This window comes from Lynx canadensis, chromosome B1 (assembly GCF_007474595.2).
Source record: "Lynx canadensis isolate LIC74 chromosome B1, mLynCan4.pri.v2, whole genome shotgun sequence".
Classification (NCBI taxonomy): domain Eukaryota; kingdom Metazoa; phylum Chordata; class Mammalia; order Carnivora; family Felidae; genus Lynx; species Lynx canadensis.
Window position 1 is genome coordinate 37,238,935 of NC_044306.2, and position 62,788 is coordinate 37,301,722.

A 62,788-nucleotide genomic window follows, 5' to 3' on the forward strand; every position below is an offset into this window, starting at 1 on the left:
ATTTTTTGCAGGCAATGAGATTGAAGCCTTCTCATGGTGACTGCAGTCAGTCTGGGAATAAAGCAAAATGTGTGGTCAACATCTAGAGAGGTTCACATATAAAGTATAGGGAATGAGGTTAACCCCAGAAGACCTAAGGGGAGAATCACAATGCTTGTTGAGAGGTGCAGTGACCTGGAGATTTCAATGAAAAAGCCAGGCAGGCCAGCAGTAGCTTCTCATCCCAGAAGACCAGTGTCTGATCCTACCAACTCTTAAGGTACAACATCAGCCTTTCCGTCTGGGACCCCTCCCCCCAATCCCAGCAGCTTCCTGAGAAATGACTGAGTAAGTGTGTGAATTAAATTTCAGCACACAGGGTCTAAAAAGCCTCTGTTATCCCCTCCACCCCCTCCCTCTTGGGGGAAAGAAATGATCATGCCAGCATTCCCCATAAGGGATCTAAATGATTTCCCAGAAGCCATGCTCTCATATGCTCTGTTTGTTTAAAAGAGTTCAGGGATATGAGTAAATGTGAGCCTGACAGGGTCCATTTGCCAAAGACCTCCCTCAGAACTGACAAAGGTCATGTCAACTTCTTCATCTGCATGTGGATCCTCAGCCCTAGGGAGAAATTAGCCCAAGGTCAATTAGTCTGTTAGTCACCACCCATATGCTCATTGGCAAGCTAAGTATTATTAGGGATATAGAAAAATAAGAGGTGGTCCCTGCCCTCATTTAGTCATTAAAAATTTGCTGAGTGCCTATCATGTGCCAGGCATTGGGCTGAGCACTTAAACATCTACCAGGAAAACAAGATGCATTCACCTGAAATAATAGAATATGAGTTACAAAATGCACAATAAATGAAAGAATAGCAGGACATAGGTGGGCTATTTGATAGGCTTCAGTGAATTGGGGGTAGGGGACCCAGGAGGACTAAGTGAGGGCTTGGGGAGGGCCTTGAAAGACTTCTATTATGGTTTGAAGGAAAGCAAGGGAAAAGAGATGAATGTGGCTTTGATGAAGGTGGGGAGCAGTATAGAACCAAGGAGACATACATGCTGAGGAAGAGGGAGAAATCAAGGTGAATAGGTAAGGAAGGGGGCATACAGGGAGGTGTTGGAGATACTAGAAAGCTATTTTATCTCTTGTGCTTATAGTGGTTCCTGGAAGACTTCTATTCATTTCAGGGGTCTCCAGTCTTGGATAGAGCTGAGAAGGGTCAACCTGGAAGTCAACTGGAAGAGATAGCCTGGAACAATAGAGAGAGGAGAAGCTTTTGATGAACTTGCATTCTAGTCCTTTTTCCTTCACTTACTAGTGGTGGGATTTGGCGTACATTATTTAATTTACTCATTTGGAAAACAGAGATGGTGATTTCTGTGATTTTTAAGTAAGACACCGTAGATAAAATGTCCAGCAAAGATGAGATACATCATAGGCAAGCAATGACTGTTTTTCTCCATGGCTTCCTCTTCCCCTTGTATACAAAGGTGAAATGTACAGGTATGTCCCAGTATATATTCCACCCCAACCAAATGGTCAAAGTAAATTATGGTATTCTCCTTGAGTATGCCAATGGTTGCTAGATGGTGTCTCCAATCCTATCCGGTGTCAGCTGAGAGCCTTCCAGGAAAGGTTTTCTTGATCTTAAGAAAGAGATGCAGGAAAAAAAAGGTCCTTTATTTCTCAGCCCATCACTGGTTCTGGGTATGACCACTAGACTGGCATATCCAACCAAAGTCATGAAGCAAACATCCTGAGGGCAAAGCCCATACTCCAAGAATGGCAGAACAGAGAGATGCAAAGACCTCACCTATGATGACACTGTGAAGCCAAGGTATGAACTAATCTGGAAGCTAATCTCTAATGTATTAATTCATGAGATTTTTGTTACCTATTGTTTAGGCCAGTTTGATTTAGGCTTTTTGTTACTTATGATGGAAACATCCTCCTGATTCACAGTTCGAGACAAACTAGTCAAAACCACAGAAGAGATAGATTCCAAAACAGGTGATATGCCAGACCAGAACTAGAAATAGCCTATTGTATCCCACTGAAAATGGTATTTGAGGTGAGGCAGGACATGTCAAATCATAATACTTCCTCCTTATTTCTCTGTAATCTAGTTCAACCCTGTATTTACATTGAAGGGTTTGCTAAAGGATTATCACATGAGCCTTGTCAGCTGATGGATGAACAAAGCCTATTTACACTAGAAGCCAGTTAGTGCCATTTGAGCCCTGGTTTTGCATTAGCCAATGTGGCTGTTTCACTACTTTCTGCTCAGGGGAAGGCTGCCTGCCTTTGGTCTCCACTAACCAAACCAAACCACATTCAGGCACTGTATCAGTTACAAGGCTTCTGAGGCAGCAATAGGATACATGCCTCAAAACTTTGGGGTCCCAGCTCCAGTAAAGCTGGGTCAATTTCTCACCTTGCTCTTTGACTCAGTTTTCCTTTCAATGAAAGAGTCGGATGGACAAACTTCTTGAGATAACTTGAGCATGCAAGTGTAAATAAGTCTTCATTTGATAGGAATTCTAACATCAGCATGTTCTCCCTAGGGCTCCTAAAGGTGTTTGTTCCTTCTACAACTTCCCCGGTCTCCTGAATACAGATTAAGTACTCAGAATGAAGTTCTACATGATAATCCTCCTGATGATAATGATTAACAATTTCTTGGAGTCATTTAGTACTTTCTAGGAAAGGAAAAGCATTACTCGCATTTTATCCTATTTGTCTTCATAACACCCAGAGAAGTCAAGGAAGAGATGTTCCTCCCAATGCAAATAAGAGTTTACTAAAGTTCAGGGATAAGAGGTACAAGGTGTCCAGGGACAAACAGGGAAGGAATGTAAATTCTGGTTATAAGAACTAAACATCTGGAAAATTCCAGGGGAACTATTTCCCCCACCCCCCAATCATGGAGGGAGACAGGACACTGGTGGGGCATCCTTCCAGGTCAAGAGGCATTGGATTGACTTTCAGAAAAATCAGCCTTCCTGTACTTTCCTGGGTAGCTTGGATATAGATGCAGTAGTGACTCAGTGATCTAGCACTATATTTTCTCATCTACTTTTGGAGATTACCCAACCTCAGTTAAATATAGTCAGCTCTTTTTTTTAAGATTTTTATTTTTTTAAAGTAATCTCCACACCTAACATGGGGCTCAAACTCACAACCCTGAGATCAAGAGTCACATGCTCCACCCACTGAGCCTACCAGGCGCCCCTATAGTCAGCTTTTCTTACTGTCTAACACAAGTATCTGGAGTTTTAGACTTGAAATAATATTAAACAACTATTTTACATGTTTTGCTTTTCTTACCACCTTCAACTTCATTAATTCTTTTCATTTTTGCATCATTGCCACAAGACAGGTGAGGATAATGTTAATAAGCCCATTTTACCAATGAGCAAAACAGAGTCTCAGAAAGGTTTTAAAAAGACCACAAATGTGAAGAAGTGGGAGTAGATGTGATTCTTTTGTATTTGAGTCCATTTCTCTTTCTAAAATATCATCTTTCCCCCCTCTATAGACCTCATTCAAATATTTCTGAGTGCTTTCTGTATACCAACAATGTACTGGGCATTCAATGTTGAACAAGAAGGATATAGTCTTTTGAATGAGAAGTTTACAGAAGAACACACAGACAAGATGGACAATTATTTAAGTTGTAATAGGTGAAAGTACATTGAGAAAGCAGAGGTGTATCTAGTCCAGAGAGGCTGTTAGATTAACTGGTCCATGGGCCTGGTCCTATGTGATCAGTCTGAGATCCTAAAGATAGAAGCCAGAATGGCAAACTACTTGAATCTTAGGTGGTGAACAGATGAGGAGGGTAGGGAATTTTTTACAAAAAAATGCTTTGTGACCCATCTTTCCAGACTAAGCTCAGGCAAAGGAGAGCCTGAAGGATGCAGAGGTCCAGATGGGACACCTGGGGCCCAGTTAGGGCAGTGCCCCTTCACCAGAAAAAGGAAGAGGAGCCACATCGAGAATCCCAACAGGGGCGTCAGGGGCAGACACAGCGAGTCAGTGTGTTACCATACCCAACAGCTGAATCAGGGAGCTAATTATGGCTTTCTGCTTCTGGAGACCACATTCCTGAGGCTTTTAGGAAAACACACACACACACACACACACACACACACACACACACAGTACCATGGCAGCTCTCCTCCCCTTATTCTGTTTCCTTACTTCCACCCCCACTTTCAATGCACCTCATTCTATCTTTGAAGCATCCCTTGCACAGGGCATTTCTGTTATTTCATACTGTATCCTGGTTCTACCAACACACCAACACACTGCCCATACCCTTTGCCTAACTCAGTCATTATAAGAGCGCTACACATCATGCTTTATATTCTCCCTAGAAGGTCTCTATCAGAGAGTCACACTATGTCAGTGCTGGATGAATGCCCTTAAAGAGTCTCATTCAAACTACTACAGATGAAGAAACTGAGGACTAGTCAAGGATGTGGCTTATCCAAGAGCATTTAAGTAGTAACTGTAGGGCCAGAATGAGGAACAGACTTCCAGGACTTTTTTCCCCTTCCATGGAATTTCACATCTAAAAACACAAAAATTAGTTTGACTGAAGTCTGAAGCCAACCTGACCCCTTATTCTACCTTCCAAGATAATACCTTTTTTTTTTTCTTAAGTGCTGAGATGTTTGGTCTATATTAAACCACTCAGCAAATGTTTCTGAGAAACTCCCACCTGTGAGGGAGCACACCAAGTCCCTGACTCTACATAGTTCATGGTCTAGAGAAAGACAGACCTGCAGTAACAGCCGCCATGCAAGCAAGCTTACATATGCTGTGTCAATGAATGGGACACAAGAGGCATGGAGCTTTAGAGAAAGGAACTGTCATTTTGACTGAGATGATGGAAGAAGGGGTAAATAAGGATTGTGTTTTAGGTCTCAAATTCTGACAGGTAGAGAAAGACTTCTCAAACTGAGTGACAAGTATACACAGAGGTGAAAAAGAAGAGGTGATGTTTAGAGAAGGCTGAATAGCCTTTGGAGTTGATTCAAAAAAGTTGTAATGTTATTTGTAATAGCTACCATGTGTATGTACTTATCACATGCCAAGGATTCTTATTTAATCCTCATAGCAAACCTATGAACTAGGAATTCGTTCATTTACAAGCAGTTATTGAATGACTACTATATGCTACCCAAGTTTTAGGTATTGAGGATACATCTGTAAACAGAGCAGACCAAAAGAACAAAAGAGAACAAGTCCCTGCCCTCAGAAAGTTTACATTCCAGGAATTGTTACCCCCGTTTCATAAACGCAAAAAACAAAAAAACAAAAAAACTGAGATATAAGGAAGTTAATGCTCTAGCTCAGGGATGCAGAGAAGACAATTAGCAGAGCCTGTCTGTGCTCTTAAACTCTATGTTGTATTGCCTTCCAGGAAGCCTGGGATTGAGAGTAGGGGTTTTCAGAGTCAAGATCTGGAAGTAGTAAGGATCTCTTACAAAGTTTTGAGCAGTGGGGTGGCTGAAACAAAATGATGTTGCTTCTGTTGGGGCTGTCTTCCCCCACTCTACTTATAATCAGAGATTAGCCATCTCCATCTTCCCTCCTCCACACATACACACCTCTTTTGGCTGCAGATGGCATTCCCTGGGTAGAGCTATTCGTGGTTTTAGCGGATTAGCCTGGGTGAACTCTCAGGATCAGAGCTTCATGCCACACCCAGCACCCCATTTAACTGGTCTTTTGTCCTACCAAAGCTTGTAAATTGGGTTTCCTTCCTAGCTCAATTGCTAGAAGTTAAAAGTGGGAGTGGTAGAGAAAATGATAGCGTTAAAAATGCACTGGGTGAGAATTAAAGCTGTAAACTTGAAATAGGCCTCAGCTATCACTTGAAACCGAGTCCCCGCGAGGAAGCTGAAAAAGTTTGCCTTTGAAATGTCTTAGGAGTGGGAGTGCCAGTGCTCCGGCCTCCAGTCTATAGTCCTAGCAGGGTGAAGCACTGCCCTTCACCAAGGCTGCGGGTCCCTCTTTGAACCTAGAAATCCAACCTTTTTGCGGGATTTGGGGGTTGTTGTAGGGAGACCGTGCTGGGGAAAGGAAACTGGCGAGTAACTAGAAGGGGTGATAAAGAAGGAGAGGAATACGGGAAAAAGGAGAAAGCGAAGGAATGGATAAAGGAAACCGGAAGGAATAAGAACGGAGTGCACATAATAAAAGGAAAAAAAAAATGAAGGGACAAGAACAAGATAGAACAGTAGGAGAAAGGGAAGGGCGGGGTGGAGGGGTGGGTGAAGAGAAAGACTCAGGGCCGCCCGGCGGGGTCTGCTGGAAGTGAGAGCTGAGAGACGGGGGACGGCGGACGGCGGACGCCAAGGAGCCCAGAGGTCTAGAGCAGCCCCAGCTGTCAGCGGTGAACAAAGGCCGCCGAGCCGCAAGTGAGAGGCTGCAGGCCCCGCCCCAGCCAATGAGCGGTGCCGGCGCTGGCCCCGCCCCACTCCGCTCCGCCCCGCCCCGCCCCGCCCCGCCCCGCCTTCGGCTCCGGGACCCCGCGCGGTGGCCGGCGCGCGGAGAGCTGGCGGGCGGCGGACGCGCGGGGAGGCCGAAACTTTCTCTGCCCGCCTGGTCCAGCTAGCCAGAGCCGCGAGTTGTGGCGGCGCCGCGGGACCCGCTCGGCCGGCAGCTCTGCTAAGACAACCGGGAACACACTGCGAAACACACTGAAAAAAAATTCTCAAGTCAGTCCGAGGCTCAAGGGGGCAGGTAAGGTGCGGTGGACGAGGGGTCGCTCCTGAGAAGTGTCTGCAGCCCCGGCACCCGCACCAGGGCTCCCAGGGAAACTACACTCCTCACGGCGTGCCAGTGCGTCCGTGCGTCCGTCGGTCTTTGTCTATGTCAGATTCTGTCTAGGTGTCTTTGTCTCTGCATGTAACTGTCAGGGTCTCTCCCTCTGCCGGGGTGGGTGCTGCTGTTCTGGTCCCAGTCTGGAGAAAAGGATGCTGCGTCTGTCCTCTGTCTTTGTCTCGGTCTCCCGGAGACTGGTTTTATCTACTCCAAGCCCCGAATCTGATCTTGATGGATATTAAGTGATGTCTGAGATGAGGAAAAGGGAAGTGTGCGTGAGCCCTGAGGGGGCCAGCTCCTAGACAGAGGGTCTGACAGCTGGGGTCCGGTCACTGCACTTTGACTTCTGGAACTATGGAGATGGGCTGTGTCTGCACTCACAGGGTGGCAGGGATGCGATACAGTTAGGTCTGTAATGTTTCACTGAAGGAATATGTCACAGGGGCTGAGGTGGGTAGAGAGGGGGTTAATGAATGAAGGTAAGTGGCACCCTGGAGTTGTGGGTCACCAGGATCAGTCCTGAGTTGCCATTTAGCCAAATTAACACACGCGCAGTTCCACACCCACACACACTACATTCACTTCTTTTTTTCACCCACCATAGGCAGCCAGCCCCCCACTCCCTACACCCCCCACCACACCCTTCAACATACTTAACTCCATCTTTCAGAGCATACAACTCAGCAGCAACAGGCACCAAAACACCACAAGCCAGGTGAGCTTTCTCCTTCGTGCTCCAAGTGGAAAGGAGTAAACTGTGGAGAAAATGAGTGTTCTTCTCACCCACAAGTATGTCAAGGCCTAGGAAAGTGCTTGAGACTTGTTAGCTTCAGAGCACTCAGTTCCCCAGGAACAAAGAGTGTTAGGGATCTAAGCATCTAAAGTTCCTGGGTCCCTCCTCTCCCATTCCATCCACACTCTCCTGCAACCATCAGCCCTGATCTTGGGTCTTGGATGCTTGCAAACTAGTGTGGAGGCATTGAGTTCTGGAGAGCTCTTGGCAAGAGCTGTACCAGATAAAGGGTCTCCTGCTCTGCTGGTAGTGCAGCCTAATTGCAGTCATGGGAGCTGAGCAGCCCAGCCACAGAGAGGTGAGCCGTCTGCTTGGCAATTCTTCCAGCGCCAGGTACCCTTGAAGTGATTCTGTAGGTAGGAGCTAGAGTTTGTAACCTGAGCTTCCTCTAAGTTCAAAAATAATTTTCTGTGGGCATTCTGCAGAAAATACAGGTGTTAAAAGTGTGTATATATTTGTACATACATGAAAATGGGTATTTGAGACTGCATTTACAGGCAGGAAGGGTGTTTGTGTTCAAGGGTGGAGAAGAGCAGAGTGTGTGGGTGGAAATCTGTGGGCAGAGGCACACACACTAATCAGGTGTGGCATTTACACCTTATATTTATCCAGTGCCTTTCTTCTGAGGTGCTTTCTGCACATCACAGACGTTATCTCATTTGTTATCTCCTTTATCCTCACAATGTAACTACCAGGTTGGCATGAAGCATTGTTAATTCTCTATGTTTTACCAGTGAAGAAACTGAGGCATGAGAGGGGCAGGGATTTCCCTGAGGTCCACTGCTAATGGGAGCAAAGTTAGGAAGTCAAAGGATAAACTCTCAGCTGAGAAGATGTGAGTGTGGACATTCACTCTTCATGAGGTGAGAAAAAACCCAGGTGGAGAAAAAAAGGTTGTCTCTCAAAAGTGTCTATGTGAGAGCAAGAAGGAGGATGGGACATTTGAGATGGTTGTTATTTAACATTTATGGCAGCCTCTGTGCACTTCATGAAGTAAAACCTGCTTTAACAATCCAGCGTGTGCATTTGTGTCTGCAGGAGGAGCCTCCTGTCTGTGTGTGCCACAGTAGATGTATGTGAAATAGTTGCTGTCAAAGGTGTGTTTTGGGAGACCCAATGCTTTGGGAGTACGTGAGGGAAAGATTTGCCATGCAGTCTTGAGAAGCCATGTGTTTGCCTATGTCTGTCTGTCTGGACAAAGAGGTAGATGGGCTCCAGCCGTATAAAAAATGGCTTTCTAATCCTGAAAATTTATTTATATGCCTTTGTACTTATTCAGCATTCACTTAATAAATATTCATTGGATACCTACAAAATGCAAGGCTTTGGGCCAGGCAGTGAGGCTACGAAGATGAATAAGGTAATGAAGGCAAACCTATGGTTAACCAGCTTATAGTCGGTGTAATGGGCAATAGTTAACATTCACTGAGTATACTATGTACACAGTACTTGTTATGCATTATCTCATTTAATCCTCAGCACAGCCCTGCAGGGTGTATGATTATTAGACCAGGAAATTAATAACGTAGCTAGGGTAGAAAATGGAGGAGCAAGGAATTGAACTCTGCTCAGCTCAGCCCTGGCTATTTTTTTTTTACTTTTTTTTTAATGTTTGTTTATTTTTGAGACAGAGAGCATGAGTGGGGAAGGGGCAGAGAGAAAGGGAGATACAGAATCTGAAGCAGGCTCTAGGGTCTGAGCTGTCAGCACAGAGCACAACATGGGGCTTGAACTCACAGACCACAAGATCATGACCTGAGCCTCAGTCAGACGCTTAACCAACTGAGCCACTCAGGCACCCCTGCCCTGGCTCTTTCCATATTCTTCTGCTTTAAAAATAGAAATACATGTTTCCTCTCTGCAAAATATCCTTGCCCTGTCCCTCTCCCTCTACCTCCACCTAACAAGCTCCCACTTGCAATTCTGGTTTTAACCATGAGAATCAACACCTTCAAGAAAACTTCCCCTCTCCTTTCCCTGAGTTTCTCTGGGTCACATGGCTTCCTTTGAGTTCTTCCATTCTATCCTGGCATTTACTTACTGGTCCTGAAGAGCCTGCTAAGTTCTTAGAGGCAGAGATAGTGTCGTGAATGCCTAGCTCAGAGTATAGTTTGTGGCTACTTTGATTAGGCCCTTAATAAATGCTTGTTTAATAAAGTAATGGGAAGGAAAAGAACTGTCAGAGACCATTGGCAGGGAGCATTTTCCCAATAGCAGGTTACTGCATGGACACACTTCGTTGGTGTGGCCCCTGCTTTCCTGCCTTTATTATTGGGTCACCTCCTTCAGGGCCGCTGCCTAGACAGGGCTCCTCCATCTCAGTTCCTGAGTCCAGTTTGGAAACCTAAGGAAAGTCTAGCTCCCAGCCACCCTTCCAACATAGGCACTCTATGTCAGGTTCAGTCAACCCACAAATATATATAAGCGGGAGTTGCTAGGGTCTAGAATTGAGGTTTTAAAATTGTGCATTTGGAACCCCAGGAGGGCAGTGGTTCCAGGGCAATGATGGGGTGTTTCTAGGGGTTTGCCAACAAAGTAGTATCTAGCTGTCTGGGGAATCTTTAGGTAATTTAACTGGTAGGACTCAGAGGTAGCTTTTGAATAGATCTTTATGCTGCTACAGTTTGAAAACCACCGATCTAAAATAGACACTCATAAGCTGCTGTTGGGAGTGTGAATTGCTACCATGTTTGGGGAAGTAATCTGGTCATGATTTGTCCAAGGTCACATGATTACAGTCTGGTGACTCCCTTCCCATACCCTTTACACAACCCTATTATTTCTCAAAGGTTGCCACATGCCTTCTCAGAGGTCTGAGATTATTTTAGTTTTCCTAAAACTGCATTTCACTATTTATTAAAGATTTTATCCATGCAAGGTACCACGGAGTTGGGGGATTTTAAGAAATGTTTCAATAATGCCTTGAGAATAAAAATTGTGATGAAAATTGAAAAGAAGAACCAGAACACATGAATCAATGACAAGTACATTGAAAATTGGATTGTACTAACTTTGAACATGGCAGCTGCACAGCATGAGGGAGGTGATCTCGAAGACACCAGGGAAGAGGTGGTCATGAACTAAACCTTGAAGTTGAGCTTCAGGAATGTGTAAAAAGAGTAGACATAGCAGCAGCAAGGTTATAGTTTCAAGATGCAAGCTGAGACCTGAGGAGATGGAGCTTTTATTCCCAAGGGGAATCCTGGTGGGAGCCTGTTTCCTCCTTCCATGCAACTCAGGAAGACACTGAGAGCAGACATAGCTGGGAAATGAAAGATATGAGGTAACTCACCTCTAACAACTGCCTTCAGCAAAATGAGTGTGCAGAATCACTTTGGATCCCCTTCTCCAAGGATTTAGAGAAGTGGGTGGGGATGTGTCAAAAATCAAGCATGGCCGCATTGAGCTTCAGGCTAACTGCCGTTTGGCAAAGCTGTCCCTGTGTCTGCAATCTCCATCCTGCTTCTGTTACTCTGTTGCTTCCTGACAGACATCAACTTCTACTTGATGGCCTATCATCATCCCTAGGCTTCCTATAATAATAATTTTAACAGCTCTTTTTATTTGTACAGGATGTCCACTTGAAAAGGGATATTAATGTTGCTGGTGATGGTGTTATTAGTATCATCATCATCAACCCTGTAAGAAGATATCTTCCACAGTTGGACATATGGGAAAACTCAATGAGCTGATCAGAGGTGAAGGAGCTCACCCAAAATTTTAAGTGGAATGCTGGGATTTGAACTCAGTTTTCCTGACCCCCAGTCCAAGGCTATTACCACCCTATCATTAGGCCTGATGGCAGACAGAATGTGAGGGTGTATATGTGTTAGCTATCAGCTAAAACTAATTGTTCTAATCAATCCAGTAGAGTGGTGATTTTTCTTATTAAGTGACAGGCCAAATTGGTGTCTAAACAGATGTGATGTGGGTTTTGTCCAGTACCTGGAACAAAGGCAGTAAGGAGCTGCCCTATACAGATCACCCACAGAATTGCTTCCAAGTCAGTTAATCACTGTGGGAGAAGATAACTGCCTTAAGGATGACTGCTAGCAGGCAGACACACACACACACACACACACACACACACACACACACACACCCCAAATTCATTCATTCATCTCTCCCACTGAGACATGCTCTCCTCTGATACCCACACTCACAGTCACATCCCATAGCATGAATCCTCAGATATTCCCAGATGGCAGGACCTGGAAGATCCACACCTGTGTCTACTTGGGTTGGTCTCTCCATGGCATTATCTAAAGTGTACTTGGCAGCACCCCTCCTTGATGCCACAGAACCTCAATTTCTGCCATGCCCAGAGCAGTCTTTTGAATTGCCATCAGCCCTTCAGAGCTGCAGAAGTTCCCAGGCCATAGCATCCACCAGAAGAGCGATAAATCTAGGTGAGACTTTCAGACTAAGGGGTACACAAGGACACAGACCCCTCAAAAGTGTCAAAGTGGAGTTGAGATCAGGGGTGAAGATGGGCATTATTCTGGAAATCAATTGATGTTGAAGGACAGACCCTGTCCTTTGCATGAATGTAACTGCAATGCATAGACTGCCAGGTGGCTGAGGCAATCCCTGCCTGAGGCACCAGGGTGGGGCTGTGCACTTGGCTCACTGGCCTGTTGGCTTTGGGGGCATCTTCACTCTCCTTGCAGTTGCAAAGCCATTTGCTGCTAAATCACCCTCCTCCTGGCATCCTGGACTGCTAAATTGGTCTCAACTTGCTGTACTTCCACCCACCACCTTAGTCATTATTCGCTGGCAGCATTCAGAGAGTGGGTGTAAAGCAGCTGAACATTATATTCCTGCTGAAGAGAGAATTGAGTATAGGCATGCAAGGGAAGGAGGCAAGAGAAAGCTAAGGAGGCAGGGAAACAAAGCTTGGGTTTGCCAGCACCTTTCCCCAGGAACTCCAATAACTCTAGATGGTGGGGTGGTGAGCAATAGGTGAGTGTGTCCTGGCTCAATAGGAGGAGACACGAGGGGTATGCTCACTACTGAGGGGCTGCACCTGCTTGGTCTAGAGGGAAGAAAGGACATCAGCTATGGGAGAAAGACCGCCCCCCTATTGGCTCCCTTTTCCTTAAATTTGCAATATGTACTGTCACACCCATTGAGCATCTGTTCCCATGTATTAGTATTTAGCTTCTCTATCCTTCCTCCCTGCCTAGATTATAAATCCCTTGAAAGGAAAATATGCCATGCCTCACATGTAGAGCACCAGGTTCTGAATTCACTTAAGGTTCAGACTCAAATGGCTGAGGGTAATGGTAAGGCCTACAGTGGCCCTTCCTTCTCAGATCCTTCTCAGATCTCCCTGTGGTGCCCAAGGGCCACCGAGTTTGAAAACCCAGGCAGGCAAGAAAAGAAGGAATAACAGGGGAACTTTCAAGGCTGGTTCTCCCTCAGCTTTCAAGGAAGCTTCAGGGAGAGAAAGGGTTATACCACACAGGAACCGACCAGCTAGGGAGGCAGAAACTTAAAGACTTTCTGTCCTGGCATAGCGAGACTCTACATGATCTCCAGCCAACAGATGGGGCACTCTTTGTTAGCTCATCCAGTGCCCAGGATTGCACTGAGGCTGGTAGGAGGTGGAGAACAGAATCAGTTCTCATGTCAGACAGCAGAGATAGCATCAGGCAGAACAGAGTGACCTTGACAGAAGGTTCTCTGAGTCACTGATAACATTCATTTGGTCTCCCAAGCAGAGGTTGGAAGGGGAATACAGTACCAACACAAGCTGGCCTGGAACCTGATGGATCCCCCAACCTTGGTTCCTTCCCTCCCACCCTCTTATCCATGAAGATAATGAAAAAAAACCCTGAGAACAGAAGCCACCACACAGCTAGGGAGGCAGAAACAATGGGGAATTAACTGAGCTTGTCAAGGGATGGAAGTCTGGGGGAATGAGCCTTGAGGTTGCTCTTTACCTTCTGCTGATCACTAAGAGGCAGTCTGACCAGAGTGTCTGGAGGATGCCTGTGCTGGGTCTGCCCTGGCCACCTCAGCAGCAAGGTCAGAGGCCAGAGGATTTCACAAGAACCCTTTAAGCACTCAGAGAACCTCCCATATTTATTGCAACCTTCAGACATTCTAACTTCAGCTCTCTTCTTCTCTTTCCCATTGAAGGGCATCTCAGCAGTGCACATGTGGAGGAGGCTGGGAAGGATTAGACTGTGCTCACATCTTGAGGAGACAACCTCCTCCAGCCCCAATACCACAGTGGCACCAGCAGGCAAACTGAACTGCAGGCAGATGGGGAAAGCAAAAACCACCAGGCAGAGCCGCAGCCTCCACCTGCACTAAAAAGGCAGTGCTCCACTTAAGGGAGCTGTCTGCTCCCAGCTGCCTGCGCTTCTCCCCTCCAGGGGTCTGCAACTGCCCTGCTCAGAGGCATTGCACTGGCTGGGAGTGGGTAGCTCTTGCTACAGACAGGACCTCCAAACCCAAGGCTCCAAGATTTATCAGGAAACTAAAGAGTCTGTGTTGAAGAAATGTCCAGTGTTCTTCATAGAAACACAAAATATCAGAGTTGAAAGGATCCTTAAATTCTATGCTATCCACTCCTCCCACTCCATCCAAAACCTTCTTCCCCAAGTTGCTGTCTTTACTCACCTCCAAGAACTCCTGCTCTGGGTCCCTGGACCCAGTTTTTTCTATTTTAGTTGCATTATCTTAAAGTTGCATATACTAGGTTCATATCAAGCACTCTACCAGCTCCTGGCAGGACCCACAAATGAGACAGAGACTGTTCCAGACAGGCTTGGTATCAGGGGAGACAACAGATGCATTAGAAAATATCCCTATACAAAGCTAAACTAGTCTAAAAAGTCTTCATGGAAGATATAGAAGTTGAGAAGTACCCTGTGATCTGGGTGTGATTTTATTTTTTTTAATATTTATTTATTTATTTATTTGTTTGTTTGTTTGTTTGTTTATTTTGAGAGAGAGAGAACATGAGCAGGGGAGGGGCAGAGAGAGAGAGAGAGGGAGAGAGAGAATCCCAAACAGACTCCATGCTGTCAACACAGAGCCCCGGGTGGGGCTCGACCACATGAACTGTGAGCTCATGACCTGAGCTGAAATAAGAGCTAGACACTCAATTTACTGAGCCACTAAGGCACTCCTGGGTGTGATTTTAAGAGATGGATGGAGGGTGGAAAAGATAGGGGACAATAGGTTGTGGGGAAACAAAAGCAGGTTGAATCAGATTGAGAAGGACCTTGTGCACCCCTTGGGAGTTTGCTTGTTATTTAGTAGGCAGTGGTAAATGACAAGTAATAGGTAGACAGTGGCTTATAGTAAACCTTGGTTTTAAGAAGTTAATCCAGCAATGGAGAATAGAATAGATTTGGGGTTGGAGAGACTTCTTTCTAGAAATAACATCATTTAGTAGAATGACTTTCTTTCCTCCTTCCTATCTCCTGATTGATAGCACATGTTCCCAGAGATCTTCCACTGCCTGGAAATGTAGGGTAGCTAAGGCTCAAGGAGAGGAAAGTTCCTAGTCTAGGAACTTCTTTATAAGAAGATACATGGGTAACACCTTGCTTTGCACTGCTTTAGACCTAGACAGAATCACAGGAGCCTTTTTGTTTTGTTCTGTTTTGTTTTGTTTTGTTTTTGTTTTTTTAAACAGATGAAGGCATGGAGGCCCAGACTGGGGAGGAACTTGCTCAGGGTCCCACAGCTGGTTAGTTGCAGAACTAGGATTGGTGCTCCCACTTCAGACTCTTTACATTAACCTGCTGCTAACTGTGGACAAAGATGGAAGGGCCAATAGAATTCATTAGATCCTCAAATCTTTAGTGTTAGGCAGGTTTGCCCCAGAAGACATATGTCCTTGTCAATAATGGGATATTCTCAGTCTTTGTGGGTCTCTCCCCACCCAAGTCAAGGGAGTCCCTGGACTTCCACTGAATGGACTTCCACAGCCTCCATTTTTCTCTCCTGTATTCCTCCTTATTTTTCTGGGGTCTTCAGATGTTTGATTTCCTTCTTTTCTTTTGCCTTTTTCGTTGTTCCAAGAGCTCTGAGAAGCTCCCATCTAATGTGATAGTGAAGGTTCACTATGCCAGTCTCAGTTGTGACCAGTTGTCACCTTTCCAAAATGAAAATCAAGTTTGCTGTTTGTGTCTCATATGTGCCCAATTTAAACCAAATCTGAACAAATGAGAAGGCTGTGGGTACCACTGAGCTCTGCTAACCACCCAGAGAGTTGATGTCACATTGGGAGAGATTCCCAGCCAGGAGGCAGATGTCCATTCCAGTGCTCAGAGAGTCAGATATGGTCAAGTAAGGACCTTCTTCAATCTCAGAACTGGGTTCCAGGGGTCCTCCTGCCCACAGCTCCAAAGATCTCAGAACATCATTCCCTATCGTCTTCTACTTGCCCAGGAGATTTCCTTGTGCTTTCTAGAAGCCTGACTAACCAAGGGAGGATAAGGCCATGGCAGTGTCCTGTGGCATCTCCAGCCTCCAGTGAGTCTTTCCTCAGGAAACACTTCAGCTCATGCCATATGCCTTTAGTCTCCAGAGAAGTTCATCCTCACCTGGATGGCAACCTACGGCCCCGGTAGAGCAGGTGAGCCCCACAAGTGAGGCTTGGGTTTTTTCATGCTTGTCAACCTTTAAGGCAAGTTTGGGAGTGGAAAGCAGAAAAAACATTGTTTTTGGCAGTGTTTGACTCTGCTACCTAACAGCTGTATGGCATCAGGCAAGTCACTTAGCCTCTCTGAGCCTGCTTTCTCATCTTTCTCTTACTATAAAATGTATTGTGTCCTAGGTAGAATTTTTGTGAAAATTACATGACCCAATATAAGTAAAGGCACATGAAACATAATAGGAGCTCTATTTCTGTTAGCCTCATCTCCTTCCTGTCAGCCAATGGAAGGAAGGCCAGCATGAGACTAAGACGTCCATGCAAGAAGGCCATGAGCCCTTCATGTAGACATGTCCAGGATATCAGGAAGGGGAAACTTTGGAGTCAGCCAATACTGCATGACAACTACGCTCTCTCTCTCTCTCTCTCTCTCTCTCTCTCTCTCTCTCTCTTTTTAACGTTTATCTAGAGAGAGAGTGTGTGAGCGGGAAAGGGACAGAGAGAGAGAGGGAGACACAGAATCCAAAGCAGACTCCAGGCTCTGAGCTGTCAGCACAGAGCCCGATGCAGGCCTCAAACTCACAAACCGTGAGATCATGACCTGAGCTGAAGTTGGACGCTTAACTGACTGAGCCACCCAGGTGCCCCACTCTCTCTTTTTTTTTAATGCTTTATTTTTTTGTTTGTTTGTTTTAATGTTTATTTATTTATTAAGTTTATTTATTTATTTTGAGAGAGAGCATGAGTGGGAGAGGGGCAGAGAAAGAGGGAGAGAGAGAGAGAGAGAGAGAGAAAGAGAGAATCCCAAGCAGGCTCTGCACTGTCAATGCGGGCCCAGTGTGGGGCTCAATCCCACAAACCGTGAGATCGTGACCTGAGCTGAAACCAAAAGCTTAACTGACTGTGCCACCCACATGCCCCAATGTTTATTTATTTTTGAGAGAGAGAGAGCATAAATGTGAGAGTGGTAGAGAGAGAGACAGAGGATCTGAAGTGGGCTCTGTGCTGACAGCCTAGAGCCCTATGTGAGGCTTGAACTCACGGACCATGAGATCATGACCTGAGCTCAGTCAGCTGACCCACCCAAGTGCCTCCTCACAACTGCTCTCTTATTTGCTTACTCTGGCACAAAGAGACAGTCATAACTAAAAACAATACGGGAGAGGGGGTGAAACACTTCCACCTTTGTCACTCTGGTTCTCTAACTACATTGTCAATTTGACTAAATTAAAATTGGCTAATGAAATTATGTACAACAGATGAGTGTGGCATCATTGAATGTCCTGAGGCAGAGATTCAGTGTTGAAGTAGATCTCTTGCTCACATTGGCTTATGACAAATGTGTGGAGGACAGGAGGCAAGGGACGGGAGGGCTCAGAGACCCTGAAGGGCCACTGGATTTTCCCTCTGCCCTCAAGAAGACTCTATAACACCATCTGGAGCATGTGTGGAATGGAGTTAGGGGAGAAAGATTTCTCCCCAGGGTGATCGGCTGGATACAAGGATTTTATACTGCACCTCTTTCTTTTTTCCTCCTGCCTCTTGCTTCAAAGCCAGTGCCTTTTCCATCTGGGTCATTTTCTGGATTATGTAGCATATAAAGTCAGGAAAAGAGGAGAAAGAAAAACAAATCAAATGAAACTTCTCTCTGCATTTAGTTCATTGGGAGATGAACAGATGAAAGAAGGCCCAAGTTTGGCCAAGTCTCACATAGGAGAATGAAAAGTCCACCTCTGTCTTTGGACAGAGGAACATTATTCTGCCTAAATAGCATCATTAACAAGATGGGGCAGGCAGCCTGGGTGGACCAAATCAAAGCTGCTGCTGTTTTGACACACATTCTATACCAGGGACAGATACATGAACCCTCCCATGTGAAATGAGCAGTCTGGCATTTAGTGCACCTTCCACCTGCCTTCTCAGCTCCTTCTCTGCTTTTTATTTTTCTTTTTCCTTTGTGTGTATGTTTTTTAAGTCCAGAAAGTTGAGGTGGTTTCTTCCATGGCACAAGCACACAGCTATTAGGTCTCTGATCTGACTTTAGAACCTACATCTTCAGAGTCTAGCAATTTCTCCATTCTAGTATGTTGGTATCTGTTGGGGAAAAGGCAGTGCCTCCAGTGACAAGAGGCTCTCATGGCTTTTAGAAACATCTGGGAGAGAGGTTGTTAGCTCAGTTGCAGGGCCATCTGATTCTAGGGCCAGGACAGCTTGAACAGATCTTAGAGAGCTGTCCATGAACAAAGGCATCCACAGGACTTCCCTCCATCAGCCTCTGCCCTCCCCCATTAGACAGCAGTGGGAACCTCCTGTCTGCAGAGAAAGACAGAGTTCAAAGGCCTGCCCTGAGCACAGTCCCTGGGACAGCAGCTATAAACTCCCACTTGACTGTACTTCATGGATTCAGAAGCTGATGAGAGATGTGGAACCTGTTAGAGAGACACAAGGCAGCCTGGAATTAGGCCTTACTCTCATCAGCATAAAGTGATTTCAGGAAAGCCTGCCAAGGGTCAAAAATAATGGTGCTATGTTGAGGTCCTTACTTAAAATGTCTGCACTCAGCAGGGCCCTAGAGAGGTGTGTCCCAGGATAGGAAAACAGGATGAAGGGTTGGTGACACAAACCAAGAACTCTCCTCTTTCTCCACTCCTCATACCTTTTCTGCCAGCTACTGAGGACCTTGCTCTATTGCCTGGCCCTGGAGCAGCTACAGAACAGGAACAAGGAGGCAAGTGGGATTTCTGGGATCTGGTCTAATTGAAGCGCCATCTCCCTGCTTTGCCCAGACCTGTGCTGGATGCACAGCACTTCTCAGGCATTCAGGATTGGAGTCTTCAGGGACACAGTGGCAGGAGGACCCCAGGGATCAGCCACTTCTCCTGTTGACCAGAAAGGGCTCTTAGGATCTCACTCTTTACAGGCATATATATTTCCACATTGAGTCATATAAAGGTACTAGTAGAAGGTAGTCTTGTTTCTACGACTGGTGTCTATGAAGGTTTCTTTTGCCATAGTACCACAGAGTGCTCAGTATGCACCAGATCCAGTGCAAGAGTGGACATTTCATGGTGCAGACCAGCCTCTGTGCTGCTTCATGTTTACTCCCCTTGTTCCAAGCCACTGAGTTGACATCATCCCTTAGATTCTCCCACTCTCTCTTCTTCCTCTAGCCGCTCCATGGACTCAGGTGAAAAGCCCTCCCCATAGGTGCTCCTGTTTCAGGAGGTGGCAGCAAGTGTGGGCCAAGCAGTAACAGCAAGAGACAGGATAGGCCAACATCACATGCTTCAGTCCAAGAGGATTTTAGGGCCAGAGACCCACAGAAATGACTCTGGGGAAGACAGAGGTATCTGATTTCATCTACACCCTGGGGCCAGGCTGCTGTTAGCTGGCTGTGACTCAGAGAACATGCAGGGGAATGAGGAGATGTCTCTAGCTAAAAACACCCCATCACCAGTTTAAGGGGTTGTGTCTGCTCCCCCCTATTCATATCTGTGCTTCTGACTATCTGCTCCTTTCCTTTAATGTACTGAGTTCTTCTGGGCAAGGCTCTATGGTAGGCCCCAAGGATACCTCTGGCATCCTCAGCAACTTTACTATCTATTTGTTAGTGATTTCTAAGCACTTTAAGAGCAATTTCTACAAAAAAAAAATTGATACATGTTTACCCATGTTTAAAAAATATCTAATCTCTAAAGGCCCTAAATGGAAATGCCCCAGTTCTTTAGATAATGAAAGAAAAGAAGTAGAGCCCAGAGAACAGCAACGTTGGGGAAAAATATATGAAGAATTTGAGTCTAGAATTAGAGCACAAAAATGCTTTCAGTCACCGAGTTCTATATGTTAAAAAACAAAAAGACAAACATAGCTGCCATTTACTAATCTCTCAAATATGTCCCACTTCCTTTACAAATAAAATCTCAACTCGATATATACAGAAATTTTGTGTGGTAGGTACTACTGTTAGCTCCAATTTACAGATAGGAACGGAAGCTTGGAGAGGCTACAGTGTTAGTCCAAGATTAGGGCTGCAAAGGACTAACAAGGATTACAGACTGAACCCAGAGTATAGGAGGAGGTGAAGCAGGAGGAAGGGGCAGGGGGCAGAGTTAGGATGAGGTCTGGAGGAGCAGGTAAGCCTGTGGGGAGAAGGTTGGGCAAGGGGGCAGGAGAAACACTGGCTGGTAGTAAGGTCTACAGAGCATCAATACCACTAGGGGTAAACAGATGGTGTGTGTGGCTAGAGCTCTGTTGATGGCAGTCTGGGTTCAAAGCCAGGCATTGCCCCTTGCTAGATATAAAACCTGAGACCTCATTTTCTGCATCTGGGGTACAGATTACTCCAGATCATGTATGTATAGTCCTTCATCCAAACCTAACAAATGGGAGGTTAAGAGGAACTATGTCCTCCAGATTGACATCTAAGGGATCTGGACTCTGCTATTTCAACTTGGGCACCTACCTCTGGCCAGAGGCAATGGTAATGTTGGTAAACTATCTCCCCACAGCCTTGCCAGGGCAGTGGCCACCTTCTTCTTGAGCCATGGGAGGCTGGCATCAGCCTTTTCAGTGGAGACTCCTGACAGCATCCAGTTTCTGATTCTTCAATGAGGTGGAAACTGAAGAATACCTCAGCTCTGTTGGGGAGGGAACTCTGCACAGGGCTCTGCCAACAGGGACAGTTTCTCTCTTTAGAAAGGAGGAAAGATCGCTTCTTGGCCTTTCGGCTAAGATCAAGTGTAGAAAGGAGGAAAGAGCTTGGAGGCTGAAATGGAAGTAGAGGAGTCAAGACCAAGTCCTGGGGACAGAGAGAGGTGGGAGCTGAGGCACACCAGTCTGGCTCCCCCGTCACCCATGAGGGTCTTTCCAGGAGTAAGTGAGTGGAGGAAACTTCACCCTGCTGGTGATAGCCTGGCTCTAGAGGCCTGAGGGAGAGGAGCAGGTCTTCTGCTCCAACTCTGCACTGCATTCTGGGAGCACTGCTGAAGCCACTTTGCTGAAACCACCCTGCCAGCCCCATCCTAAAGGTAACACCACTCTGCCAAGTAGGGGGCAGAGTCAAGAACAGGCAAGCTCAGGAACACTCTTTAGAGCCAGGAAGGAAAAGAGTAGAAGGTAAGGAAGGAGGGAAAGTGTAGGTTGGAAAGTTTATAGATTTAGCTTCTGGCCTTCTTCTTCCTACTGAATGTCTTTGTTTGACCTGCTATAACAAAATACCATAAAACAGGTAGCTTGAACAATAAATGTTAATTTCTCACAGTTGAGAGGGCTGGGTAATCTAAGATCAAGTTGCTGGCAGATTTAGTATCTGGTGAGAGGCCACTTCTTGGCTTGCAGACAGCTACCTTCTTGCTGTGCCTTCATGTGGTGGAGAAATAAGGTTCTGGTCTCTTCCTTTTAAAAAACACTAATCCCATCATGCAGGCCCTATCCTCATGACCTCATCTAAACCTAATTGCCTCCACAGGCCCCACCTCCAAAAACCATCACATTGGGGGTTAGGGCTTCAACATATGAATCTGAGGGGACAGAAGCTTTCAGCCCATAACACTGAGCATCTATTGGGCTGCCATGTCTAGCCCTGTGCAGGCAGCAAAGGGAGCATGAGGCAAGTAGGATTCAGGGTCCCTGCTTGTGAAGAGACAAAGCCCCAGTTCCTTGTTCCCTCTGTGCCTTGTATAGTCATTGGCAAATTGGGATGTAGAACCACCTCCTGGGGTCAATGTAAGAATTTTTTAAAGTGAAAATTGTACTGAAGTATATGATATACATACAGAAATATGCACAAATCATGGATGAACAAACTGACGGATTTTCAAACAAATTTTACATAAATAGAACCCAAGGCAAAAGGTAAGAGTGTTAAAAGTACCCCTGAAACTCCTCTGGCCCTCATACCCTTTGTCCTTCTGTCCCTCATCCTGACACCATAACTTTACCCTCTTTACCAACATCTTATTAATAGGATCATATAGCATTTGCATTTCAACATATAAGCTGCTGGAATTTTCATTGGTATTATATTGATTCTGTAGATTGATTTGGAGACAATTCAAATCTTTAGAATATTGAGTCTTCTAATCCATGAACCTGACCTATGTCTACATTTGTTTAGATTTTCTTTATCACATTTATCACAAATTACTTCAAATAATTTAAATAACAATTTAATATATATAATTATATAATTTAATAAAATAGTTTAAGTAACATTTTAAATAATTTAAACAATATGGTTTTCAATGCAGAGACCATGTATTACTTCAGTTATTTTTGAAATGTACATTTTTTAAATGGTAGTTTTTAAAATTTCTTTTGCTGTTTATTTGTTGCTAGTATATACAAGTGCAATTGATTTTTGTATACTGACATTGTATCCAGATACTTTGCTACATTTATTGCAAGGATTAAATGAGACAATGGGTGAACCCTAAGCACATTGCTTGGTGGGGGCTCACTAACTCTGACCTGCATGCAGAAGAACCGAGACCGGTCAGGGACTCAGTACTAAGGGTATCCTTAGTGAAGGAAAATACCACAATAGGAAGGTCATTGAGCTCTGGAGGGAAGGATTTGTCTGGCTAGTTAAGGGAGTGAAAATCCCTATAAATAGAAATAATAGGAGAATAAGAAAACAATCTTGAATGAACTTTGAGAGAAATTCAAGAGATCTGAATGGATTCTAATATTGGTGCTGCACTTTATAGTTTGTAAAGCCCTTTCACATGCACTGTGTCATTGATTCTCACTGTACACCTATGAAATCACCACATGTGAGATTTTTATACCATTTTCAGAGATAAGGAAAGGGGCTCAGAGAGTTAAGGTGCTTGGCCATGTTGTTTCTCTGAGGAAGTGCTGGTTAGATAGGTTTCAAACACAAGCCTTTTGACTATATTACTTAATGGGAAGGTTTCCCAACACTGTCAGATGGTAGCATTGGTCTTGATGAGGTAGGCCATGGGAGCAGGAAAAGGTTATCAGAAAGATTAGTGTGGCAAGTGTTGAACTCTGTATTTAGAAGACCTTTGTGCAGAAAGGGTTAGTGGGAAGAGAGGAGGCAGGCCTTCTTGAAGGTTACACCACATGTTAGATATGAGATGATGTAGGCCCTCAGGGAGGGAAGGGAGAGCAAATGCAGAGGAAGGAACCACAGTGGGCCAGGTACCCATGGGTCAGATCACAGCTCCCCATGAGTAACACATATAAGTGAGGAATTTCCTTTGGGGCTTTTAGATCTCAACTCCCCATTTAAAAAAGAGTGAAACTTGACATGTGTTTACCTTTCTTGGCTAATCTCATGATTAAAACTACAACCAAATAAAAACAATGGACTCTTTCTTCTTCACCTGTCCTGCTAGACCCTCTCTCCCAGCTCCTGTTATACACTGACCTTGGTAACTTTTGTAGATCAGCTCCACTCTGGCCCCCCAGAGGTGGCCCACCTTGGTCTGTTCTCATACTGGGAGCTCAGTCCTTTCAGCCAGTGACTACCTTTCAGATGGCTCTGATATGGCCTGTTCTCAGCATGAGACTGAACTTGGTGGTGGGCATGCACCAATAATTCTTTCTTCTCAAAGCATGTTTGGTTGCTGATCTCACCAGAGCCTCTCAAAGTCTTCCTTGGAAAGAACAGTTGCAGTGCTGCCCAAGAGCAGATGATGAAGGGGAGCTCCAGAGAGAATGACTCATTCAAGACCACACAATCAATCAGTGGCCCAGAGGAGCAATTTAAGGCCCTAGTCCATTGCCCTTTCTACTCCGCTATTAAAAAAAACATGAGTTGCTGGGGTGCTGGGTGACTCAGTCAGTTGAGCATCTGGCTCTTAATTTCGGATCAGGTCATGATATCAGTTCTTAGGATCAAGCCCTGTGTCAGGTTCTGCACTGACAATGTGGAGCCTGCTTGGGATTCTCTCTCTCCTTCCCTTTCTGCCCCTCCCCACTCTCTAAATAAATAAATATTTTAAAAAATTGAGTTGGGGTGTCTATAACTCAGACAACTCTGAAATTTCCTATATATATTGGGTCAATTTTACTTCTCATAGAAGCTAGAAGCTGGTTGTAGACTTGGAAGATTTCCAAGTATCCTAGGCCTGAATGAAATACTACTTCTGGAGACTTTTCTCCTTACTCTGTCTTCCCACCCTAATAGAGATTCCAAGAGCTGAGCAGGCAGAATATGGCAGCTGCAAAGGCCAGATGCACTGAGGGCAGGGTGGGCAGGAAGGCTACCCTCTGGGGTCTACAGTTATAGCCAGCTTCCTCTGAGTCCTTCCTTCCTGTGCTCCAGCCAGGCTAGTGTCTCACCAGTATCTTCCACATTCTCTCCTTGCTGGTACAAACAGCTTCTCTACATAAGCCATAGTCCTGCATCTGAAATGGGCCATGTATCTCCCAGAACAACCAAGGGAGAGGAGCACATTGAAGCACAAATGGGCAGCCTGCTTACAAAAAAGCCTCTCCAGAGAAACTACTGAACCCATGTTCCTCTGGGCCTACATCACCCTTTTCCCTGGAGACACTTCTAAGACACACCTGAATGTCCATAAAATGTCTGAGGCCATTGAACACGCTGGAGAGATCACTGGACTTAGACACCTTCTACTGAGCTTCCTTTCTAAAGCCACCCCACTCTACCTAACTAGCACTCAGCACTTTGAGGCTCCAGGGACATTCCATGGTGGGTGAAGATAGAAGGAAAACTGCCTAATTCTACTTAAAATACCTGATGGGACTAATATTTATTGATTCCTTATTATATGCTAGATGCTGTGGCAGATGCTTTACATATGCTATCACATTATCTAATCTTTAGAACAATCCCAAGGTGTAAATATTAATGGTTTTTGATCACTCAACTGGGAATGATTTTGCTCCCCAGGGAACATTCAGCAATATCTATGACATTTTTAATTGTCACAACTGGGCAGGGGAGGGGGGCAGAGAGTGGGTATAATTGGCATCTGATATATACAGAGAGAGAGAGAGAGAGAGAGAGAGAGAGAGAGAGAGAGATGAGAAAGTCTCTTACAGTAAAGAATTATCTAGTCCAATTTGTAAGTAACACCAAGGCTGAGAAGCCCAACTGCAATGGACAAATGCAAAAAGAAAATTGGGGTTCAGAATAGTGAAGTAGCTTCCCCAAGGCTCTTATAGCTAGTTAGTGTTAGAGCTCCGTTGCAGTCCACATCTATCTGACTTGAAAGCCTGTGTTCTTTTAGTTACAAAATGCCCCCTTTGAAAAGCAACTGCCTACCAGGTCCTATCTTTCCTGAGAGAGAACAAATGTCACTGTCTCTTATTAGGCAAGCAATTTGCATCTGCCTAACCAGAAGCCCAGTAAGCTCAGGAAGCAGCTGCTAAGTTGCAGACCTTTCCCTTGGGGTGCTCTGGGGGATTGCAGAGCCTCTGCTGGATTCCCTCTAGAAATTTTGGATCTCATCTAAGTAGGTATGGTATGTGCACATGCAGAGGACTTTTGAGTGCTAGTTGACGGTATTGCCAAGAAGCCCACGGACATCAGAAGGATAGTGGGTCCTGGTGGGGAACAGGGAATATCTCCCTCATGGAAAGGCAGGGCTAGATTAGGTTCTGGAAGGCCTGGTAGTGGTATTTCAGTACTAAGAGGAGATTTGGGATCCTAACATCAGGGAGAAATGAGCCTGCTTCTTGGGTCAGGCTGGGAAGAGCAGGGACTATATTTTGGTGGGTAGGTGATAGACCGTAATGAAAGCACCACCATTCCACTGCCTCTTTTCTCTTGTATGTCTTACTTCACGGTTTTACTTTTGGTGTGCTTCCTCTAATGACTTTCTTCATGGTCCTAACAACCATCTTGTTAACCATTAGTTTAAAAAATGTTGGGGTGCCTGGGTGGCTCAGTCGGTTGAGCATCCAGCTTCGGCTCGGGTCATGATCTCATGGTTTCATGAGTTCAAGCCCTGTGTTAGGCTCTGTGCTGACAGCTGGGAGCCTGGAGCCTGCTTTGGATTCTGTGTCTCCCTCTCTCTGTACCTCCCCTGCTTGCACTCTGTCTCTTTCTCTTTCAAAAATAAATAAAGATTAAAAAATGTTGAAAAGGCACCACTTTTGCTGAATTGCTGAGGTAGAATAACAGTTCTCCAAGCATTGCAACTACCTGGCCCCTAAGCAGTGGTTAGGGAAAATATATAAGCAAAGCATGAGCTAAAGATCATAGGAGCAGACCTGCTTGTGGGAGTAGAATTCAATTCAAGGAGGATATAGCAGATAAGACTGGTGGAAGGTACTTGAGAGCCGTCTTCTGCAGAACCTTGAATGCCAGGTTAATGTCCAAGAGGAAGGCAGAGACTGGATCTCTAGAACTAGCTGGCTCTGGGAGGAATGGGGTTAGGGGAAGGGGATGAGGAGCAGTATCTGTCTGGAGTGATGTAGCTGATGGTGTTTTAGAGAAGAGAGCTGCCAGGAACACCCCCACCCTTTCCTCCCTGCCTGTTCTGCAGAGGCCACCAATTTTCCTGCTACTTCTTGAAATAACATTAGTGCAGTAGACTCCCCAGCTATTAGAGGGGGAGGGCGGTCCCCCATTCAGGCAGTACTGCTTCTTATTACAAGTGTACTCACTGCTAATGAGAAGTGAGGTCTGAACACATGTGCACGTGCCTCTATGCATGTGGCAGTGAGAGGAATTATCCCAGTGAATGTTAATGAATGGACGGGACAATGAAGTACAATGAATGAGTGAGTTGTAAGAGGCCTTTCATGAGGCCTGAGTGACAGTTGAACTCCAAAGGAAGGGTGCCAGCAAGAACGGTATCCACATCCAGAAATTTAGAGAGGACTTTTACACCTGACAAAACAAGGCTGCAGAAGGAGCTGAAGTTCCTTCAATTAGCACTATTACTGGGCATATTAAAGCAGGAGGAAGGGCACACCCTTAGTGTGGGATGTCTGAGAAGATCAGGGCCAACTCCTAGAAATTCTAGAGAGGACTGAGAAAAGTAGGGGACTTCCACCTCATCTCTACCCTGATGACATTTGGTGGGGTGGGGTTTGCCTAAGGGAATGAGAACATTTTCCTTGGCCAAAGGGCCCCCTGCTCTCCTCCTGTGGTCAGTAGCAATTCTACTTCTACTGGAAGCTAGCTGGGGGAAAGGAAACTCAATGCTGATTGCAGAAATTTCTGAGGCAAATGGCTAGGTATCTGTCATTTTATATTTTCCTAACACCATACCCCTAACATTCCTTCTTCCAACCTCTTTGAGCCTCTGTGTCTTACTTCCCTCCTTCATTTAACAGTCATTGAGCTGAATATGTGAAAACAAATCAAAGTGTGAGTCTTCAAGAACTCCAGAGCCTACTGGGGTGATAGGTAAATAACTAGCAACTTGAGAAGTTACATGAGATCAGTGCTGCCATAGCTTCAGGCCCTCTCTTGTGAAACCACAGGCAAAGAAGCAAGAAGGACAGGAAGGCTTCATGGAGGAAGTGATATTTGAGTGGGACCTTGAAGAGTAGGTTATCACAGGCTTGGGTCATAGGGACAAGTTGTGAAAGAAATTCTAAATTGAGCAAACAGCTGAGCAAGCAAAGCTCTGAGGGTATTATGTACTGAGTGGTATTAGAGGAAATGGTGAAGAACAAGTGGAGGGTGAAGTGGGGAACAGGACTGGAAAGGGAGACTGGGACTCAGGTCATTAAAGTCATGAATGAGAGTGCAGGTCTCTGAGGAAGGAAATTAAGACAATTCTCCAAAGGGGAGAAGGTGAAAAGGACTTTAACATGAACTGATCAGGTCTGTGTTTTAGCAAGGTAACTTCCAGTTGCTTCAGTGTGGAAGATCTGTTTGCACTGGAAGAAATCTAAGCTAGGAAGTTCATTCAGTGAGCATTTATTCAGCTCCAACTGTGTACCAGGCATTGTGCTAAATGATACAGTGGTGAGTGAGACATTCCGAGGAACTCATAGTTGATAGCGTTATTTCCACAGATCTTTCCCAATGCACCCCAGGACACTCCTGGTTGCATGGAGGGGCTTTCACACACATTCTCCTATTGCCAGCTTCCCTCCAGTCCCAGAATTCCCCAACTTTGCACCAAGCCAGAATCGGCAGTAGACAAGGATAACCCCCCTGAGAAATTTCCAAGATACTGACAAATCCTGTTGTTTTGGATCTTGCACAAGATTCTTGCCTTTGTGATGGGTAGAAACATAGAAAAGGGTGCTTTTAGGATAGTTTTACCACCTGGGGTTGCAGAAGTTTTCTGCCACTCTCCCTCCCTTCAACTCTCTAAGGGAAGATCCTCCTGAAGTAAAACCTTCAGAATGAATGTCCCCAGTTAAAACTCCATTCTTAAGTCATTTTGTGTTATTCTGTTAAAATTAATACCAGCTTTATATACTTACCTTCAATTGTGATATCCTATCCTGGGCACACTTTTAACAGTCCTTAGTTCCCTCTTCAAGGCATTGTATATTAAAATGTGTAAAACAAAACAAATCTATTCCAGGATTATATTACTTCTTGATAACTTACAGGCAATTTACACATTTTTTTTTTTTTTTTTGGTGGTAGTAGTAATGGGGTTAGGGATAAGTGGCTAGTGGCTTTAAATACTGTTCTTTCTATTAAAACGTGGTCCAGTCCCATGATTTCTTCTATCATGCTAAGATGCATTCAACCACATACCTCCTTGCTACTAAGCCCTGACTTCTCTCATTTAATAACAGCTCACTTGCCATGTGACACTTGCACAAAAGAAATCAGATCTCCATAACCAACAGCTATGATATATTCTTTGCCTTCATCTCCATGGCTGTTTCAGCACAGTACCCTCCCCCTTCTTCACTCAGCTCCTACTCCCTTCCCAATCAATGCATTTACATCACAATGAAGGCCCTTTCCCCTCCTGCTGTTATCCACTTTCCTTCTCCCCTCTTACTCTCTCCTTCATTCTCTTCTCCTCCCCCCAGGCTTCCCTCCCCCCCTTGGGATCTCTCCCTTCCCAGATCCTTTTAGACCTCCTCCTCTTGCTCAGGCTTTTACCCCACTCCCTGCTCACTTCACTCTGGGGTCCGCGGGAAAGCAGGGAATTGAGGAGGAGTGGACTGGGAGCTAACAGATATGCTCAATTCTTCTGTTTCTTCCCACCTGCAAATTAACTCACCATTCCCTCCATACATTTTCTTCTTTGCTCTCCACTGTGGTCCTACAGACACTTCCTTCCACAAGCCCAAGATCACACCCCTGAATGGTAAACCATTTGAGACACACACAGGTAGCCATTCTTTGTTTTCTATAGCATCAGCCTAGGGAACCACCCAATGAGAAGCCAAGGGCCAGATCAAGGTGTCACTCAGGACTAATTTCAGTCTTCTTTGTGCTAATCCCAATTTCCTAGATAAGGCCATCAACTCATCTGGGTTTTACTGGGACTTTCCCCATTCTAATACTGAAGTCTATTCTCCCAGGAATTTCCACAGTCCCAGGCAAATCAGCAAAATGTGTCTCCTCACAGAATTCTCTTTATAGAATGGAGCTCAGAGTACAGATGACTTAGAAAAATACAGCATCATTAAAGATGTTGAATCTAATGCATAATCTTGGTCCAAGCAGGTTAGGTCATTCAACTGTACTCTTACCATGTGAGGAAGGTCTAACACACAAGCCTACAAATGCCAACCATCCAAAGCTCTGGACCAGACTAGGGGGCTACTGAGGTACAAGTGCCACACAGAGAAGCCTTCTTTAAAGCACAGTGGGGGAAATGTCACAGATACATTCCAGGCTACCTAGTATGTTCCAAAAAGACCCCTGGACATGGGGGTTAGGGATGAAAAAGTTTATAAATGTCCACTATGTAGTGTTTTGTGGTGTTCTAGCTAGGAAAGGGTAGCTCGTGGAACCCATGTACCAAAATATAGAATATGATTTTTATTTTTATTTTTTATTTATTTTTCTAGAATATGATTTTTAAACACATGCTGTCTATCAACAAACATTTATTGAGCTCTGGGATGGGAGAACAGTGTATAAAAGTCTTATAATCTGTTGAGAAAGGTGTATGACTACAAAGGACCTGCACTGCAGTGTGATTAACACTGTTAAAAGACTAAACAGAGGGTGTGTTGAAGGCATAGGAAGGCCTTCTAGTAGAAGCCCTGTTTCAGCAAAGTCTCAGGAATTTAGGCCTAGAGAACAGCATGGGAAAACCTGGGAAGTGGGTCAGTGGAAGAATACTACATATTTATAGAACTCAAGTTAGTCAAAATGGGTGTAGGGAAGGGTAAGTGAGGGAAGGGATTGACGCCATATAATATGGAGATACAAAGATGAATAGTTCTAATCATGAAGGCCTTCTCTGCCACGTTAGGAAATTTGGATTTTATTTTTTGGACAACAGAGAAGCTTTGGGAGAGGATGGGAAAGAGCAAATAACAGACCTATTGATATCCCAAAGGAAGTATGATAGAAACGTAGATCATAAGACATTGGAAGTGGAGTCAGAGGGAAATGCTGGTTTTTAGGAAAACCAGTAATAACACATCTTAGAGACTGGTCAGTTATCAGGGTGAGAAGAGGGAAAGGGTTCTGAGCTTGGTCAGGTTTCTTGGAATCAGATTTCTGGCTTGGTCACAGTTGTACCATTCTCCAAGACTAAGAACCTAGAAGGGGAGACATGCTGGGGGAAGGTGGGTAATGGCAAGGAAGAGAGAATGGTGAATTCCATTTCAGATATGTTGAGTTTGAGATGTGGTGGCCTATCCCAGTAAAGATGGCCAGCAGGTAGTTGAATGTTCAGGTCAGGAGCTCAGGAGAGAAGTTTGGCTATGGACACAGATCCAGTCATCACCATGTGGATGCGGCTACAGCCATGGGAAAGTATGAGCCAACCAGGACCAGAGGAGAGGGTCCAAGATGGAACCCCAAATAACACCACCTTTTCAGGTCAAAAGAGGGAAAAGTGACAGAGGGAGAGGCGAAGGGGATAGGAGGAAAGCCAAGAGATCATAGTATCATATCAGCCAAGGAAAGAGTGTCTCAAAAAGAATAGAGTAAGAAAAAAAGAACAAACAAATATGGAGTGACTGAGAGGTCAAGTTTGTAACTGTTAAAAAGTGTCAGTTGGATTTATTAATATCCCTGGAGAACATTTCTACTGGATTATCAGAGACAGAAAACCAGGCTTCTGTAGACAGAGGATAAGTGGGAAATGAGCAAGTGGCAATAGTAAGTAGGACCTTCTCTTTCAAGAAGCTTGTCTGTGAGCAGGAGGAAAAGGCAGTGATTTCTAGGTGTGTGGGGGGGAATGGAGTTCAGGAGCTGGTGTGTTGCTTTTCATTTGGCAGACATATGCATGTTTAAATGGTCATGTGAGAGAATAATGGAAAGCCATGGGGCACCTGAGTGGCTCAGTCAGTTAAGCATCTGACTCTTGGTTTCAGCTCAGGTCATGATCTCATGGTTTCAGTCGTTTGAGCCCTATGTAGGGCTCTGCAATGACAACATGAAGTTTGCTTGGGATTCTCTCTCTTCCCCTCTCTCTCTCTGTCTTCCCCTCCCCCATTCATGCTGTCTCTGTCTCTCTCAAATAAATAGGTAAACTTTTTAAAAAATTACAGAAAAAATAGAAAGTCAGGACTTGTAGAAATAGAGGAATAGAACATAATTCTTAGTGCCAGAACCCTGAGAAAGTTGGAGCTGATGGAACCATGCCATAGCTAGAAGAATTAGCCTGATATGAAGACATTCCATTTTGACAGGTACAAAGTAGGCAGGAATCACTTCAACTCTAGGTAAGTTCATGAGTTCAGGGAATTGAGAGTTTGATCTCAGTGCTTCTACTTATCTCTGTACTATAGAGATGAAGTTATCTGCAGGGAGTAAGATGCAGAGGTGGTACAGAGCTTACAGAGTGGAGAGGTTTTAATAGATGTGACTTGAGAAATACAAAACGTAGCAGTAAAAGCCCAAAATTGCTAGAAGATCTTGATTCTTTGGTGTGGATGTAAGCATTTGGACTCAGAAAGAGTTTAGTATCCATTTGGGTGACAAAAGCACTATTTAGCAATACACAGTGCTGAGCAGAAAAAGGCAGGGAGGGCTGGATCCAGCAGAGGGGGAGGCACTGTGCCTCAGATGAGAGGGTGTAGCACAAGCAAAGGCATGGAGAAGGGGAAGGACTAGACAGGACTCTGGGCACAATCAGGGATGCTAGCAACGAGGCCATTCTGAATGTCAGATGCAACCCTGAGTGTCTATGACCCTAAGTTCTGGGACTAGTTGGGAAGGGTGTTTCACTGGCAAAGCTTGAGATAGTGGGATGTAAAGTTAGAAGGCAGGTTGAGGTTAGATTGGACAGGATGTTGAATGCAAGCTAGATCTGTTATTACATGTCTATAGGGGCTGACTCCATTCTGTTCACTGCCATGTCTATAGAGCCCTGATAGTGACTACACATAGTAAATGCTCACCAAATACTTGTGAATGTCAGACAAAGGCACAGATACTCCCAAAAGCTCTCCCCAACAATTACAGATATCTCTTTCTGTCAAAGTGACCACTGGTACATGTACTGGGAGGTGACGCATAGCTGTGGCATTTCAATCCTGTTTTCACCTTGCTTGCCCCATGACTAGGCTGTGTGAGGCAATAGATGAGTTCTGGCCTTTGAACCCAAGTCCTGGGTCTACAATCAGTTTTTCTACCTGTAACACCTGGAACTCTGCTTACCAATACCTGTCCAGGGTATGGTCAGCACAGATGAGATAAGAACCCAATGCAAAGATGATTGAAGTATAAGGTCTCATAGCACTCTACGTATCACTATAGATAAAGCACCTGATAAGTGGTCCATTTAGCAGGACTTACTACTTCCTAGTTGCTTCCTGTTCCTTGTTTCTTATAGTCAACAGAACACTTAATGGCTGAGGGGAGGGGATGGGGGCCAAGAGATGTCAAAACTCTTTTTTTGACATCCTCATTCATGGCCTGGCCCTCATGGGGAGAAATAATGGCTGATACATAAGGTGACCATATGCCTCAGTTTATGTGTGCTGTTCTGATGTAATTTATACTAGTGTCTTCCTTCACTCTTAAAAGTGTCCAAATTATATGATCTCCCTGCTATAACCTGTAATGTGTTCACAGTTTCTGTGTTCCCTGAGAAAACTTGTGTTTGCAAGTCACTGACTTTAGTTGGAAACAGAGAGAACCAAGTCTTGCTTGGCAAGTTGGCTAAATAATATATTTATGCAACATATGTATCTCATTGGCCACAATCAGTGCATCTTCTAGTTATACTACCCACAAGGCAGAGAGAGCCCCATAGCCAGTACAGCAGGATGGAGAAGGTACTAAAGGGAATTCTCATACTCTCTACTCTCTTCCACTTTGCTATAATGCAGTGGGTCACAGTGTAAGCAGGCTACCCAGGGGTATCCTTGAAGGACTCTGTGTACAAGGGGGTTTGGGCCAGACTTCTTTGCCCTGGTTTTGCATTTTGAGAGATCAGCTCCACCTGAGAAGCTCCTAGGTTTTTAAAGTATTTGCAATGTTACTGGGTCAGGGACAATATTTCATATCCCTAATCCAAACTTTTTCAACATCTGGAGCTTTCTGATGCCCCAGAAGTACCTTCTACCATTACTCTACATTCACTGTCAATTTCATGAGCCCAAAGTGGATACTTGGGAAGATGGAAGTAGGGGAGGGAGGAAAGAAAGGATGCAGGAATGATGCATGGAAGGTGGTCTTCTTTCATTGAAGGCAGGTAAGATTTTCCTCAGGACCTTGGGTGGATGAGAAGGTTGAAGGAATCAAGAGACAGGGTCAGGGAGGAATGGGAAGTTACAAATTACTCAGATTAAATCTAATTAAAGTGCTAACCTAAGTCAAATTCACAAGGACTTCCCCAGAATTTCCTCAGAATATAAAAGGTCCCTACCCTCAAGGAACTTACAGTGAAAATTTATGTCAGGCTATGATTAGTACAATGATATAATACAAAGAAAATTCCACAACAGTGGTTGTCAAACTTTTGTTTCTTCTGGAAGTCTGTTAAAACACAGATTGTATGGCCCCAGGCTCTGGGTGGCCTGAGGACATGCATTTCTAACAAGGTTGCTGGTGGAGCTGTTTTTGGTGGTATGGGGGTCACCCTTTGAAAACCATTGCCAAAGAGGATCTAGAGATTGACATGCCTCCACTTTATGTGGGAAGGTCCACAGAGGAGGCAACACTTGAAGTGGGCCTTGAAAGATAAATAGTGTTTGAAATATCATATGATGATAGCTGACAGTTATTGAGAGCTTACAATAAGTTGGGTGTTGAGTCTAAGTGCTCTACTTGCATTGCTAATTTACTCCTCAGAGATATGGGATGAAGTAGATATGGTTATTGTCCCCAGAGGCACTGAGGACACCAAGTATGCTATTGCAGCTCAAAATATTTAAGGGACACAGCATAGGAGATGTCACCTAGGGTTGTATAAGAGCCCCTAGCTGGAAGTCCCCTCCTCCTGCCCAGATCTCAGCTCCTTCTCCAAGCCCCCCAGTATAACTGTGGTATGCCCAACCCTCTCCCTCCCCTAAAGTGTAGGTAATGGATATTTGTGTCTTGGGTTTGATTTCCTAGCATGGCATAGGACTGGCATTCCTTCCTTATTACACAGCCAAGGAAGGCAGTGGGAGGCAGAGGTGCTTGTCTACCTTTCCCTGTGATTCAAAGTCAGGGAGGTCATCCCTGACAGAGGGAAGAGTGTGTGAAAAGCACTGAGTGGCAAGGATGGCAAGTTGGGAAACCATGAGCCATTTAGCATCACTGGACCATGATGGGCAAGGAGGGACAGGACCAAAGCTGTAGTAACCCTCAAGTCCCAACATATTTGGGTAGCACTTCAGAGTCTCTTTATGTGTAACCCTTACCAGAAGGTGTCACAGAGGTGGTGGGACAGTAATGAGGAATTTAGGGGCATCCATGGGCCATCCTTCAGGGTATCTAGACTTTGGAGAGAGGTTAATTATCTCACTTTCAGGACCAGTGGGGGCAGGTTCCAGGAAGGCAGGGGGATTGCCTTATGTTCACCAGAGGCTCCTATGCAAGGTGTGAGGCTTCAAGTTCACTGACAGGAACACTCCCTGGGAAAGGAAGGAAGGAAGTTGAGAAATCAGGGCAGAGGTGACACAGAAGTCAAAATTCCCCAGCCAGACACATCCAGTGGTACTAAGAGAAGATTAACTCAGGACATGTGGAGACTCATCAGGAATGGTCACAGGATTCCCATGTTGTGCACACAGATCCCAAGAGACAGACCATGCCATTGAACACTCACAAACACACTCAGATTTACACGGACAACTCCAAATCCCAAAAGCCACATTCCCTAAAGGACCAGGTTGAACTCTTCAAGCCACTCTAGGTCATTTCTAGCATCCAGAGGTCAGGAATCTGAGCTTGGCCCTCTGCCAGGGCTTCCCCAATTCTAATCCCTTTCTGAGTACCAAAACCTTCCAGGTATCTTCCCTGTCCCCTAATACATACTTTTATATACTGGATATAGTCATTGGGTATAAAAGCCAGTAAGTGGTGGGGATGAGGGGGAAAGGTGAGGAGGGAAGGAGAGGTTTTTTAGGACAAACACTCACATTCTTCCTTCACTTTATCCATGCTCCATCCTTGTCTCATGCATCCCCACCTTCTGGAAGAGTCAATGCTTTCTGTTGTAAGATCTTACTCTTCTGCTCCCTAAATGGTGCTCTCACAAGGGTCTTGTAGGTGGAAAAGTCTTTCTACTCTGCCTACTTCTTTCTACTCTTTCTTCCTCTTATTTCTTGTCATACCCTCACACCAACCATACTTAGATGCTCCACTTATCCTTTGATTTTTTATGGAACAATGCTGCTTTTCACCTGGCCTCAGCCCCTGTTTATGGCTGGTGATGACACATGAAGTCACAGGTTTCTGGGATATGCGGATTTGATTTCATTTTTGATTTGACTTTTTTGATCTGAGCAATTTTAAAGAGTATATCTCAACATAGAATAATTACACTCCAGCCCTTTTTCCTCTCTTGTTTAACAAAGACCTAAGTGGAAAGAACACCAACTAGGGAGCCAGGAGGCCAAGTCTCTAGCCCCAGTTCTCCTCCCTTGCTGTGTGGCCCAGGAAAAATCACCCAACCTCTTTGGGCCTCAGTAGCCTCTTACTGTGGAACATTGAAGCAGCACCTCTGGGCTTCAAAAGCTTTTCCCTTCTGTTTTTCTACCTATGATCTTGTACCAACTTGTTTCTTATCCTGATTGCCCTGAGGCTCCTGCCCTCTTAGGATGGGTTTCATGCATAAGTAATTAGATAGTTGTCTCTGTGATGCCACTGAAGGGTCTTAAAGCCCTTTTACTGTTCAGGTGGCCCTTCCCCTCCCACTGGCTCCTTGGATGAAATGGCGATAGGTCACCTGTTGTATTTCCCTCTGACCAAGGAAGTTGGTCTGGAGAGTGAAGAGAACCACAGTATGGAGCTGGGGATAGATGAAAGAAGAGTTGGATTTTTGGTGAGGTGGAGCCACAAAGGCATTCCATAGAGTTAGAAATCTGTGGGAACCTCGAACATCTCCCATCCAATTCAAGATGCTAGGTTGTCTGATTTGCCAAAGGCTAACCAGGCTCCAACTTTGGTACCTGAACCAGGGATGTCATGTAGCTAATGGTGTGTCACCACACCCCTTTCCTAAACCATGGCCTGCATTGCTAATTTGTTACAAATTCTTCCCTACTGAACCTAAATTTGACCTCACAATACTTTAGGCAGCCACAGAGATGGCAAATAGACAAAACACGTTTCAGTCACTGTCTGAAACTCAGTTCTGACCATCAGTCAGTCACTCAAACACAGACCTATCTTCAAACCCACCCTTCCAGGAGGTACCCCACTTAGTGTTCACTCTAGGGTGGTAAGGATTTGGCAGGAAGGGGAGCTGTCTGTACCCTGCATTCTGGCCTCCAAAGTCCTAACTGGTCCTGAGCCCCTTATGTCTGATCAGGTGAGATGGAAAGGAGCCTAGGAAGTTTCCAAGCCCTCCTCTAGATATCTCACCCAATCTCTCATTTAAGATCTGAGCCACTGTTCTTTAGATGCTTCCCCCTTTACCAGGAAGAGAAGTGACTCTCTTCACCGGGTGCTGCCTAGCTCACATGGGCCCTTGTGCCTAGTAGCACCTGAGTCATGAATGTGGATGAAGCTTGCCTTCTGCTTTCTCACGTGGGAGCAGCTGCTGCACTAAAAGCAATGGGGTTAAATTTGCATGAGCTTTGCGTGTAACTGTTGCTTTATTTTTGGAAGAGAGAAGGGCAAGTTGGGATCAGTGGGTAATCATATTCCTGAGGAGAAATGTCAATCATCACTGCTAAGACACAAGCTGCCCACCAGGATGGAGGAAGGCTCAGCCACAGCTGAATATTGACGACCTGAACACAAAAGGCTGCCAGGCAGAATGGCTTTTGATTCCTCCTGAGCAGTGGGAAGCAGCATTGCTTCCGATTGTTCACCCTGGTGGTATGACTCAGCCTGCCAGTGATTTCTCTTTCACTTTCTGCCTTTCCACAGACCCAAGTGCACTTAAGTGAGAACTGCGTAGGCTTCTGCTCCCAACCCTCAATCAACATGCTCCCCCCCAGACCTCAGCCACTCCTCATGCTGCCCACACTCCCCCACCCTCTTTCTCCTCCACTCTCTCTTCCTTTTCATTCACCCATTCACTCAGAAAATATGTACTGAGCTTTGCACATGGAGCCCTCCAGGCATCAGCAAACCAAACTTCAGCAGGCTTGCAGACTGAACTGAGATGATTAACCTGCCCCAACCCTGGCCCCAACCCCAGCCCCTGACCCTCATCTAGAGCAGCAAATGGGAGGAGAGGTTAAGGACAGGAATACAAACATTGGAATTCTAGATAAGGAAAGCTGAATCAGACAATATACTAGAGGAAGGAACAGAGGGTGGAGGGAGAGTCATCTTGAAAGGAGAGTCAATTAACTCTGGGTAAGTGTCCCATTTAGCCCCAGAGAGACCTCTGCTGGGGAGCTGGCTATGGACCCACCCACCAGCCTGATGCAGCCAGGGTCCCCTTCCCCACCCTCATCCCCAGCTGGCAGTTGCCACGGGGCTGCTTTCACATCTCTGCAAACCCCAGCTGCCCTCTGGTAGTCAGAAAGCAGGTCTAGCTGCTACAAGTCCCCATGAATCCAGCCCTGCCTGCCATAGGGAGATGGGGGTGGGAGTGAGGGGTGGCAAACTTTCCCTAAAGGTCTACTTTAGGTTTTCGGTTTTTTTTGAGTGTAGTTCACACATGTTACATTAGTTTCAGGTGTACAATATAGTGATTTGACAAGTTGATACTCACCACAAGTATAGCTACCTTCTGTCACCATACACTGCTGTCACAGTATCATTGACTATATTCCTTATGCTGTGCCTTTTATTATCATGCCTTATTCATTCCATAATTGGAAGCCTATATCTGCCTCTTCCCTTCATCCATTTTGCCCATCATCCCATCTCCCTCCGCTCTGGCAGCTCTCAGTTTGTTCTCTGTATTTTTAAGTAAAACCTGCTCTTTTAACTTCAAGACATGTGAGGATCTAGTTCTAGCATCTTTCCACATTGACTTGTAATTTCACAAGCACTTGGTTTAAATTCATCCCATGTGTACCATTCTTCTTACTGGGGCCAAGCATTATCATATATGTGATTTCATTTAATTCTGTGAATACCTGATCTGTCAGGTAGGTATCAGCTGCTGTGTTGATCTAACGCATAAGGAGATAGAGATGCTGGAAGATTAAATCTCATGCTGGATGACAAAACAGATCCACCAGTCTGTGAACCTTTGTTGAGGCCTAATGTGATAATGCAGGTAGAACACACCACCAGGTAGGGGGCCTAATGAATGGTACCTGATGGTTATTCCTATGGACCCACAACTGTGCAGGCACAGGTCCTGTCTTTGGGGAGTTTGCTTAAAGGAGCAAACAAGTTACAGCAGGTAGGGACAGAAAGTGAATGTTTTGTGTGTGCCAGAGCTGGGGTGAGGTAGAACTAGAATTAGAACTACACTTCCCTGACTTCCCACCAAGCATCTTGCCATTATAGGACTCTCCTCAAAGAACAGGTCTGTGTACTTTGGGACTATCAACACTATCAAGATGGAGAAGCAGTAGGGAAAACTATAAAGACAATGCCAGAAACAGGGTAACCTGATAGCCGAGGCAGTGTTTTCTGTCAGGGTGTCTGGTGTGTGGGGAGGGGGGAACATGGGGTGGCTAGCTCAGGCCACTATAACAAAATACCACAGACTGGGGGGCTTAAAACAGACATTTATTTCTCACAGTTCTGGAGAGTGCGAAGTCCAGGATCAACGCACTGACAGATTTGGTCTCTGGGGAGAGCTCTCTTCCTGGCTTGCAGATGGCCACCTTCTTCTTGTATCTTCCCATGGAAGGAAGGGAAAGGGAAAGAAAGGGGGAGAGAGATTGAGAGTGTGTGTGTGTGTGTGTGTGTGAGAGAGAGAGAGAGAGAGACAATGAACAGTGCAAGCTTTCTGGTCTCTTCTTGTAAGGGCACTAATCCCATTATGAGGGTCTCATCCTCAAGCTCATCTGAGCCTACTAATATTATAATAATTACCTCTTAATACCATCAGTCACATTGGGGGTTATGACTTCAACATTCAATTTTTATGGGGGCACAAACATTCAATCTATAACAGGTAGATGTAGGGTGAGAACCTTTATCTCACTTCTATACAAAAGAAAAAATTTAAAAACACTCGTGTGCTGGGGGTAGAGAGCACTGGCTCTAATTCAGCCAACTACTGCCAGTGTCTCCTGTGTTTTCAATTAAACCAGTGCTGATTTTTAGACTCTTTATCTAGGTGTATTTGTCTTGCTTCTCAACCAGATTCTTAAAAACAGACACTGCCTTATATTTCTTTGTCTTGGTCAAAAACTTTGGATAGGACTGGGAAGTGAAAGAGAGGGTAAATTTACTATGCTCCGAGTGGTCATTTGACTCAAAGTCTAAGAAATGGAAATTTGGATTGAAACCAGATTTGGATTCTAGTTTTTCATAGACTTGGCTTCCTATCTACCTGTTGTGGGACCTCAGTGTAAGTCATATGTCTTATCTATGCTTCATCTTCCCTTCCAGAAGCTCGCTCAATAAATCCCTATGTTCCCTGTGAGCTGATTTTATTAAAAATGTACCGAGCACCTTCTTTGTTCTTTGCACTGTGCTCAATACCAAGGGGGATACAAAGAAGCTTCAGCTCCATCTCTGACTTCAGGAAGGTTTAAAGATAGTTGGAGAGATGACCATTCATCTCTGAAAGATTAAATGCTGCAGAAGCCATCACTGGACCTTGAAGTCAGTAGGAGGTCATGCAGGAGAAGGTCTATAACATGCTTAGTGAGAGGTTCTATGGATCCTTTACTTTTCCTCTCCTGTCCTTCTTCCCTCTTTCTTTCCCCTTCTTGAATCTCCATGGTCAGTGTGATTGCTTATTTTCACTGCAAGTACATACAGTACTCTGGGCCAGGAGGGTTTTGTTTCCCAGTAATACAAATATGCCCTTTTGTCTTGTCCTTCCTGAGGGCAGAGGTAGCAAGTCTGGCAGGGTTGGGTAGATGGGAAGAACTAGGGTTTGGGAACTAGGATTGATCCACATTTCTGTAATGCTCTCTCCAAGTTGAAAACAGAACAAGCCTAGACACTTAAAGGTAATTAGTTTAGCTTCAAGTGGATCTGGGGATAATCTCAAACTTCAAAGCTCCTCTGTGTGTCAAGAGCTAGGAAGTGGATAACAGGGGATCTGGAGCTACAGGACAGGAATAAACTCAGAGGACCAGAGACCACCATCCTAAACCCACTCTTCTCCTTTGCTCCCTGGCATCACTAGTCTTCTTCCTCTCGATCCTGTAGAGCCTAGCACAGTGCTTGTGCATCAGAGGTGATCCATACTGCTGCTCAGGTGAACCAGGGAGCTTACCTGTCCCTAAAACCTTGTTGTCATCTGCCAAAGGGAAACAAAGCTATAGCTAGAGGCCATGGACCTTGATTTCTCCTCCAGGCTTTCCTCCATCCTTGGAAACTTACTTTGCCATCCTACCATCTCTGAGCCTTACCTACAGTCCCCATGAACATTGTGCTGTAGCAAAGAGATCATGGAGTTTGGGTATAGGTTAAAGTCCCAGTTTGGCCACTGGCCAGTTAATTGACAAGGACCACATCATGTAACCTCTTTTAGCCAATGCCTCACTTCCTCATTTTTGTTCTAGGAGCTATAAATTTGAAGTCTTTGCTTTCATAGAGCTTACATTCTGGTAGAGATGCACACAATAAACAAAAAATAAGATTATTACAAGTTAAGCAATTGTTATGAAGGAAATAAACAGGCTGGAATAATAGAGAGTAATGGGGACATAGATTTTTTTCCAGCATAACCATAGAAAGCCACATGCAGGGGTAATATCTGAATTGAGAACTGAAGGATGAGAAAGATCTGCATGAAGAGCTAAGGAAAGAGAATTGTCAGCAGAGGCAACAGGAGATGTGAAAGCTCCTGAGTGGGAAAAGGTTTGGTGTATTCACCAACAGAGGAGAGACAAGTCTGGTTATACTTGTGGATGTGAGCAAGTAAGAAATGGGGTGAGATAAGATTGGAGCAGCAGGCAAAAACCAAGCTCTTCCCAGTGCCTTATTCTAGGAACAATTAGAATCTTTGAAGGGTTTCCATCAGGGAGCATGATACTGTGACACTTCAGATGCTTAGGAAGAACAGACTGGGGAAAGACAAATGTGGAGGAGGGTCCACCTGAGAGGGGATGGTAGTGGAGCAAGAGAGCCACAAATAGATTCATGCAATATGTCTACCCAATATTATAGTTATACTCCAACTATGTTATATACTTCTTGAGGACAACACCCTCATCTTGGACTTCTGTTGATCACACATACATCTGTAGAACACTGATCATGTACCAAGCACTGCACTTGTTAGTTTGCTTTATCCTCATATTGGTCCTATGAAATAGTTATTTTTTTCCATTTTATAAGCAAAGAAACCTCACAGAGGTTAATTTTGAAATCCATATCTGTCTGATGCCATAGCCAACTGTTGTATCTCTACAACTTTGTATATATAAATATTCATAAATATGTACTGGGTAGGTAAAAACTAAGTCACCCATTACCCAAGTAGTGTAATGTGCAGAGTGCAGGAGAGTCTTTGGGCGAAAAATAGCTTTCCTCACTGTGGAAAACAGTATGGAGGTTCCTCAAAAAATTAAAAATAGAACTACCCTACGACACAGCAATTGCACTGCTAGGTATTTATCCAAGGGATACAGGTGTGCTGTTTCAAAGGGACATATGCACCCCAATGTTTATAGCAGCACTATCAACAATAGCCAAAGTATGGAAAGAGCCCAAATGTCCATCGATGGATGAATGGATAAAGAAGATGTGGTGTGTGTATACACACACACACACACACACACACACACACACACACACAATGGAGTATTACTCAGCAATCAAAAATAATGAAATCTTGCCATTTGCAGCTACGTGGATGGAACTAGAGGGTATTATGCTAAGCGAAATTAGTCAGAGAAAGACAAATATCATATGACTTCACTCATATGAGGACTTTAAGACACAGAAAAGATGAACACAAGGGAAGGGAAGCAAAAATAATGTAAAAAACGGGGGGGGGAACAAAACATAAGAAACGCAAAAATGGAGAATAATCAGAGGGTTATTTGAAGGGTTGTGGGAGGGGGAGATGGGCTAAATGGATAAGGGGCATTAAGGAATCTACTCCTGAAATCATTGTTGCACTATATGCTAATTTGGACGTAAATTAAGAAAAAATAAAATTAAAAAAATAGCTTTCCTACATTTGGACAACTTCTTAGGATCTGAAGTCCCAGCTAAGCAAAAGATAGATGATGTGGGGGACAAAAAACACAACTTGTCTTTGTCAGCTGTTAAATTAACAGGGAACTCTGTATTCCTAAGTAATACCATTAGAGATTGGGATGCAGGAAAGTTGCATTTGGAATTGAGAGCACTAGTTCTGGAAAATGAGGTGAGGCATTGAGGATAACATAGGGGTGATGAATGCTGGAGAGAGCAATGATAGATACCAATGAAAATACGTACCAGTTGTGGAGTGCCTATTAGGTACTGGGCATTCAGTAGGCATACCAGACCTGTTAGATTATTTTGGTGCTTATAAACTTCTCATAACAATCCTATCAGTAGACATAATTGTGTTTCTTTGATTCTAAAAGGCCATCAATTTAATAAAAAGCTTTTCAAAGAAAACATACATTGCACTTACACCATGATGTTTTATTGTGTTTAGTTTCTACTAATGGAATATAGAATGCATTTATTCATAACATAACTATTTTATAATTCATGATAACAATGCAAGTTTGAGTTCAAGCCTTCATATTCAGAGTCTAAAGAGTCTTCTTGTTCTTTTTCACTGTGCACGTACAGTGCTCTATAACCCACCTGGGACTTCTTTCACAACTTTAGGATTGACAGTGTAATTTAGAGCAGAAGAAAGAAGAAAGAGTTTCTTCTGCATTTCCCATTTTATTAAATTTATAGTTTCCCTCCCATCATCTGTCTTTTGACTGAGAAATACTCCTTCACAATGCATGACAACCACAGTTTTTCCCAGCTTTGAAAATCATGTGACCTATGCTTAGAGATTTGTCCAAATCTACAAATATGCTGGTGTTGACATCCCAGTGTATTCCTCAATGTGGTGACTGGCAAGGTTATTGTTATGTTAAGCATTGATTATAAAATGCATTCCTTTAACTTTTAAGTTTTTTATTTTAATTCCAGTATAGTTAACATACAGTATTATATTAGTTTTAGGTGTACAACATAGTGATTCAGCAATTCCATATATCACCTGGTGTTCATCACTGACAAGTGTACTCCTTAATCCCCATCACCTATTTCACACATCCCCCCACCCACCTCCCCTCTGGTAACCATCACTTTGTTCACTATAGTTAAGTCTGTGTTGTGGTTTTTCTTTTTCTCTTTTTTTCCCTTTGTTCATGTTTTGTTTCTTAAATTCCACATATGAGTGAAATCGTACAGTACGTTTCTTTCTCTGACTTATTTAACTTAGCATTATATACTTTAGCTCTATCCATGTCATTGCAAATGGCAAAATTTCATTCTTTTACATGGCTGAATAATATTCCAGTGTGTGTGTGCATGTGTGCGTGCGCGTGTGTATATCACAGCTTCTTTATCCATCCATCCCACTTAGGCTGCTTCCATAGATTGGCTATTGTAAATAACACTGCAACAAACATAGGGGTACATGTATCCCTTTGAATTAGTGTTTGTATTTTTGGTGTAGATACTCAGTAGTGAGATTACTAGATTGTACATTCCTATTACTTTTAAAAACATGTTAAGTGTGTTTCAGAATCACTTTGCGAAACTGAAGGTACTTCTCAATGTTTGAGGGTACAATTATTTCCCTCCTTTTTCTCTCCTGAACACTCTCTGGTAAAGTCTTTTTTTTTTTTTTTTTTTTTTTTTTTTTTTACTCCTTCACCCAAACTACTCTCATCGAGGTCAGTACCTCCACCTGGCCAGATCCATTGACCAATACAGTCATCATCGGCAGCACTTGACACCATCTTTATGAAACAGTTTCTTTCTTATGTCTCCTCTATCAGTTAGAGCCTTCTCAGTTTCTCTTTCTCATTCTTCCTCACCTTCCTGACCTTCATTAACCAGTCCTCAGACTTCCCTTATCTTCCTGCCTTTACTTCTGTAGTGAAGTCATCTAGTGACATAGCTGGCTTCTAGAATAAACAACTTTTACATGGAAATGTACAGCTCCTCACCCATCCTTCTGCCTACCCTACAGCACTCTTTGGATGTCTAATTGACGCTGCAAACTTAATGTCTTAAACCAAACTCCTACTTTCCACCCCATCTCATCCTAAACTGGCTCTTTTTGTAGTCTTTTGTTTCTCAATAAATGGCAACTTATGGTCTCTAGTTGCTTGGATAAAAACATTGAAGGAGGCACCTGGGTGGTTCAGTCGGTTAAGTGTCTGACTTCAGCTCAGATCATAATCTCACATTTTGTGACTTCAAGCCCCGTGTCGGGCAATGTGCTGACAGCTCAGAACCTGGAGCCTGCTTTGGATTCTGTGTCTCCCTCTCTCTCTGTCCCTCTCCTGCTTGCACTCCCTCTCTGTCTGTCTCTCAAAAATAAATAAACATTAAAAAACAAAGCATTGAAGTCATTCTTGACTCCTTTCTTTCTCTTATGTCTGGCATCCAGTCCAGTAGCAAATCCTATCAGCTCAACTTTAAAATTATACCTAAAATGTAATACACTGCTACCACCCTGGCTCAGCCATGTTAGTCACTCACCTAATGTAATTGGCCCACCACTTCCATCCAGGCCAATCAGCAGCCCACTGTCTCCAACCTGCAGTCAGATTGACCCTCCACAGCCTAAGTCAGATCAAGTAATAAGCTTCTCAGAGTCACGCAGGGGCTCCTCATCTCAATCAGAGTAAAAGTCCAAGCCCTATGGCCAACCACACTCTATGTTTCCTGGAACCTGCTAGTTCTCTGACTTCTGACTATTGTACACCGCCCGCATTGCTAACTATCCTCCAGCCAGACTGGTCTCCTGGATGATCTTACATATGCCAAGCACAAGCTACCACAGGGACTTAGAGCTTTTGCTCTTGAGGCTTCTGAGCATCTCTCTTCCCCAGATTTCCACATGGCTGCTCCCTCATTTTCTTGAGGTTTCTTCAAGTAGTACCCCAACAAAGAGGCCTCCCTTGTGCCACCTGTATAAAATAATGACCTCCCAGAATTCTATGCTGCTCACTGTGCTTTATTTCCCCGCTCCCAGCACATATATCCTAAGGATGGTAAACATTGATTTGTTGATGGCTTGTCCACACTACATTGAACACAAGCCCCATGAATGTGGGGACAATAGCCATGTTAGTCACTACTGTATCCCAGGACTTAGAGGAGGGCCATCCCAAAGGAGGGTCTCAGTGATGTTTGTTGAATTAGTAGACAAAGGAAGAGTGAACAAAAGAGTCCAGTAACAGAGTCAAGGCTGAGTTTTCATCAGGAGAAGCATACATTTCTCTACTGCTCAGATCTGGCCATCAGAGCAGTTCCTCATGAAGTCACCATTGAGGACTGTGCCGTGGCTTGCTCATCTCAGGCTGACTTCTACCTTTTGTCCCCTTACAGGTCTACAGCTCTCCCAGGTTCTGTGAGGCTTCTGCTATGACCGCAGCTTCTTCTTGGTACCAGGACTCCCCCTTACTGCTGCAGCCACACCAGATCCCTGCTCTGCCCTGTCTGTCTTTAGCCCCAAGTCAGCATGGGTAGTGTCAGTAGCCTCATTTCTGGCCACAGCTTCCATGGCAAGCACTGCCGGGCTTCACGGTACAAGCTGGGCAAGTCCTCCCATCTCAAGAAACTCAATCGATATTCAGATGGGCTTCTGAGATTTGGCTTCTCCCAGGACTCAGGCCATGGCAAGTCCAGCTCCAAAATGGGAAAGAGTGAAGACTTCTTCTACATCAAGGTCAGCCAGAAAGCCCGGGGCTCCCACCACCCAGATTACACTGCACTGTCTAGTGGGGACATAGGCGGCCAGGCTGGGGTGGACTTTGGCCCGTCCACCCCACCCAAGCTTATGCCCTTCTCCAGTCAGCTAGAAATGGTAAGCAAGGGTCTTTGGTAAGAGTGGGTGGGTTGGAAAAGCAATAGAGAGCAAAATGGGAAGAAGAGAGTGGGGGCAAGGATGGGAATGAAGGCAGTGATACAAACATTTAAAAACCCAAGAAGCCAGGGCAGTGGTGGTGAGGGTGGAAATGCTCAGTCACACCACAGAGATCAAAGGCTGGACGAGGGAATTGAAGCACTGGTCATGCCCCTAAACTGGAAGTCTTGAGTGATCCCTTACACAAAAAGCAAAAGAGAAATGAAAGCCTTTCTGAGCCCTACTGGAATGTAACTCTGGATTGTCAAAACAGGACCAACAGCAGCATTTTCAAGTACATGGCAAGGGGAGGGAGCTCTATTATCATCTGGAAGAGCCAATGGAGAGTCTGCTTGTAGAGAGCTAGCAGCTTTGCTGCTAGCAGACTCCTGAAGGTGGGCCTTTCCCTCACTTGCTGCTGTTGTGGTGCAGCAGCTCCTCACTCAAGCCAGGCCTTGAAAGTGTCTTCGGTGGGATAAGAACTGAGTTTGTTATCATCAGTTTAGCAGAAATGAGGTCAAAAGAGGCCTATAAAGTCAGAAATCCAGCCCTTATGCCAGCTCAAGTTCTCATGGGTCCAACCAGTGGACTTGAGAACAATTTCCCTAGTTAATCACATGCCCCCACCTGGGGGGATGAATCCATGACTTTGATATTCTAGGAAGTGACCCACTTAGTTTGCATAGAGCTTTAAGCTTTTCAAATTTAAAGGGTTTGTAGACTGCAAGGTACTCTTCCAATGAAAATGACAGTTTTAAGAAAAAGATTGTTGGGGCGCCTGGGTGGCTCAGTCAGTTGAGCGTCGGACTTTGGCTTAGGTCATGATCTCATGATCTGTGAGTTCGAGCCCCGCGCCGGGCTCTGTGCTGACAGCTCAGAGCCTGGAGTCTGCTTCGGATTCTGTGTCTCCTTCTCTCTCTGCCCCTCCCCCACTCAAGCTCTGTCTCTCTCTGTCTCAGAAATAAATAAACATTAAAAAAAAAAAGGATTGTTATTGCAAGTGGTCTTCCCAACCCTTTGATATTAGTCACAGCCAGTATTCTTGCTTCTGGCCTAGTGGAAGGGGCAGTGAAGGTGAAGAAGGGATGCTTATTGACCATGCTTGTTGAGCCTAATGCCCTTACCCTACACCACACAGAGACCCAGAACCAGAGCCCTGGCCTAGGGATCTCAGCCAGGGAACCTAAAGATGCTATTCATCATCTCACAAGGGCTGGGACAAGCTGATGACAGGTTAGTAGTTTGTAAAACAAAGTAACTCAGTGATCCTTAAGTACATCCCCTAGCCACAAAGGAATTCCTCCTTCTTGAGAGAGACTCACCATATTCAGCTGCTTCATAGCAACAGGCAAGATCGCCTATGGTTATTACCAAAAAGGATGCTGTGTGGCCAGCATACACACCCAGCAAGGGAGGGAAAGGTGAGAGGGGAGTTGAAGTGAGACATGGAATCAATATGGTTGTTTTCCTCACCAGGGGTCAGAGAAAGGTGCAGTGAGGCCCACAGCATTCAAGCCTGTGCTGCCACGGTCAGGAGCCATCCTCCACTCATCCCCTGAGAGCGCCAGCCACCAGCTGCACCCTGCCCCTCCAGACAAGCCCAAGGAACAGGATCCAAAGCCCAGCCTGTGCTCTGGGGCACTGTCTGACTCTGGCCGGAACTCCATGTCTAGCCTGCCCACACACAGCACCAGCAGCAGCTACCAGTTGGATCCACTGGTTACACCAGTGGGGCCCACCAGCCGTTTTGGGGGCTCAGCCCACAATATCACCCAGGGCATCATCCTCCAGGACAGCAACATGATGAGTCTGAAGGCTCTGTCTTTCTCCGATGGGGGCAGCAAGCTGGCCCACCCAAGCAAGGCAGACAAGGCTTCCTCATGCATCCGCTCCCCCATCTCCACAGATGAATGCAGCATCCAGGAGCTTGAGCAGAAGCTGCTGGAGAGGGAGGGAGCACTCCAGAAGCTGCAGCGTAGCCTTGAGGAGAAGGAGCTGGCCTCCAGTCAGGCTTATGAAGAGCGGCAGTGGCGCTGCAAGGAGGAGCTGGATGGCCTGGAGCAGAAGTGCAGTGGCAAGTTGAAGCAAGCCTCACAGAAGAGCCAGCGCACACAGCAGGTGCTGCACCTCCAGGTGCTCCAGCTCCAGCAGGAGAAGAGGCAGCTCCGGCAGGAGCTTGAGAGCCTCATGAAGGAACAGGACCTGCTGGAGACCAAGCTCAAGTCCTATGAGAAGGAGAAGACCAGCTTTGCCCCTGCACTGGAAGAGACTCAGTGGGAGGTGAGGCTTATGGTGGGGGCTTGGGGTGGTCAGCTATTTGATACCAGTCCCCACTTCTCCTCCAGGTTCTAGCCCATGGTGTGTGTACACAAATTGCCCAAAGTGAGCCAGAGTGCCAGACTTGTGACCCAAACAAAGGGCTCCATGGTGAACCATGTCGGGAGTACAATTAGTGTGAGCTTCCTACTCTCTCCCCCCTCAGGGCCTCATGGCCTCCAGAATTCAACTTGCTAACTGAGTCATTGACTGAGGAGCTGGAACTGAGAGAATAGAGGCCTCACTGGGCTGAGGGCCGACCCACTTCATCTGCTTGCAGGAAGCTCAAAAGAAACACAAGCCATGCCTGAGCATGAGTTCATGCTGGTTCAAGAGCCCACTAGAGAGCAGACTTTGTTATTTTTGAGAGAAGGGACCCCACGCACTAGTAAGAGTGACCTCATTTGTGGCAGGTATCACTGACAGAATGGGCCATTCTACACAGAACTGTAAGTGGGGCTTCTAGTTGGTGGACTGCAATGGAAACATAGAAGAGCAAGAGAAGGGCACACCATACCTGGAAATGAGGCATCTGGACCTGGCTTAGCTGGAGAAGCTAACCCCCACATTCTGATCTCCAGAAAATAGCTCTTCTCACCTGAAGGGCCTCTCAAGGTGGCACAGGGGACAGATAGGGGTGTGGGCATGGTGGTTCTTTTATTCTCCCCAAAGACTCCTACCCTGGAAAGGAACTGAGGAGGCATTGTGTCTGATTAGACCAGTGCCACCCCAGGTCAGGGTGACACATCCTCAGCAACATAAGCACCTGTTTGCACTGGAGCTTTCTGTACTCATTCTAGAAATTAGAGTGACCAATGTTATCAGGAGTAGAGAGGAAAATGATCCTTTCTATGAAAGAGATGAATGGGGGTACTGGACATGTGAGAAGGGAAAATCACTTATTTGCCAGGCTTCCCACAGAGGAAAGGATGCTGGCCATAGGGGTCTTTCCTCTTTCCTATTGATGATGGCACAGAAGACCCCACCCTAACGATCATTTCTCAGCCAGGGATCAGAGACATTTTGGGGCACCTCAAAGATATAAGCTCGTCCTGGTGCTAGGCTTCCATGCTTATTTGTCCAATTCCCAGCTAAGCTAGACATCACTGTGACCTCATTCCCATATTGTCCAGTCAGTCTAGACAGTAAAACAATAAATAGAATAAGTATTTATAATATCACATAAATATATTGCAAACATATTTAGAATAGTAATTTATCAAGTGTTTATTAAGTGCCAAACCCTAGGTTCTCCCATTTAATCCTTATAATAACCCTACTTCATAGGGTTATTATATGAAGTAGGGTTATTATAAATAATCCTTAATTTAGTTAAGAAAACTGACAACACAGAGGTTATAGTAGCAAACAACTAGTTAAATGACTTGCCCAAGATCACCACATAATAGGTATCAGAGCCAGGATTTGATTTAATGATTTGGCTCCAAAGTTCACATTTTTAGTCACTACCCCATACTATCACCAAGATCAGCCAATCATATACAGATGTGGTCGAGCCAGGATTCAAAAGCAGGCCCATGCCTCAACCATGACTCTATGTTGCTCCCTCCATGAAACAAACACAGGCTTTGCCTTAGAAAGACATTCCTGGTCCCACACAAGCATTGTGGATGAGGTTATGCATTGCTTCATAAGTGGCTCATGAGAGCAAGGAGTTGGGGGTTCCTACTGTGAGAGAAGTGAGGAAAAATTAAGGTAGCTTCTGGTCTTGTTCCAAGAATCCATTCTGTAGAGGCCCAGGCTCTGACCTTCATTCTGTCCAGCTTTCCCACAGGCCAGCAGGAAACATTCTTGTGACACAGCCAACCAGACTGGTCTAGGTCATCTTTTGAGCCACCCATGACCCCAAATGGTCAAGACCCCAGAGATGCATGGGTCTGAATCAGTGCCTTTGATTTTGTCTGCTGCTTTTGGCCAACTTTCAAAGGGGAATAAGAATAGAAATGGTGGAGGGGTGGGACAGGGGGAGAACATAGTAGCTTGTCATTTGGCAGATCTGAATTGGACACTGTCTCTGAGGCAGGCATGTTGCTGGTCATTGGCATGTAGCTGGTCATTGGCGTGTAGCAGTTAATACTTGAAAATAGTCTTTATCCCCAGTAGGGAAGGAGGGGAGCCAGGTATGCACAAGGGTGAGGTCAGAAGATGTGGGCACAAACATGAATGACAGAAGTTTGCCAGACATGGAACTCAAGGTCATTAATGTTAAGTGTGGATGATGGAGCTACCAGTAGTGAGCATTGGTTTACACACAACCATGGGTTTGGGTACTGATTGAGATATAGACTCTAATTTGGGGTTGAGACAGGCATGTGGACAGACTAAGACTACAGAATGACAGGAACCTCAGAGAGGGGCTTGGCCTTCACGGGTCACCCAGACCATCATGCCTGGGAACTCTCTTGAGACACCATGTCAGGACCAGCCTAATTCTTTAGGCAGTTAAGATGTTACTCTCCCCAGATAAGGACCTCTTATATCTTAGCACCTTCTCTTCTTCCCAACCCAACCCTTGGCAGGTGTGCCAGAAGTCGGGTGAAATCTCTCTTCTGAAGCAGCAGCTGAAGGAGTCCCAGACAGAAATCAACACCAAGGCTAGTGAGATCCTTAGTCTGAAGGCACAGCTGAAGGACACACGGGGCAAACTGGAGGGCATGGAGCTGAAGACTCAGGATTTAGAGAGTGCTCTGCGCACCAAGGGCCTGGAGCTAGAGGTCTGTGAGAATGAGCTTCAGCGCAAGAAAAATGAGTCCGAGCTTCTCCGAGAGAAGGTGAACCTGCTGGAGCAGGAGCTGCTGGAGCTGCGGGCCCAGGCTGCCTTGCAGCGGGAAGCTGTGTCTCTGGGGCCAGGGCTAGGGCCAGGGCCTGGGATTACCTTCTCTGAGGACATCCCCGCCCTGCAGCGGGAGTTGGAGCGGCTGCGTGCGGAGCTCAAGGAGGAGCGGCAAGGCCATGACCAGATGTCCTCAGGCTTCCAGCATGAGCGGCTGGTGTGGAAGGAGGAGAAGGAGAAGGTGATCCAGTACCAGAAGCAGCTACAGCAGAGCTACCTGGCCATGTACCAGCGGAATCAGCGCCTGGAGAAGGCCCTGCAGCAGCTGGCCCATGGGGACGGTGCAGGGGAGGCCTTTGAAATTGACCTTGAAGGGGCCGACATCCCCTACGAGGATATCATAGCCACTGAGATCTGAGGGGCCTCCTGGGAGAGGGAGAGCCTGGGACCTGACATTGGGAGGCAGGGGTACAGAGCCTGTAAAGGAGGGCTCCTCTCCCCACTACCCTGCTCAATAACTCATGTCTCTGAGAGAAGCCTTCCCCAAGGCACAGACCTGGGACCCAACAGGGGAGGAGAGAGAAGGAGAAGGACTGCTACATGACTTTTCCAACCCTTGCCCACATTCCAGCATATACCATCCCTCCAGCCCACCAGACCTCTAGCTTTCCCAACAGATGCATCCAGGGATCTCCGTCATTTGGTTAATAGATCCCTAAACCTTGCCCTTTGTTTAAAAATATTTAGACCCTCTCCCAGGGATGATGGTGACTGCCATATTGGCCAATGGGCACCCCATGACAGAAACTCCCTTCTGTGTGTTCCCACAACTGCCTTTTTGCCCCTGGACACATTGGGATGCCTTGGGAATAGAAAGAAGCCATCTGTGACCATAAGCCTTGGATCCTGACCTGTTTATAACCTGAGCTATTTTCCTGTGGTCTCCGAGTTGTAGGGCTTGTAGTGAGGTGTGGGGAACCTTGCTTAGCAACATCAGAGCTGTCCCAATTCTGGAAAGCCACAGACAGGAGGGGAAAGCTGGGGCAGCCCAGGAATGTCTAGACTCTCTAACCAGAGAAGGTTAGAGGGAGAAGCCAGGTAGTAATGACCAGACCCTGCTGGGCCCTGCTAACTGGAGGTGAGCAGCCTTGGACAACTGGTAGCCCAAATTTGACTTCAGTGACCACTCTTCTTAAAGCCATAGACACTGAGGCCCTGGGGAGGGGGAGATTAAAAGCACCTGACACAGGGTGGGTGTGGCTTATAGGTCAGGGGCAATCCCCAGAGCCCCAGGCAGAGAGAAGAAGCACAAATACAGTCTTAATGAACAGCCCCAGGGCCACTGGCTAGCCTCCCTCCACCTGGGCCCCATAGGAGCCCCCAGCTGTAAAGAAACCAGAGGGCTTCAGCTTTCTGGGGGCTGGGCCAGTACCTAGTAGGGGAAGGGGAGGCGGGGAGGGGGTGCTGGTGTTTCTTTTCTAAAGATGTGTAGAGCTGGGGGAGGAGAGAATGGTGGAGTTTCTCAGTTGCTTGGTTCAAAGAAAAAAAATTTTTTTGGTCTTCTTTCGTCTTTTTTTCTTTCTTGTCTTTTCAGAAGCAAGCCAGATCTAGCAGGCAGCCAGAACTGTTCCATGTTCTATTTTTGACTCAAGCTACAGCTGCTGTTCTTTCTTAGGACAGCCAAGCCTTGCTGGATTCCTGAGTTTCATGCCTGCTTGCTGAGAGGGGTTCACTGAGGTAGGAGGGATGAGAGTCTGGGTATTTAGCAATCTGAGACCAAACCCCTGGTTCTGCCTCCCTGACCACAGTCTTTACAGGACCCAGAGTGGGAGTGGGAGCTGCTTCTCATCACCCTCCCCCCACCCCAACTACAGCCCCCATTCCTCCAGAGCCACCACGGTCTTTCTGAGTTGGGCTGAGGGCAGGGCCACCTTCCCTGCAATTGGCTCTGCCTTCTAGTCCCTGAGGTTAAACTGTGCCTGTCCTGCTGCCTTCATGTGACAGAGGAGCTTTTCTGGAATTTCAAGCAATTGCTCTTAGTCATAGGCTAGATTTAAACCTGAAACGGATAGACTAAAAGCCTCCTTCCTGCCTGGAGGGCAGTGCCCTCCATAGGGCACAGTGCAGATCCTCAAGTCAAAGATATCCCATTCCCTAAGCCACACTGTTAGAAAGTGGAACAGGGATGGTATACTATCTCCCAAACTGAGAAGGCACTTTGAGACCAGAAAACAAAGCAGGTGACTCCATTCAGTTTACACAGAATTTTATTCAGGGTAATGTACTGACAGAATAGGGTGGGGGATGATCCAGGCACTCTACACAGCTATTCTCCACAAAGTCTGGACCTTAGTCCACAGATTTTATACAGCCAGGGAACACACAGAAGGGCATTATAGTAAGATCAAAGGGTTTGCATGCACCTAATTGACAGCTAACCTTTAATTAGATCTTGTGGCACCACCTGTTCATCAGGAAGAGGAAAGACTGTGTTCTAACAGATTCATGGGAGGCTGAAACAAGCCTCCCCCAATACCAGCCTTGGAAGGCATGTCTAAGGTACGTATGTTAATCTCCGAGGGGCCCAGAACACGTATTCCCAAGAGAGGTCATCAAGTGAACACGAACAAGATGGAGGGCCAAAAATGGAGTCTATATTGTCAGCACTCCTACACACGGCCCTCATTCCCTCTATTTTCACCAGCCTGTGCCTTGTTTGAGTCCTTTTTCTCAGTGAGATTGCCACGAGATAAAGGGGCTGCTGTTTCCTTCCCAGGCTGGAGATACCCCACCACTCCCCACCCCCAAAAAGCAGCCAAAAGCCTGGCACCCTGCGCTCAAGACCTTGCCTGAGAAGAGGTGTGTGCTAAGCCCAGGGGAGGGCGCTCAGGGGCAAGGTTTGCACTCCACCATGGTGTGACACTGCCCTGCACTCTGCATCCTGACCTAAAGCCAAACCGTGGATGCCCTACCTGGTCTGCCACCAGCCCAAGGCCCCAGAGTAGCCCAAAGTGTCACCAGAGTGCAACAGTGTAACATAGCGACCTCACTGCCATGTGGTTTTTCTTCCCTTCCCCATGCCAAACTCAGCCTTTCTGGAAGGAGGCTCTGAACAACAGAGGCTGAGCAGGGACTGGGAAGTCAGATGACAGGGCTTCAGAGCAGAGGGTCTGGCCCAGGGCCAGCCAGCAGAAGCTGGCTGCCCTTTGCTCTGAACACTCCTGCTGGCATACTTGCTCATTCAGTCAGATCCACTGGCTCTGCTCTTCCAAAGGATGCTTGGTCTGAAAATGCTCTGGCTGCCTACAAAGAGATAGCAAGCAGCATCCAGCACCACTTCACCAAGAAGGGGACTCTGCCTCCGGGCCTTGCAATGACCAGACTCACTCAGGGTTCCCCTGGGGGTATTTCTTCTGGCTGCTGTGTCCTGCTGGGTGCACTCTGGCCTCCACAGGCACTGAACTCTACAGGGACCGGGGAGAGCTAGCTCTCCCCTGAGAAGCACTTGCTGAGCCTCTGCTCCTTGCCCTGCTCTTGCCCCGGCCCAGCTGAGAGGGATACCCAGAGGAAGGCAGGCTGGGGCAAGCAGCTTTGGGAGAGGGCTTTCCCCATGGATCCTGAGTTCTCCTGAGCCAGAGCTGCTGTGGCAGGAAGCTGTGCACCCTGTACAGTAGATGCTTCCCTCACCTGTGGTGGTAGGTCTTGTGCTGAGTCCACAGGCAGAGCTGGAACCTCCAGTCAAGGCTGGCTTTGGACAGACTGGCATTTGGAAGAATATGCACATAGTTATTTTTCTCTAGGTGGTTTCTTGTTATTTTGTTTGTTTGATTGATTTGCTTTTGACAGCTTTGTTTTATTTTTGATGCCCAAAAATGGCCATGTAAACTATTTCTGATAATTTTATGTTTCTATTTATGAATAAAGAATGCCATTTCTCATGCCCTCTAGAACCACTTTTGTCTACTCAAGTTACCCTGCTTTTCCAGGCTGTGGCATGGCAGCTCCTTGGGGCTTCTCCACCTGGAACAGGAAAGGTGACATCTCAACCTGCCAGTGAGAGAGGTGCAGACAGCCTTGATGAAGGCAGTGTTGGCTGGTGGCAAAGCACAGGCCTTGGCATCATGTGGACTTCCAGCCAGTCTCTACTATCCAACCCTGTGATTTTATCTATGAACAGACCCTGGACTGATCCTGAGGAAGGAGAAAAGGAGACTAAGGGACATGGTTGTCTGCAAGGCACAGGGTCCTCTCCAAAAGAGAACCCCTCCACCAACCCTAACCTCAGCCTCCCCTTTCTCATGTTCTAGCTGCTCACCTCACCAGCAAATTCCTTGGCCTATTGAATCCAGCCTCTTTGGCAGGAGACCAGAGTGGCTCTTGTTGCTACTACCTCAGAGTCTCCCAGCTGGGAAGGTGCAGTCACCACAGTGGCCATCTGTCTAGCCTTCTCCAAGCCAACCTGCCTGTTTCACCTTGACAAGGATTCCCAGCTTCTCTGGACTCAAATCCTACACTCAAAGGGCTTCTACTCAGATGGCAGGAGACAGAAGGGACATGTAAAAAGAAAATTGAAAATACAAGGTAGCCTGTGGAACGCATGAGGGGTAGATGGCAATGCCTCAGAGAGGGGACAGATCAGGGTGTCTGGGAAAGGAGGCAGGCAGGAGAGTGCCTGGAGAGCAACCATGGGACATAGGCACAAGCAGAAAGGGAAAGACAGGAAGCACATCCCAGGACAGGTGTTCACACTTGCCTGTCTATACAGGTGACAGGAGCAGCACTGAAGGTTGGAGAGGCAGGAGGCCAGGGTGCAGTAAGCCTCCAAAGCCAAGGAAGGTCAGGCAGCTGAGAAGTGACCAAGCCAGGATGGGAGCCTACATCTATTTAATTTCAAGGCCCAGTACTGGAACAAAGGGGTCATCTCAGGCCTGGAGTAACGCGTCTTGTTCTTCCTCCTAGATCTGACTCATGTTGGGTAGGCTATTGCATTGGTGACAGCCGCTGCAATATGCCTTCCCCTAATCACACCCTGGTGTGGCCCCTCCCCTTTAGTTCTGGCAAGCCCTGGGACTCACTTTAACCAATTAAAGTCAGCAGAAGTGATGCCCAACCCATTCTAGCCTAAGCTTCGAAGGCAACCTAAGCTTGGATGTTTCCAAATGTATATTCCTGGGGGCCCAGAGCTGCCAAGTAAAGAGCCCCTCTGGTATGCTGGAGAGATCAGACTGGGTCAGTCATCATCCATTGAGCAGGAGTAATCCTGTTGTCCCAGCTAGGCTCCAGCTAAGTGCAGCTGATCCAGCAGACCCCCCCCCCTTTGAACAGGGGTTTGATTCCCCCCATCCTGCCCTTCCAGAATCCTGACCTCAGGACCATGAGCACATTAAATGGCAGTGTTTTTAAGCCACTAAATTCATGGTGATTTCTTATGTGGCATAAAAATAGCCATTCTCTAGCAACCCCATTACTTGCTGCTTCAACAAGCCTCTCTCTGTCCAACAGGCTAGGAGTAATAGAAAAGCAGGACTCTTCGAAATGTGTGGGGCTAAAGACTGCTTTAGCCATAGGAGGGGCAGCAAAGTAGAGAGCAAAGCCTTCTTCCTGCCCATCTTCCCCTGAAGTGTTGAGGACACAAGCCTTTTCTTAACCCCCCAGACCTACTTATTATTTTAGAAAAAGGGGGGGGGGGATGAGAGAGAGAAAGAAAAAGAGAGAGGGGCTCCTCCTCTCCAGAGAACAAGCAGCTGGAGCCTCAGCCTGTCCAGTACTAGGAGAACAGTCTCAGGGTCCTCATAAAACCAGGAACATAGTGTGCACACTTGCGCCTGTGAGGTGGGAGGCAGAGCGGCCACTGTCCCCAGGCAGCCTCTGCATCAGGTGCTTTCTGAATCATATGAAGAAGGTCACACTGCCCCCAAATTTCTCCCCAACCCAGGCATCGCAAGTCCTGAAATTTCATCATTTCATTCATTCATGTGAACATACATGTATTTATTCAACACACATTTATTAAGTTCTACTTTATGCCAAGCCCTGTTCTAGATACCAGAAATACAGAAGTGAACAAAAATAGTGAAGGGCCTTTCTCCTTATGAAGCTTATACTCTGGAAGTAAATCAGATGATTTTCAATTTAGATAGGTGCCATGAAGGAAATTAACAGGGTGATAACAGGCATTGGTGGTACTGTATGGAAAGGCAGCATGGGGGAAATTGGCATAGGAAAAGGAAGGTTGGAAAACCAAAATGTCCTCTTATGTCAGTATTTTGGGAGACTGGGTCATCATCCTTTCCTAACTTGGACCTCCCAGTTCCCTCTCCTGGGAATCTCCCCTTTCCTGGGGGCCTCCGCAGACACCTTAACAGGGGACTTACAGTGCTTCTCCCACCTTACCTTCTCTCTTACTGCCCCAAACATCTCCTACAACAGCCCTCACCTTCCTCTCCCTCAGAAACAGTTCCTCCCATCACTTCCAATGAAGATCACCAAAAAGCCTGAAACATCAAATGTCCTTCCACACATGAAAATTATAAAGGAAATTTTGGGTCAGGGTGCCTGGATTGCTCAGTTGGTTGAGTGTCCGACTTCAGCTCAGGTCATGATCTTGTGGTCTGTGGGTTCAAGCCTCACATAGTTGGATAAGTTACTTAACTTCCCTGTGCTTCAGACAGTTGTTTTTGACAATGAAATGAGATAATGCCCACTGAAAGTTAAAGTATTGCTATTATTTTTATTACTACTATCATAATTTATTGCTATCATTATTATTATTTGTTAGTATAATGTCACTGCTTCCAGCTATGCTGAACTACACTGGTGCCCAAGACTCTTAGCAGCCTCAGCAAAACCCCACCCCTTGAAGAACAGCTGACTGTCTCCCCCACCCTCAGCTTTTCTCCCCAGCTCTCAACTCCAGAAAGCTGGCTTGTGGGGTAAAACCCCTGGGAGAGACAGAGGGCACAGCTGGGAGAAGAAAGGAACAAAGAGGGAATTGCTAGGGGGTGTGGTGGAGCAGGTCTGTGCTGGAGCCAGCCTGTGACACTGACCAAAACCCCATGCCCAGGGGTACCCAGTTACAATCCTATTCACCACCCCACTAAGGGCAGCCTCTCCAGTGCCAGCACCAGCACACATTTATGCACACACCCCAAGTCCCCATTGTATTCTCCCTTCAGGGCCTGCCACCCCCTACCACCTCAATAAGGGCTAATTGAGTTGTAAGTAGACTTAAGATGGTGTTTGTAATCAGTGACAGGTGAGACAAATTAAATTCCTTAAACCAAAAGTAACAGGACGGTTTGAGCCATCAAGACCCATCAGCTGCTGGCACTCTCTTGGGCAGTGGGGGCCCAGAGCCAGGCGGTACACATATAGCCTGAGTGTTCAAGGTCCAAAATTCCCTTTGCTTGACCAGTTCTTCCAGGCAAGAAGACAGAGGTACAATAGAGCAGGCTAGGGGGTTAGGGCAAGGGAGCGCTGCCCATGCTAAGCAGAAGGGAAGTTAACCTTTACTGGGCTGGGGGCTAGATGGCTTCTCAAGCTAGCATCTGCATTTACCACTTATAACAACCCTGTATTTTACATATGATAGAACGGTGGCCCCCAGTGTGTGGGACCTAATTGTAGCCACAACACAAGCTCTCACTTTAAAAAAAAAAAAAAATGTTTTTGAGAGACAGAGCATGAATGGGGGAGGGGCAGAGAGAGAGGAAGACCACAGAATTCAAAGCAAGCTCCAGGCTCTGCACTGTCAGTACAGAGCCCAATGTGGGGCTTGAACTCATGAACTGTGAGATCATGACACAAAGTCTTTACTCAACTCCCTCACCTCCATCCTAGTCATCATCTGGGGCCCCCTTAGAAGAGGTGTGGCTATGGGCTAGGAAGCTATCTGGAGCCAAGAGCAAATCTCAGAGAGGGACTCAGCTGACAGTTGCAGCCACTACACTCCCAGCAGGTGGGAAAGTCTCTTCCTAGAGGGGGGGATCTAGGCCATCCACCATGGTCTACATGTTCCCTGCTCTGTCTTCTCCCTCTCTTCCCTGTACCCTTATTATTGCCACCCACCCTCCCACAACACTGCACCACAAGCAAAAGCATTATGGATGGCGTGATATCCATCCTAGTCCTAGCGGTCCCACCCTCCAAGCCCTCATGGATGACACCAAGACCAAGCTAAGAGTGCTGTGTAAAGCTGAAATACAGGCTACCTTCACAACTCCCTTCTTCCTGATTCCAAAATAAAATTGTAGAGATGCTCAGTAATGCTTACTGCCAAGAACCAAACTTGTTTATGAAGTTGGACAAATTACAGAGGAGAGAAGGAACATATGTTAAATATCTCCAGTGTGCCTAGCTGACATACACTTTTTAAAGATCCCTGGATATCTCCAGCAATTCTCCAGTGGTGGAACTTTAGGCACATGCAGGGCAGCTGGTCCAGCCAGAGTTAGGGTTGGCAAGGGAAGGAGGTCTAAGGGGGATTGTGCTGTGTTGTGTCGTGTTGTGTTGGGTTGCATAGAGCCAGGCTGCCAGTTCACCTGTGGTTAACCTCTGAGCAGTGCCCTCACAAGCTGGCCCAGCAGCAACATGGCCACAGTGGATGTGGCCTGGATGGGGAGTCAGATTTCCCATGGGTCTCCATTGCCAGTTCCCCCAAATGACCTTGAGCAAATGTCTTAACTCCAAGGACCCTGGCTTTCTGTACCCACATGGTCCTGGAGATCTGGAGGGTACATGGCAAGTCTCTTACCCTATGGCTACCTGGTAAAGCCATCCCAAGTAGTAAATGACAGAGGAAGTAGACATTTCCAGACTATTGTGCTCTACACAGAGGAAAGGAAAAAGGTGTAGAGACAAATGACTGTGACAGTGGGGAGGCTGGTCTGGGGAGAGCTAAGGGCTCTCCACACAACAGCCTAATTAGGCAAGCAGAAATCATTAAGGCTGCTTCAGCATCCTAGAAAAGAAGGCTGGAGCAGGACTGGGCTGGGGAAGGATCACCTGCTTTGTGTTCCAAAAAGGGCAGGCATAGTAACTGTCCCTCCTTTCTCTCAGAGTCACAGAGATGAGGGAGCCCAGCAGCTCTGAAGCCTGTGAGGAAAAGCACATTGGCTTACGTGGCTTCAGGTCCATGTCCCACAGGAGCCATGGCAGCTGTGATATATGGCATCCCCATTTCACAGGCATACTGAATGACGGGGACACCGCAGAGGTCCCCCGCATGGCTAATGACCTTTGGAACAACACTTTCTCCTGGTTCCCCCTTGGTTGTCTCTCTTCCTCTTGTGCTCTAATCTGTATCTCCTGAGCTTACCCAAACTGGCTTCCTTCCCTGGAATGCTAGTGGCCAAAATTTATGAAAGGAAACTTCGATGAGGGCTGTTCCACGGTAACTAAGGGGGCCTGGGTTGTGGGTGGGGATGTCACCCCCCTACCCCTTGGATCCCAGCACCCTCACTCTGACCTATTAGGACACCCATAGCAGTGGGGTTGAGGGGTCTTACAGTAGCCATTTACAGCCTGCAAAGACCCTCATGCCTCAGGTCGGCAGTGCTCTTACTGCCCCATTTCCTAGAGGCCATAAGAAGACAACCACATTTCAGAAGTGGGGACAGAAACGACCTCAGGGTCTGTGCTCTGGGCCAGGACATGTCTTGGTACTGCTGCCTTCCTGCTGCTCAGGAGCCTGGAAGGAGTCGAAATACATCTTCCTTCCTGGTCTCCTTCAGACTGTAAGCTCCTTGAGGGTGCTAATAGCTTTCAAATCCCAACCACACCCTGCAAAAGAGATGAAGTCTGTTAGCATTTACTGAGTGGAGAAAGAGCAGGGGAAGAGAGGGAGGCAGCTTCTGCACTCAGGGCCAATGTTAGGCTGAGGAGACTGACACAGGAGTAATCATGAGGCCGACTTCACAAACAGCTGGGGTAGGGGGGATCCTGGGAAAAAGGAGATTGATCTGTCTAGTCTTTCCATTTCATCATGTGGTTTCAGTGCCCTGGTCACACCTTAATTCCCATGGGGTTAGTCACGGTGATGGGGGTTGTGGAGGTGGCACCAGGGCTGGTCTCCTCTAGTCACAACAGACTGCTCTGGGCTTATAGGGAGGTCCTTGTGAAACTATGCTGAGAAGAGTGGTATGTGAACAACAGAGGCCCCACAACTTCAGCTTTGGTCCCCCAGGGAAGTCCGGAAACTCTCCAGCTTGTTTCCTGCTTAGTTAAATAGGGATAATGCCACCCACCTTTTAGGGGTCTATTACTGTACTAGGGCTGCCTAACAAGCACCCCGAACTGGGTGTCCTAAAGGAAAGGAAATTTATTTTCTCACAGTTCTGGAGGCCAGAAGCCCGAAATCAAGGTGTTAGCAAGGCTTCACTCCCTGTGAAGCCTCCAGGGGAGGATCCTTCCTTTTTTCTTCCAGCTTCTGCTGGCCCCAGGTGTTCCTTAGCTTGAGGCAGCATCACACCAATCTCTGCTGGCATTTTCCCCTGGCCTCCTCCCCTGTGCCTTCCTGTCTGTACATGTCACTCTCAGTGTCTCTCTCCTCTTGAGGACACAAGTCGTATTGGATTAGGGGTTACCTCACCTTAACCAATTACATCTGCAAT

General features: G+C 46.0%; 1 protein-coding gene across 3 annotated transcripts; it reads left to right on the forward strand.

Annotated features, from left to right (window-relative positions):
- The first annotated feature begins 6,574 nt into the window (after window positions 1–6,574).
- Window positions 6,575–56,113, forward strand: LZTS1 (leucine zipper tumor suppressor 1). 3 transcript variants are annotated; one of them, XR_003968242.1, is made up of 5 exons: window positions 6,575–6,741; window positions 46,552–47,029; window positions 48,545–49,348; window positions 51,925–53,316; window positions 53,773–56,113. XR_003968242.1 is itself a non-coding variant. In XM_030312478.1 (4 exons), the coding sequence occupies exons 2-4, from the start codon at window positions 46,685–46,687 to the stop codon at window positions 52,594–52,596; spliced, it is 1,821 nt and encodes a 606-aa protein (XP_030168338.1). In that variant the 5' UTR covers window positions 6,575–6,741; window positions 46,552–46,684; the 3' UTR covers window positions 52,597–56,113. The 3 variants fall into 3 exon arrangements, 2 of the variants coding, with proteins under 2 accessions (XP_030168338.1, XP_030168342.1); XM_030312478.1 differs by having other exon boundaries at window positions 51,925–56,113; XM_030312482.1 differs by having other exon boundaries at window positions 46,552–46,891; window positions 51,925–56,113.
- Window positions 56,114–62,788: the final 6,675 nt, after the last annotated feature.

What these genes read in the sequence shown, in the direction of transcription:
- LZTS1 (XM_030312478.1), top strand. Translation starts at nt 46,685, where the DNA reads ATGGGTAGTGTCAGTAGCCTCATTTCTGGCCACAGCTTCCATGGCAAG. An exon ending in TCTCCAGTCAGCTAGAAATG is followed by an intron (nt 47,030 to 48,544) that starts GTAAGCAAGGGT and finishes TTTCCTCACCAG; the next exon opens with GGGTCAGAGAAAGGTGCAGT. An exon ending in TGGAAGAGACTCAGTGGGAG is followed by an intron (nt 49,349 to 51,924) that starts GTGAGGCTTATG and finishes AACCCTTGGCAG; the next exon opens with GTGTGCCAGAAGTCGGGTGA.